Source organism: Rattus norvegicus, chromosome 2 (assembly GCF_036323735.1).
Source record: "Rattus norvegicus strain BN/NHsdMcwi chromosome 2, GRCr8, whole genome shotgun sequence".
Classification (NCBI taxonomy): domain Eukaryota; kingdom Metazoa; phylum Chordata; class Mammalia; order Rodentia; family Muridae; genus Rattus; species Rattus norvegicus.
Window position 1 is genome coordinate 116527531 of NC_086020.1, and position 72089 is coordinate 116599619.

Genomic DNA, 72089 nt, shown 5'->3' on the forward strand with positions numbered 1-72089 from the left:
AGACCCAGAATAGGTGGATTTCACAAATGGAAGAAGCAGGGGTAGCTGGGAAACAGCCAGGCCAGTTGGATCATTCTCCAGGTGCCTGTAAGTCAACTAAGTAAGAACCGCCCACGTTCCAGAACCAAGCCCCTCCCTGCCTTCAATGCCTCAGCATCAATGATTGGCCCTGTCATCATTACTGTAACACTTCATCATTTCCACCAAATTTTCCCTTTACTTCCCCATCCCCCCATGCTCCAGTCCCCACCCCCGCCCAAAGCCAGCCATCATGACCCGGCCTATCTCTATCTTTTCCGTCCCAACTCAGAGGCAGTCATTTGTGTCCTCCCCCATTATGTCTCTTATGTAAGGTCTGTTGTGTGGTGGCATTTTTGTGACATTCCTTGGCCCCAAAATACTCTTTCCTTAGCCAAGATACTCTTTCACTGAAAAACCTTTTCATTGGTTGGGTGACTTGGATAGGATTCCCCTATTTGTGCTCCTCTCTAAAGAGCTACACTGGGATCCTACCCATCGGTTCCATCCACAACAGATTCACCTTCCTGCTCTCCTGCTCGTCAATCCCTCAGACCTCCAGCCATCAATGGCAATTGGTAAGTTATTCCTCTCTGTTCGCGTAAATACTTTGCTGAGTCCAAGGGAGTGACCTTTCAAAAATCGCTGAAGGAAGGCCCGGGACTCAGGTCGTATGCAGTTTATTCTGCAAAAACATCCATCATGTGGGGGTCAACCATTCTTTGAAATGACAACCCCAGAAAAAGGCACACAGGCCTTCTGATAAGGAACAGGGGAACTCTCTAGAAGGATTAGGTAGTCTACCATGTCATTGGTGGGTGCTAGGGGGTTGCAGGTGGTCAATGGTCTGCATTCCTATGTCATGAACATTTAACCACCGCATGTTACTCTGGCGTGTTAATCACCTCTGGGAAACTGTCCTCAAGGGAGAGCCTTACTATCTCCCTTTCTCCTGTTCTCTAGAGTCTGCAGGCCTGCAGGCCATGGCCTCTGTGATACTTTGTGGCCTGGTCCTCTCTCAGCTCCTGCCTGTGGTCTCTCAAGGCTTCTGCTCTCAGCTCCCTTTTGGAACTTGAAAGAATTCCTGCCAGTGGGATTTCTCCTTTTAACCTGTTTACCCTCCCTCCATGGACTCGGGTGTTTGTTTGTTTGTTTGTTTACTATACCAATGGCCAAAAAAATTGGTGCAGTTTATTTCCATTCTCACGAATGATATTGACTTCCGCCACTGCACAAATGATCCCCAAATCTCTTACATCTAAACTCGCTGTGCTCTGTATGTCCTCCAGTTCCCACTCTTAACCATCTTTCCTCTCTACTATTTTCTCTGTGCTCTGCTCTCATGAAATCCTTTAGGACTGTTGTATACATAGTCTTTATCTCAGAGTTTGTAAGTTCATTGGGTGTGCTTAAAAAAATCTATAAAACCTGCAACAAAGTTTGACTTTAAACTTCAAAGGCTGTAATTAAAAATCTATACCTGGGCAATCTTATTTTGCTGCTGCACACTATACACATTGATTGTGTTCTTGTTTAGAATGTATTGTGTGTATAATTTGGATTCATTTCTTATGTAACAAAATAGATTCGGGACAGCCATGTGACTGGCAGTTATCTTTACAAAGGTTAAAGAACCAAGTGACTTTACCAGCTTAAGAGGACCACGAGACACAAAGCAGCAATTATAAAATTTCTTTGTCCTAAGGGGACCTTTGCTTGTCATTATATGTCCTTTATAGACCAAGAAGACCACAGCGGTTCTTTTAGATTAGTATGGATTCTTGTGTGATGATAATATTTTAAGGTTATAAAGGTATACTCAGGCTGACAAATGCTGACTTAGAGACTTACACTCAACTGTTCGACACCAGGCTTCTAGAAAATTTAGATAAGTAATAACATATGTTTACTAAACAAAGTATATTTAGTAAATACGGTTTATAAATCCCTAAGACCTATCCACATTCACAGAAATATTCCTATAGTTCCTTTGTCTTTGTTCCTTTTGTTAAGTTTTAGACATTCGGATAACTAAGTCATACAAAAAATCTGTGATGTTCTAAAATGTTGCATACAGAGGGATCAGAAAAGCTCCCAGTGTCCTATGGACTGTATTTATGGTTTAAAGTTTACTATACTTATGGTTTAATTTTAGTTTTGATGCTACAGGATCTTCAATTAATTCTTCAGTTCAAATATTTAAGACTCAACTTAATAATCTGTAAAAATACTAATCTTATATCAGTTACTATTGTATTATAAACTATTAAAGATAATTAAGACATATAAGTTGAGGGTTGGGGATTTAGCTCAGTGGTAGAGCACTTGCCTAGCAAGCGCAAGGCCCTGGGTTCGGTCCCCAACTCCAAAAAAAAAAAAAAAAAAAGAAAGAAAAAAGAAAAAAAAGACATATAAGTTAATGTATTTTCAAGACCTCAAACTCTTCAGCGATCTGCTGAATATGGCCTTTAAAACGTATTATAAAAACACTTCCCGTAATTGACTTGCCAGGACCTCTATTTTCTACAAAGAAGCCAGATGGAGCACAATAAGTCCACCTCAATTGTGGTAATACTAACCACTGGGAAAAACTGCCCTGTGCCTCAGTCGCTGCCAGGGCTTTGCACAAACTGTGGAATCTTTTGGATTTATTTCCATATTCTGCCTGGTCAAAGTAATATCACTTTTCCCAAGTTCCTTCTCCACAAGAAAATCTCTCTGACCTGAGTCTGGCAGCCAAAGGCCAATGCTGCTCTTTGTGGTCACTGTCCTGAATGACAGTTAAAGACCTATGGCCATTGCCCCCAGCAAAGCCATGGAGACCAGAGACCACTGGGGCCTAGGTCAACCATCTAGATAGTAGGTAAGTCTCTATCATTTTAGTTGATATATAAGACATTTGGATCATACTTCCTGCTATAATTTATTCTCAGATCTCTGACGATATTGACTAACTGTAGCTTTGTCAGTTCAACAGCTACAAGCATATGAGTTCCTTCCCCAAGTGGACAACTGCCTCTTAAGGTCACTGAAATCAGGCCTCGGGCCTCACCTTCCTAGAGCTGCCAGTCTCCAGTTGAGAAAGAGAGTTTACCTTGATACCAGACTCTAAAAAGACATATATTCACAAAACAGGTTTCCAAATAACTTTTTATTATTCTTTGTTTAAAGGAACTTGCTTTGCAATGACTTCTCAATAACCAACCACTTGTCTCATGACAAATGGTTAGATGGGGGAAAATTAGGTTTATGTAAGTTATAAAGAGATCTAAGAAGGTCTTTTAAGGTATGTAAATGCACATTGTAAAGGTATAAGAAAGTGATTTAAAGTATATGAAAAATGAAAAATGTTTCCGATTCCTTTCTCTCTCCGTGCTATTGTTGGATTAAGACTTCAAAAGTTCAGAGTTTTAACATTAACAATGGAGTCCTGATAAGCTATTAATCTAGCTCTGGTAAGCTCTGACTACTATTATTATAGTCACAAGCTCAAGACTTTAAATTTCCTTTGGTTGTCTTCTAAGAATAGCCTCAAAGTGCTTCTCAACTGTGCTGGAAACATCTCTGTCCAATCTATATACGGAGACCTCTGGGAAGAGTGTTCACGCTTTTAACCCACAATCATTTTTGGGTTTCAAAGCTTTTACTATGGCTCAAAGGCATGAGTCTACTGTCTCTTCTACAGCGTGGGTTTCAACTCGGATTACAAACAGTGTTAGTGCTAACATATTCAAAGCTCTTATTGCTTTATGTAAACTTAAGGAAAAAAGAATCTTGAAAGCTTCAGGGAATTAACTTGAATCCACCTCTCACAGGTCAAATGGACTCCAGATAAGTACCCCTAAGTTTTCACTTGCTTATTTCTGAGGATGGAATTTCTGTTCTCCTGGTCTTGGGACTCCCCTTTCCCAACTACCAGGACCATGGGCCTTGAAGTTTTAAATGTTCATCCAACATAAAAATTTCCCTCTAAACTCCCTAACTTACCTTCTATCCATAATATATGTGTGTGTGTGTGTGGTGTGTGTGTGGTGTGTGTGTGGTGTGTGTGTGTGTGTGTGTGTGTGTGTGCGTGTGTTCTAGTAGATTTCCAATCAATTAAAGACTACAAACTACCCCAATGAGGCCTGACTTCCCTATAGTCCCACAGAGGGAGTCTAGACAGAGTGAAACTGCCTGCTCTTCCCAACATTGCCCAGGATTCCAGCTTTTATGGGTTCCCAAAGATGTCATTGTCCCCAGACAGCCTAAAGAGCATGGCACCCCCATTCCTAGCTCACCAGCCACCCCTTTCTATTTCCTTACCCTTATGATAAACACAAGAGAGGAATGTTTGTCAACCAAGAACTGGCACATTCCAGAACCAGGCTCCTCCCTGCCTTCAATGACTCAGCTCTAATACACACCGCATCCCCTCCCCCACATTTAATGTGATGAATTTTCTCAAATGTGCATGTCCCTATAAAGCCTTCAATTACACCCTGCTCTGACATTCTCCATCCCTGATCAGAGGCAGTCATTGTATATGCCCCTCCCCAATAAGTCTTTGTGTGAGTCCTGTTGTGTGGCAGGATTTTTGTAGCATCCCTTGGCCCCAATCACCAAGAAACCCTTTTTCTGCAAAACCCTTTCAGTGCCTCTGTGCCCCCTCTCAGGTTCCATCATATCCTCAAATACAGCTTCCAGGCAAGGATAAGGGGAGCAAGACACCAGGAGCTAGAACTCTCTTCATACAGATCCTTGCCAACAGGATCAAGGGCATTTACCTGACCAGTTTCCATCTTCTGTTCTCAACATTAATAATTTCTTTTGTCTGGGTTTGAGTCAGCGGAATGGAGTGATAGTGTCTGTTCATGTTTGGCTACTCAATATTACACTTGTGGGTTTCATCCATATTGAGGTAGAGAGCTGAGTTTATTCATTCCTGTTATTGTTTACTATCCTATTGTGTGCAACTGAACTCTTCATCAATTTCATCTTGAGATGGGCAAGGGAACTATTTTGGACTTTGAGCTAGACACAAAGAATCGCAAACCATTGAGCTATAGACATTGCTTGCTGTGGTTTTGGTCGAGCATCTCACTCTGGACTCCTGTCTGATAATATGATCTCTCCATCTCTGTCCCCCTTCCTCTCTATCTCTATCTCTCCCTCCCTCCCTCTCTCCCTCTCCATCTGTCCTAACACTCTCCTACTTTCTGCATTGAGCCCCTCACTCACTGAGTTAACCAATGTTTACTACACTCTTGAACCTTAGAACTGGGAACTAAACAAACCACCTGTTTCAGAAGCTTCTTAGCCTCCTTAGCCTTCTCGGCCTCGAGTGTTTGTGAAGAAAACTGGAGATAAGCAGGTGTGCCGCGTCCAGATTTGAGCTATGAGTAAATATTGTGGTCACTGCATATACATATTTTGCTGACTTATGAACTATTTCATCTCCGTTGATCAGGCATGGATGTGCTAAGTCAGAGTACAGGATGTTCAGTGTTAGCACACAGATAGTCCTTCACTCATGTTAGCATTACATCCCATAAACTTGAGAAGTTGAAAATAACAGGGGTTAAAAATGCCTTCCCTGCACCTCACCTGCTAAATATCACAACTGGGTAACACTGTATACTACAGATACTACAGTGGAGAGAGTCTTGGTAGTTTATCTTCTCAGGACCACTGCCCAGCAAGAAAGACAATCTTGACATGGACCATGAACTCAGAAAATACCAAAATTCAAAACATGACTCATGTTGGCTATGTATTGCTTTCCTAATTCCCAATTTAAAAAAGAAAAAGAATCTTAAGTCAAGGCTTCTTGGGTCTCCATGATGCATCCCACTTCATGTTGTCACCATCAATCAATCAATCTTTGATGTTCTTCTGGTTCTCCTGCATCCTTGCCAACTTTGGCATTATGTTTCCACTTTAATCTTAGTAGCTGGAAACTTTCTGCAATGTATCTTGAGGGGATGACCCTGGGGAGGACCCATAGCTAGGTTGTCAGAAGAAACTTAGAGCTAATCCCAGCATGAAGCAAGGCAGGTACAGGTCCAAAATGGAGTCAGGGGAGGGGACAGTCTTCTCCTGCCTGTGTCTGTCACTGAGCAAGCCCACTGACCTTAGGGATGTAAAATGGAAGCAGAATATGTGCCCTTTTCCTGTCAATGATAAGATAATTTCCATTTATATAGGCTCCTTAATCCCAAAGCTCTTTGCCAATGAAGCCAAGAAGATGCACCCCTGTGGTGTCAATCAGCAGAAGAAAGACAAGGAAAATCCCATGTGTGCTTCCCTACTCTGGAGCAAGGCTGAGAAGGCCTCTTCTAGTGCTCCACAAAAGCCAGTCTCCCCTGGGTCCCTCAGAGTGAATGACAATATGACAGAGCTGTGAGGGCACCTGCACCTGCTCCATGTTGGAGCCCCCTTCAGCGGGACAGCCAGGTGAGAACAAGGGGCTGCCAGATGGTGGGCAGCCAGCCAAGGCACCTGCAGGCAAGAGAGGTGTTTTGGTTTCTCCTGAATAGCTTGACTAATGATGATTGCATGCTGGAGGAACAAGAAGGCTTCTGTTTGTGTATTGTAACCTTTAATCCCAGGTGTTTAGGAAAGTTTTCAGGAAGTTGACAGGCCTTACATTTAATTGATCATTTCTGAGCATCAGGGTTCATGGGATATCAGGAAACTAGTAGTCGGGGTTGGTTACAGATTGCAACTCTGGAGACACCATTTGACATCGTTGTACCTACGAATGCTCGGAACCAAGTCCTGTGTGGGGCATGCTGCTCTTATAATCAGGCCATGGCTCTCCAAAGATGCTTAATGGAGCACCTGAACATCACACAGGCAAAGTTCCTGTAAACAGAAAACTATGAAGGTTGAAATTGGGACTCTGAAGAAACCGACAATGGAGGTCTTTGTCACTGGGTCTTGTTAAAACAAACGTTATTCCCTCTGTAGTCAAAGACATGTAAATTTCTAGCCCACCCACACCCCTTCTCCCGTTACCATCCTTTTCTAAATTGTATTTCTTATGCATGGATGTCTGCCCAACCTCCTGTCTGGTCCCTAACTGATTGTGACTCTGAAATTAGCACCCTTAATATCCTAAGCAAAACAACCTTTTTTCTAAAACCCACCCCCTGTGGTCTTTTCTATGGCAGGACTAACTCCACTGGCTGATCTAGACTAACCCTCAAAGACCTCTCTATTTCACTCCTGTTCTTTCCATCCACCATGCTCTCTCAGAGTCTGGTGAGTTCTACCTCCCATAGATAGACCTCTGCATTTAATACTCCTGACTCTTCCTAGACTCAAGGCTGAACTAGCTGCTCCATTCTGACTGTCCCTTCTTCAAGTACTCTGTACACACACACACACACACACACACACACTTATTTAGCATAAATTTATGACATACATCATTATAAGCATATATGATATTTACAATATATCATACATATTGATATAATATATATCAAACACTTACCTTAAAATATTCAAATTATGTCCAATATTCTCCAGTATCTGAAAAATGAAATGCAAACTCCTTTGATAGACATTCAAACTCTTCAAAATAGACAACCTTACCTGTCTTTCTAACATCTTTCCATTCATCCTCATCCACTTTTGCTGTCCCACTCAGTGGATTTTTTAAATTGAAAATTTTAGAACCATAATATTTAAGGAAAGTTCTTTGGAACCTACCTCAGGGACTAGATAGAAAGGAAAGGGTTCTGCACAGGTATCCTCTGCCTCTAAGGTCATTTACCATATATTTATATCCATTTAACCCATATTTAATGCATAAAATATAGCATTAAACACATTCTATTCACTCTGGCCTTTGTTTTTCAACCCCAGGTATCACTATGTAGTTTAGTCAGTCCTCAATATTGAGATACTCCTGCCTCAGAACTGTATGTGTATACCATCACTCCTGGCTACATTTTAATATTACATATAAAATTTCCATCTAAAAATGTATGTGAGCTTTAAGTCCACTGCTTAAAACAAAACAAAAACAAAAAACAAACAAAAAAGTTAAAGCAAAACTCATCTGAGCTTTGAACACTGAGCACTGTGACTCTCATGGTTTCCCCATTGCCTGAGCCACCATTTCATTCTGGCTTGCCATTCCTGTCCCCCCAGGTCTAGCACCATTTCCAAACTCATCTTCAATGCACTTCAACACAAAAGCACTTTCATCTTGTTATCCACGTCAGCTCTAATTCTCTACCCTTCAACTAGAGAAAAGCAGAGGATATGTGCCTGTGTCAGCAGGCCCATGGCTGACAGGCCTCTCCTAGGTTACTCAGCTGTGTAAGAGTCAGGCAGGCCTCAAACAGAACAGTTAGAAAGGCTACCCTCAGATCCTCTGCTTCTCCCTGAGCCACGCACCTCTGTAGAAAGAAATGCTTAGGATTCAACCAAGGAACAAGTACTATCTCGGGAAGACTCACTTGTGTGGCCAGTGAGGGGACAGTTTAATCCAAATGACTTGATTTCTGTCCCTTGGCACAATTCAGTTTCCTGTACCCATCACCTTTCAAGAGGAGGTTCCAGCCTTTGAAAATGAGTCTTATCTGCTTTATTAACTTTCCCATGTATAACACTTGCACATTTATTTAACAACGTTTCCCATCTATCTTCCAGAAATCAATTAAACTTCTAGCTCACTTAAACTCCTTCCTTTCAAGATTGTAAAAGTGCAATGTTAGGGAAGAAAATTCTCCTTTTGATGGAGAGAATACAACTTCTGTCTGTTGAGGTTTGGTCTTTGCTATGTATTGTAATGTTAAATACTAGCCCCCAAGATCTGCTGGCCTCAGGAACAAGGGAATCCTCATGTACCTCAAGTGATACTATGTAACCTTGGTCCTTAATTTAAAACTATTGGTTGAATAAAAATGTCTACAGCCTATCACTGGGCAGAAGAGAAGTAGGAAGGGTGTTGGTGCCCAGGCTTTGGGGACTGAAGCACAACCACAGGAGGAGAAGGGAGACAAGGTGGAGAGAGGAAAAGACACCACATGGTAAACAAACAATTGTGAGAATTGGCTAGGAGGGCAGGCCGGTTGGAGTAAAAGTACTAAGGACAGAACAAGACAAGTCATATCTTGGGGTTATTGGCAGGGAAGAAGACATAATAGAGTCTGCCCAGCTCTAGTTCTTTAAAGGCTTATTATAAATGTCAAAGTTGTGTGACTTTTATCTGGGAACTAAATGATCAGAGGTGGGATAGAAACCCCCAATTGAGATTAAATATTTACTACAACATCTGGCCAATATGGACAGCTAACATTCCAGTTAGGTTGGGTCAATCACTTTGCTAAGGGACACTGGTAGGTAATCTGAAGCCATGTTAAAGATCTAAGTGGAATAACTAGTTCTCTAATGTGATACTCTACTTTCCTACCCATGATTCCCAGCCCTCGCTTACCAAACCATGGTGCAGCTGTGTAAATTCATCCATTTTTCAGAGTTAGCAAGAAGAGCATAACCTCTCTTTTTTTTCTGTTTCTTTTCTAAGCATGTTTTTCTTAACACTTTGGGTCTCCTCAAAATTTTGGCCTTTCTTACTTTTTCTCTAAGACCTCCTTCCCTGCCATGTGCCTGCTTGTCTGTCATACAGAATTTGTGCTGGCTTTAGTGGCTTGGCTTCTTTGCTTCTCTATACCATTCTCCTCTTCCAGGCAGCTATTGAGTACACAGTTGCCTGCTCTAGGTTTTCTCTTTTAACCTCAGTCCTAGGGTTTTATTGCTTTGATGAAACACTATGACCATGGTAACTGTTGCAAAGCTATACATGTAATTGACCCTAGCTTATAGTTTAGAGGTGTAGTCCTTGTTATCATGGAGGGAAGCACAGCAGCATGCAGGCAGACATGGTGTTGAGGAAGTAGCTGATAGCTCTACATCTGGATCAAGAGCTAGCAGGAAGAGAGAGTAAACCACTAGGCCTGGTTTGAGCTTCTGAAATCTCAAAGTCCCAAGTGACACACTTACTCCAACAAGGCCACACTTCCAACAATGCTACTCCCTAGGAGTCTATGGGGGCCGTTTTCATTCAAACTACTACAACCTCTAACAAAACAGTCTTTGAGTATTTGAGTCCATCCTAAGCTTCCCCAGACGAAGCCCTGGTTCCCCTGTACCACAGGTTTTCCCATTTTGCAGAATTCATATTTCTTTGGAATAAATTCAAAGATAACAGATGTTGTTTTGAATTGGAAAAGATATGTGAGATTCAAGTAGGCCAAGAATTAAGAATGTTAAAGATAAAGAGGATTAGGCAATATTATACCTTGATTTTGAAATATCCCCTACAGACTCACAATTTGAACGTGTGTTCCCTGGTTGGCATTTTTGTTTTTAGTGGTTAGGAAGCCTTTAGCTTGACTAGAAGTGGCCCAGTGAGGGCTGTAGTTCAGCTCTAGCTCTAGCCTTGTTCTCTGTCTCCTGGGACAGCATAAGAGGAAAGAAATCAAGAGTTGCGCAGAATTGAGGGTAAAGTTAGCAAAGAGCTTCAAATCCAGTGGGGGATGAGACAATAGAATCAAATAGGAAAGGTCTGGGTAGGGGAGAGACACAGGCATCCCAACTTTTGTTTTCCTGATGATGTTTTTTCTTATTGAGCAGTTCTTATGAGCAGTACTCATGGTCTGATCTACAGTCTGGTATGGAGGAAAGCCCTGTGATTCCCAAGCTGCTGAAATGAACAGTCCCTCACTGACAGCTCGTGGTGTCACAGACCTGACTTAGTTCTGAATCTTGTGCTCAGACTTCAGGAACCTTGACATAACCATGCCAGCAAGAAAGCAAAAACAGTATCAACACACACCTAACATTCCATTTTCTGCTCCCAAATCAACGTGATAGCTTTTAGTAGTAGATCAATGGAAGTCAAGCCCAGAAAGAAATGGTCCTCATTCAGCAGGCATGCACTGATCAATTAAGCAACCTATTACAGAGCAGTCAGTTCAGAAACAGGTAGTTGAATTTGTCTGAACATACAGTGCATGTGCTTAAATGAAAGGGGAAAAATGCCAATAAAATAACCAGCCTTTTGGTTACCATGGCTACCAAAAATACATTCACATGCACTTATTCCATGGCATCTAATGGCCCTTGCTATTCGAACAATTCAGGAGAGCAAAGATTTATTTCCGTATTGACTCCTAGGAAAGATAATGAGAACAACAAAGCCTAGGAAAGAGAGAGTTCTGAGTGCATATCTGTGCACTTCCCCCACGTGGGGGGAAACACAAACAGGCTCAGAAATGAATCGCCATCCCTGGAACCACCATGCTGCTGCAGCCTTGGGGCCTAACTTCATTTCTGTAGAAACGAAGTGGTTCAGCCATGCACAGAAATTTAAATCACTGGAAGTGGGGGATGTGCTGAACAAATTATGAGTAGTAATGAAATCGGAAATGACAGTGAGGTCTAGTATCACCTACTTCATGTGACCCTGAGGCAAAATGACCTGGGTAATGAGAGGCCACAATGGCTAAAAAGGGAGGCACTGATGAGCCTAACCCAATGGTAAGAAGCGGTGATCTCCATAAAGTACAATGCTGATGGGAACAGCCCACTGGGAAAGGCTTTGTCTGTGTTGTAAGAGGAAGGAAAGAGAGAATGCTTCTCGATTTACCTAAACATCCAGTGTTCCAACAAATAATGTCTTTTTAAATTGGCTGAGAAATTTCTCCTGCAAATGCCTGCTTCTAATGTCTCTACCGCCTAGACTCCAATCTTCTAACTTTCCCCTAGTGAATAAATCAGCCAGCGTTGTCTGCGCCAGTCTTCGGAATGATTCTAGCTATGGCAGTAGCCAAGTACACCCACGTGAAACCCTGAGATCAAGCCCCGTGCCAGCAGGCTTCCAGGGAGGAAAAAGAGCCCAGGCAAGGTCGAGCACTAGCTGGGGCCCTCAAACCTCAAACCATAGTCAAGCAGCGACAAGGATAGCCAACTCTGTTTCTACTACTCTGTCACACAAAGCCAATTACTTCCGAAGTTGTCTTATGTGCTTATGTGTGTACTTGAGTGCGTGTCTGTCAATACACAGAGGTGTGTGTGTGTGTGTGTGTGTGTGTTTGTGTGTGTGTGTGTCCATGTCCACATATGTGTATAAAATGCCCATGGAAGTCAGAGATCAATCTCTAAGTTCTCAAAGATTATCCTGCCTCTGTCTCTCAGGTGCTGACATCACCAGCATGCACCACCATGCTTAAATTATGTGGTTCTGGGGACTGAACTGGGTTTCACGTATGCCAGATGAGTATTTTACCAAGTATGCCAGCACCTCATGACAGTCACCTTATACTCACCAGCCTGATAAGTACTGTTCGAGTCCCCTGTCTCTGCTTGTTCTACAATGTGCTGACAAGAAGGTTCTATCATGCCTGGCCTTTTCACATGGGCTTTGGTGCTTGAAGTTTGATTCTCCAGCTTAGAAGACGCTCAACTGAGCCATCTCCTGGCCCCAGAGCTGCTGTTTAGAATAGTTTAGTGTTTTCCATTGTTGTTACTGTTGTTGTTTGGGGAACTCAGCAGCTCAGTTTTATATTATTGTTATTAAAAAGTGATAAAGGGAATGCTATTCAGATTGGCTTTACCCCATGGAAATGTTTCTTCTTGTGCCATTTTTAGGGTTTAGAGACTTAAGATTCCTCAGAAGTTGAGATAATTTCTAAAGCTGTCTAAGGAGATCACCACTCATGCTTCTTAGTATAGTATTCTCCATGTATTGAGACAGCATGGTGTAAATGACTGTGAAGCCTTTTCGCTGTTCACAGTGAATAAAACTGAGCACGAAGCCTTCTTATGCATGTGCTTCTTGGCAATGTGCTTACTTGAGAGAATACCCACTGGCATACATGAAATAGAGTTCAGTCCCCAGCATCATACACACTCAAAGATGAGTGTCATCCTTAGTCACATAGGGATAGCCTGGGTTACATGAGACTCTGGTTTTTTTGTTTTGTTTTGGTGTTTTGCTTTGTTTTAAGGAGTTATCTTTTGAAAATTGCTTGTAATCATATTCGTTCACATACAGTGGGAGCTCAACAACAAACTGGTACATTAAACAATTTAAATCACAATGGCATACACCAACAGACCCTCAGAGAAGAGAGCAGAAGGAGAAAGGAGAGCAGATCTTCTGACGCCCCCTCCCCAGGATCCAGAATTGTTCAGATAGGAAAAAACTGTGGACATGAGGAGAGATAGGAGCCACTCATTTTGGAATCAGGGGGTGTCTCACCAGTAAAGAAGCAAAATTTCCCACACATAATTACCAACAGTTCAAGGCCCTTTCCCCTTCCCAGTAATGAGCCTCCAGTTTTTCTCATCAGAAGCCTCATATACAGGGAAAGGAAGTATACTAATTCCCTTGTGTGCCCTGGTGCCTTCTGGTTTTACATGATCAAATTCTAATTCCATGAAAGGCACCTCCAGCACTACCTTGCTTATCTCACTTACCAGGAAACAAAAGGGGGTGGTTTTAGCAACCTTTGGAGCTATAACTTGTGAGCCACCCATGGATCTATGTGGCTCATGCTACGGTGACTGGATAACTAATGCCTTCTCCCAGAGAAGCTTGTACACACACCCCCCCACCCCGTGTGCAACTTTCACCCTCTCTCCTCCTAACCTTTGTCCTCAATCCCACATTAAAATATTCTTGATAAGGTCACAAGCCTTTGTTTGACCTGAGTGAAGGTCCCCCAAAGTCTAGGGGAACTCTTCAGGCTGCTGTGGGGAGCAGCATGAAGCTGTTCTCTGCCCCTTCCCTGCTGACATTACAAAGGAAGAGAAGCACTAAGCTCATTTTGATCATTTGTATCTCACACGGGTGTGAAAACACATCCAATTTATATCTCTCCAGGCAACCAGAGTTCTGGAGTCTTGGTTTGAATGATATTTTCACAACATTATTTCACATAAAGAGAACTATTGTACACTGTTTTGGCCTTCAAGTGGTTATTAGTAAACTGTATGAAGAATTTGAGTTTGAAGGAGAAACAGGACAGGAACAGGCTTCAGAACTTTGGGTGTGGAGACGGGGTAGGACCTGAAGGAATGGGCACAGACAAGTTGCTGGAAAATTCCACTGTTGCCTACACAAAAGAGCCCTACTTCATACCATATCCAATGGTGACTTACTGTAGAATTCTAATATGAACTGTATTTCACAGCCAAGATGCCCAACTCATGGGGTCATGCCACAGCCTTTCCAGAAACCCACTGTCTCCTCCATGCCCTAAATATAATACAAATGTCTTCATAAGCAGTTCTGTAGCCTAATCTATACAGTCTGCACTCCACAAATATGTGTCCATAGCCTATTTCCAGTTTCTCACATGGTTCCCCTGAACCTTCAGGTCTATGAAGCTCCAACTTCCACATAATAGGATCCTCGGCACAGTATGGTTTCCATCCCTCCCCGACAATAGTTTCACTGTCCTCAAAATCCAACCCATAGTATAAATCCTGTAAAAATGTCCTATGATGTCAGCTCCAAATAAAGCTTTCTATGGTCATAGCATATGAACTTATTTCTAACTCCCATTTTCATTCATTCATTTTATCACTATCTGTGGAATCTCTGTGTTGAAATTCTCAGTTCAGTAGGACCTTCAAGATGGTCACTAAAGTTCAACCAAACTGTAAGGGTGGGGGTCTAACCAATAGGACCACTTTTTAAGATAAGGAAAACCAGCAGAAATCTAGCTTTCTGCACAAAAACACAGGTTAAACAGGAAGCACTGGGGCATCGGCAGGCCTGTGAAAGCGATCTCTTGACTATCTGTGGAAAGATAAGTTTCTGTTATTTAAGCCACCTAGATGACAGTGTTTATGATAGGTGCCTACCATAAGCAGAGTACTCTATTTAGCAATATGTATTAAGAACTTAACACATATCAGACTCTCAGCCATGGCTCTGGGCATCAGTTATCCCCTCTTCCTAAAGGAAGCCCTGTGAGGGCCAGCAGGTACATAACCAGACTTGTGCCTTAGCGGCCTGCAGGCTTTCTCAGCTACAAAATGAAACCACTTTGCCTAAGCTACTCGTTAAGAGTTGGGAACTTGCTGTGGAAAGGCAGCTTCCTCACATCTCTACTCCCCTCTGAGCTGTCTGGCTGAATGCATTTATCTTCTTCTGTCGAAGAAACCCAGTTCAGAGTAAGGGCATGCTCCTGGCACAGCAGAATTCCTCGCTCCCCTCACCCTCCAGGTAAGAAGATAAATGCTTTTCAGACTGGCTGTTTCTCCTCCCGGCTCACTCTGCTTTGCCATGTTCTAACAATCCAATCCCTGGGTGCACAGTTGGGAAAGGACAAGCCAGTTGTGCCTGGTTCCCATCTCTCTCCTCCCCTCTTTAGCTTTTCACAGTTGACTGCAAAAGACTGCCCAAGTTCAACAAAATCGATTCTTTCCATTTAAATAATCTAATCTTCATAAGCCTCTTAACACTCACACAAAGGCCACTTAAGGCACAGCAAGATAATTAATATAGAAAATAGTCTCCACGGGGGACTGTACCTTCCTTTCCACATTCTCCACATCCTGAGGAACTCTCTAGAATGTGTGCCTACAATTATGGAAAGCTTTACCACCAAGCATGAATTCTGGCTTAACAGACTTTTCCTTTCACATAGCTTACAAATTGATCAACTTAACTGGCCAAATACGAATTAAAAATGCATTAGGAAACTGTTTGCCTTCTACAGCTTTGCTAATATTTTTCCTGATGCTTTAGGAACCAACTGGGTTATAAAATCAATGTATGGAGTTTATTTCTCTACCATAGTCCTAGACAGTGTTTAAACCCACTGATAGGGTGGACATTGCTCTAGGAGGACAAAGCCAAGCAGTCATGGGAAAAGAGGTTATTCTTGAAAGGCTAAATGCTACTCTCAGCATCCCCAGCAGAGTCAAGACTCACAGATGCATATAAGCATGGAAGTCTGTCTCCTCATCACCTCGTCTCTGAGGAATGAGAGCATCTGTGGAACTAAAGTAAGACTGTTATCGTTATCACTATTGTTGTTGCTATTATTGTTATTATTATTATTATTTACTATTTTAAGAAAGACAAAAAGAAAGCAGGAGCAGAGAGATGACTTTGCTGGTAAAGTATTTGCCTGGCAATCATGGAGATCTGAGCTTGGAGCCCCAAAACTCACATAAAAAGTGAGGTACAGTGGTTCATACTGTAATCCTACTAATGACATGATGGGAGTCAGAAAGTTTCATAAAAGTTCCCAGGCTAACTATACTGGCCTTCACACGCACACACACACACACACACACACACACACACACACACACACACACACACACACACACATATGCATGCATGGATGAAAAAGAGATAAAATAGTGAGCCTGATAGCCCATCATAATCTCAGAAACACTTCTTATCCACTAGCCTTCTTTCCGGCGAAAACCCCTCTGCCTCCTGAGAGCTAGTACCACTCACATCAGCACAAGGCTGGAGACCTTGCATAGAAGCTAATGACCAGCCCTCTGGAATTGTGTTCACTGTGCAGATCAGGCCCCTGAAGAAAGCATGCAGAGCCCCCTGTCAATCCGTGCAGATAGCCTTGAGTTCATAGCCACCAGAAGCAGGATTCTCTCCCTGCTCCACCCCAACTGAGCTCTGATTACTGGCCCACTATCTCTGTGGATAGATGGGACCTACCTTCCTCAGCTGAAGTTTCTCCATTTGCTATGTCCATAGATAATTCTCTCCACACTGACCTCTTGATGACCCCAATCCTTTCCAACTGTTTTCTCTAAAAATGTTCTTTCAAGGAGCGTAAGTGTATCTTCAATTGTATGACTAGCATTGTATCTCTCATTACACTATGAGCCCGTGAAAGGAGAAAGTAGCTGCTTTTTCCCTTGCTGTGTCAGAACCTGAGAGATCTTAAACCATTTATATAACATTTGCTGAGGGGATGAAGAATATTATAATAATGAATTAATCTACACCCCAACCTCTATTTTCCAGTGAGCTTCCTATAACTATACTGGCTGATAGTCTTAATTTTCCGAAAAGCCGACTTCTCAAAGCCACCATCTATTTGGACCCATCTTGTTCACCAGTCTTATTCTTTTGGGATGCTCTTCAGGACGGAGTCGGGTTTCAAACTCCCTATGTAGCTCCCATCTTCAGTGTCTCTTCTTCAGCACATGCTGGAAAGTGATCAGATGTTCATGATGAATTTAAAACTCAACCAGGTCCTGCTGTCTAACACCACACAGCAAGAAGCCCACACTGCCTCTGTAGCTCAGCCTTTGCCACACTGAGATGCAATAACCAAGAGGATATTTAGTGTATTCCCTGCTTCCTAGGTTGAGCATCCGGCCTCCTACAATGCTAGGTCCACCCCTCTCCAGAAACAAGTAGTGCTGGGTGATCAGCAGATTCAGAGTCGGCGGCTCTGTGCAAACTCCAACAGACAGGATATGCTCAGATTGTCAGGAGTTGTGTCTTCATAGAACTTGAAAAAAATGTGTAAATGGGGAAAAAGAAAAGTCAAGGCAACTCAGAATTTTCTTATCTTGCCCCCACTATGGAAAAGAACCCTCTGTTGGGACAGCTAACTCCACAGAGGGCTCTCCACTTCCTACAGCCCAACTCCGTTGTCTTTCCAAAATGCCTGCAGGACCATGGAGGACAGTGGTAGTCATTTCTTTCCCATTTACTTCCCAACGGCGGTTCACCTTTGGGACAAAGCCCATACCCTTCATCAGCCATTAGCCTGACTGCTAGATGAGTTTTAGACAGGATGGTAAGGGGAAGATCGTGATGGATTAAACGGTTTGGACTCCCAGAAGCTCGGGCAGTAAGCATATTTTATAACTCAATCAACAAATACCTACAGGCAGCATTTTGTCCTATATCATTATTTATGATGAGGGAGCCAGGGGCAAAATGCATGAAGTTTGTGAACCAGAAAAGATTCTGTTTAATATCCCAGAAAGAAGCAATATCACGCCAGCTTTGAAAATAGTATTGTTCTCTTCCAGCTTCTGCCTCAAGATACATCATCACAGTTGGAACAAGGCCACCAGACTTCTTCTTTGGGATGTCTGAAACTTAACTCGGTGTCTGTTAGATGGACCACAAGTCTGAGTAGAGGTGTTAATGTTGAGAGTCACCAAAGCTCCAGGTAGAGGTCATCAAAGCAAAAGAAATTTGGCAAATGCAGAATGAAAGATACTGGATGTTGTTTTCTCTCCTATATGAAAACTAAAAAGCAGCCAAAGCAAACAAATGAAGAGTGGCCCAGTAAGAGAGGACAGGCATTTAAGGAAGGGAGGGTCAGATCCAGGCTCTTAAACCAAGTGCTCAGCCTGGACAGGAAGCACATGTGGGCCTACTCGGCTACTGTGATTTGGTGTGGAAAAGGCTGGGCAACAGCTTTGCTGGATTGCTATGGGGGGTTAGACTGCAGGGCATGACTGAGTAGTAAGTGCAACAGGGAAAGCTGAAGGTTTTCTTTTCCTTTTTTGTTCTCTTTGCCTTTTATTTACTTAAGACACAATTCCTCCTCACTGTTCTCACAGACTTCTGCTTACAGAGCTTATTTTTAAATTTTCAAAACATCTTCAAACGAGTCATTATCAAAAATAAGTTTCTTCTTGAAGACCTGTTACAATTCTGGTTCTTTGCAGGTAACAGTGAATGGCCCCTGTATGACTAGAGGAAAGGTCAATAGACATAAAAATGTTTTATGTGGGGGGGGGCACAAATAATGTATCTCAAAATACCTATCAACAGCCACCTTCCCTCCTCCCATCCTTCATGTGATTCTTGTCTCCTCCAGGAATGCTGTTAGAACTTCTGTCTCAAATACCTTGATGATAAATGTACTGGGAGGACAAGATGTAACAAACAAGAGAACTCCCCTCTCCCCCCGTTTAGGTGAAGGGTCAGCTAGTATTTGCCACCAGAGGGTTTAACTTAGTATGGCTTACAAATTAGGAATTAGGATGCTAGTTGCTGCACCCAGCGATTGTGTTACCTGTTGATTCTAACTAAGTTTGTGTGGTGTTTTCAGTCTGAAGGTTTTTAACATGAGCAAAGCAAGGAGCCATGACAGGGATTGCCAAGAGACTATGAAACCCTCCTCTGTCCCTGTGATGGTTTGTATATGCTCAGCCCAGGGAGTGGCACTATTAGAAGGCATGGCCCTGTTGGAATAGTTGTGGTCTTGTTGGAATAGGTGTGTCAGTGTGGGTGTGGGCTTTAAGACCTTCATCCTAGTTGCCAGGAAGCCAATATTCTGTTAGCAGCCTTCAGATGAAGATGTAGAACTCTAAGCTCTGCCTGCACCAAACCTGCCTGGATGCCGCTATGTGCCCACCTTGATGATATTGGACTGAATCTCTGAACCTATAAGCCAGCCCCAACTAAGTGTTGTCATAATAAGAGTTGCCTTGGTGGTGGTCTGTTCAGAGCAGTAAAACCCTAACTAAGACGCTCCCCAAGAGCTCTTGGTGCTTTGAGAAAGACTTTGGTGTTAGCAGCCAGGTGCTGAGAAGAAAGAGGAGGAAAGAGAGCAGAAGGAAGACAGCAGAGAGTGAGAATGGATGCTATCAGAGGATATTACTGTGTTTGCAGGGAAATGTCACAGCAAATATCACTAAGTTATACCATCAAAATGTTGAATAATTAGATCTTTAAGGAATTACGGGTAAAAGTGTTTTTTTCACAAAGCATCTCAGTGCACACCCTTTGTATTTGTTTTCTGGTAGTTTTTGTCAAAATGCAGCAGACTGAGTGGCCTAAATAACAGAAAGTTGCATTCCCCACAGTCTGGGGATTGATGCCATGATAGGGGTTGACAGGTTTGGTTTTTTCCAAGGCTCCAAAGCTAGCTGGCCACCTTTCCATGTCTTTACTCTGGTGCCTCCAGGTCTATCTTAGCCTCCTTTCCTTTATAAGGGGCACCGGTTGTATTCATATTGGATCAGATCTGACCTACATGAACTCATAGCACTGTGATTGTCTCACTGTCTTAAAGCAGGAAGGAGAGTGCTGAGATGCTGAAAGCTAGGACCTCAGAACATAAATTTGAAAGGATGGGGGGGGGGCTCAGGCATCTCTCTCTCTCTCTCTCTCTCTCTCTCTCTCTCTCTCTCTCTCTCTCTCTCTCTCTCTCTCTCTGTAACATTATACGATCCCAGCAGTCTCTCCATGTCTTTTCCTCTAAATCTTAACTAACCAGGAATCTTTACTAAACTCAGTTCCAACCTTGTCGTTTTCCTGCTTACAAAACCTTACTTCTTATTCTCTATAGGTCATCAAATAAACTATATACTCCAATGAACTCCAGCTAGAGACACGAGCCTTTTCTGATTTCAGTTTTATTTATAGCTCATGAATATCAGAACTCAAGCTATCAGAACTCTACTCTCTTCTCTGTTGACTATTCATGCTCTTTTGCTTGACAGCAATTGTTCCTTGGCTGGTATCATCCTAATGCCTGGAAGCTATAGTCCACATCTACTTTTACCCCAAAAGTAGCTACATGGGCAATGCTGCCCTCTGCCCTCCAACACCATCGCTGTGAGCTCTACTTTGCTTATCCCAAACCCTACTGTATCTTCCAGTATTCTTGAATCTCTCTTTCTCTGGTAATTGTTCTTGTACCCCGATAGAAACCAGCTCCTCCTTCCTTCTGACTCTTGACCAATCTTATGACATTCTACTGTATGCTGCATAAAATACATCATCCCCATGTTAGGACTTTCATTGGTTTGCCATAACCTATTGCTACAGACTTGATTTAAGCAACTGAAAATTCTGCTAGTTTTTGTGTTCCTGAATCTGTGAGAATGCATGTTCATTTGTTGGGGATAAATATGCAGAGATAATTGGTGAAGATAACATGTGAAGAACACCTTGGATGTCTTTCTCCAGGAAGCTCACTAGGCCGGCGGGCTGGTGATCCTCAGGGATCTGCATGCCTTCTCCTTCCAGTTCCGGGATTTTAAGCACACCATTATGCCTGTCTTTTCACATGGGTTCTAGAAATTGAACTCAGGTACTTGATTTCATAACATAGCAAACACTGTACTGACTGATTCATCTTCCCTGGTTCTAGAGACTGGAAGTCAGACATTCAGCTGTCCCAGGGCCACCTGCCATCTGCAGGCTCGAGGGGGGCTAATTTGCTTCCTCTTCCACTTTGTTGGGTGGAGCCATTTCCTGATGTGTGGTCACAAAACTCTAGTTTCCAACTCATTGAAAATGCTGCCTCCTTCTCTCCTTCTTTCCTTTGGACTTCCCTCTGCCTCCTCTAGTAAGGACATGTTGCTGATCTAGAGCCTATCTAGATAGGGCAAAATATTTACTTATCACAAGATTCAAAATTATAACTGTTAAAAACCTTTTTCTGAGAAGACATAATATCACATCTGAGGAATGAGCATATGGACATATCTTTGGTAGACTTCCATTCAAGTTACTGCTGAAAAGAATGCAGTCTGTCTTACATCCTCCTGTAGACTGAGATTTTTTTAAACATACTTTTAATAAGGGTCCTTAAATGCTTTAACCTCCCTTCTAGCCCATCACCCACCAGAGGTAGTGGACAGGAAAAGTTAATGGAGCAAAAGAAGATGAGGACCTGTTTAGAAGTAGCTCTTTAGAGCAAATTCAGTCTACACTGTCAGGATATCAGCAGTTCAGCTCACATGAATTAGCCGTGGCAACTCAACTCACTGTAAACACCATTAACAAATCAGCAATGATAGGCCCATCTAGAAGAAACCGCAAGGCGATGCCATCCAGCCTCAGTCCAAGGTAGCTGCAAGGATCCACTGGAATAACACCAGAAGTTCTTTGGTTTATTCCTCTCTATGAAGTCATGGTAAATGATGACCAGCAATGAACAGCAAGGCGTACCAATACCACACAGAGTCATCCACTGTCTGTTGGGTTATATTTATCCCCTTTCCACATATCACATGTTCTCTCAAGCTTCCTCTCTAGCAAAACATCACATGTCCTTTTTCTAAGGTGCTTCCAGGAAAGCATCATGTGTCCATTCTCAGCAAAACATCCTCCCACATGTCTGCTTCAGCAAAAACATCCTCTCATAAGACAGTTTTCAGAAAAACTTTGCAGGATACAACTGAGTCTCCAAAGAAACCTGAAATGTCTACTTTATCCTCCCAAGGTCTGTCATTGCCTCAAAGTACAGAGTCTTTCTTTAGATTCTCCCAGTGACTGATAACACCTTACTGTATAGAATCTATTTTTACATCTTCCAAGTATCTGACGGTGCTGTGTACATATGGAGTCTACCCATACATCCTCCCAATGTCTGACAATACTTCCCAAAATTGATACTCAACCAATATTTATGAGATGGGTGAGTGACTGGGAAGATCATCTGTGAGTTCTGTCTTAACCACGATGCTTGATCACTGATTAAACACATTGCTCACCTGAATAGGCAGCAGCCCCCTGATGACTTAGTCATAACTGAGATAAAGCTTCTTCTCATCATAACTTATGCAAGTAGAAAGGAAAATAGTGGGAGCACTTCTGGTATAAACCTGCAAGCTGGATGAATTACTTATTGTTAACTTTTATATCCTTTTAAATTCTTTATATACCTACCTTTCACTTTTTAATCAAATAGAATTTTTATGTGAGTTTCAATTAAGGCTTATCTCTCTATTTCATTATATCCTAAATACATCAATGTCAGAAATAATAAGATGTCTGATGGCACTATTCTTACACAAAACAAAATAAAACTGGCTCATGGTATCTTTTAATTCTACCCATTTATAAATATTTGTTGAAAAAGCATCAGTTTTGTATATTCCCAGCAGTGAGTAGGGAGTCTAAATTATTTAAATTATGGCATAATTTTGCATAAAATCATCATTTGTCTTGTGGGCAAACAGCATGCAGTTCAACTTTGATAAAAAAATTAAATCAACTCAAGTATTAATTTTACAGTTATATTTCTGCCACATTGCTAAGACCTTTAGCACAGTTTAAATAATATCTCACAAATGGACAGAACTCTATACTCTTCAAACTGATCTGGTGTGGTCCCTGTCCCATTGACTTGCACGAACTCTGTGTCTCAGATGTGGCTTGTATACCCAAAGGTCATGTTCTGGAAAACTTGTCCTCAGTGTGATGTGGAGGTGATTGGAGGTGATTGAGCCTTTAGGAGATGGAGTCTAGGCGTGAGGGCACCATTTTCTGAAAGTATTAATGCTGGGATTACACAGTGTATCAGTTTTCCTAAGAGCAGGTTGTTACAAACTGAAGCCAACTCACAATCCCAGCTCCTCTGAATCCAGCCCCATTCCTTCCCACCAGAAAGCCCACTTCAAATGATGGGTGCCATACTGCTTAGGAGACAAACACATCTTTTTTTTATACTTTAACTCATCATCAAATGTTCTGTTACAGCAACACAGACCACACAAGAGCAAGATGAAGCTTGTTCTATTCTAATCCTAACAGATCTCTTTCTGAATGTACTGTTAGTGATCAATAAAACTCTTCTCCCTGAGAATAATCATTCATCAGGAGCTATAAAGATAAAGAACTTTTAATTTTCTTTTTCTATAAAGCTTGTTAAGTGCCAAGGTCTCTCTGTTTGTTCTAAGATAAAAAGGCATGGATGTTTTTAAAAGGCAATGGAAAAGCTGTATCATTGGAATCACTGAATAATCATTTTGAGAGTTAGAAAATGCCCAAGATGTTTTCCAATGTTAGATTTGGTTCACTCTCAAATAGGTTCAAGTGACTTTACCAAGGTTACAAGGTCAGGACTAGAATACAAGTGCCCCATTCCAAGTGCTGCAAGTACTTGACCAATGTTGGAATCCAGGGTTGTAGACTTTGCATAGCTACACATACCCCGTGTACATCACAGTAGGCAGAAAGCCTGAACTCACAGCTCACATATGTCCAGGGTGAAGGGGAGGCCTGTGACCTGCTGGAGTGGTCTCTGCCTGCTGCCAGAGTGCTCTTTAGCATCTCCTCTGCTCTCTTCCGTTACACTGGTTATGTTTACATCACAGGAATCAGCAAACACTACAACCTGGAATCTTTTGCAAAGAAGTGGGGGTTGTTTCACATATACCAGAGTGCTCTAGCCAGCCCTTGATAAGAGCTATATCCATGGTTGACTCCCCAGATACATAAAGAGTAATTGCGTAATTTCCTTTCGTAAGATGTATCCTGAAAAGTAAATAATTGTAATAAGTGTAGTCACTTACTGTATCCTTGTAGCCACTTATATAACCCTGCCAGATGTCAGGCTGGCCCTAAAAGATGCCTGTTAACCCTTTAGATGTTCTTACTACCCTTATTTATCAACAACCAAACTGAAGCTCAGATTTGCTGGTCCCTAAAGGGAAAGCCAATATCTAGCACCACTTCTTCCTCCAACACCTGCTCTGTATCATGCTACTTCTGAACATAGATCTATTTACCAATGAATGCTATAGAGTTTGGTTTGTAATCTCAGACCTATGTCCTGTCTTAGTTACTTTTTCTGTTGCCATGATAAAATATCCTGGCAAAAAACAACTTAAAAAATATAGGTTTTATTTAGCTCAGAATTCTGAGGCTCATTCTATCACAGCTTAGAAGTCACAATGGCAGTAGCTTGGGGTAAGGGGATATCAGGTGTGCAGTCAGGAAGCAGACGGCAATGAAAAATTGTGTTTAGCTAGTTTACATCTTTTATGCTAGGATGTAAGACCATGGCACAGCAAGGCACACATTTAAGGTGGGTCCTTCCACTTCAATTACTCTAATTAAGATAATCCCTCATAGGCATGGCCAGAAGTTAACTGAATCCAAAGTGAAGCTCAAGGCCAGTATCCCAGGTGATTCTAGAGCCTGTGGAGTAATAGTCTATACCAACAGTCATAGTCTGTATGCCAGGAAGCAGACCCAGAGCCTTATGTACACTAAGTGAATATATTAACATCACCAACCCTGTGAGTTATGTTCTTTGAAATACTCAGAGTTCTGGGTGCTGAGTATCTGAATGTTCAGTATCTTCTAGGCCCCAAGATTCTGCTGGGGCACATCTAAGCATAGATATTGCAGAGTAGGTGTCATGATGATCTGACCTTGCATGGGACCTGAATGGGCATTCAAAATAGTGGAAGGATTTGCTTTCAGTCACAATGCTTGGAACTGTGTAGTGGGAGCATGCTGTTTGTCCCATGTTTCACAGCCTGTTCTGTTCGTCTGAGGTCTCTCTTCCTAAGCCTCCTTAAGCCTTTCCTGTGAACTTTCATAGCAGCAAATCAGGGTGTCACTGGAGAAAGAAACTAAGCTGGTTTTTCATCTTTCGCTTTTTATTTTCCATATCACAAGTGGATCTGATAGACCTGTAGAAGTAACAACAAATGTTTCCAGAGTTCAGTGAGTAGCATTGCTGGACAGAGGCACCATAAACAGCCCACTTTCATGACTGAATCCTCCACAGAACTACATGGTTGTTATTCTCACACCTTTCTTTCTTTTGTACTTGGTATCACCATAAAGCAATTTATTTCTCTTACTCGTGTGGATGGAAAGTTTTCATGCTTTGGCTATAAATGGGAATGGTGTTAGATCTTGGAAGCTCCTCAATGATTCTAAGGCCCAAGTGTCTTCACTGAGCCCTCAGCATCTCATACTGGTGAGCCAAATATGTAGCGGTGGGTTTTCCTATTTCCACATGTTGGCCTACCATGTCCTTTGAGCAGCTTCTGAAATGATGCTATCTGAACCAGGCTCTACCACACCCCCAGCAGCTGAACTCTGGGCCAAATCAATGCGTTTCAGCAATATCTTCCACCACATTCTCTGAACTACATGCAATATTGTGTCTTTAGATTTTTCCTTAACCTTCTGAGACATGCAGATAACCGCTCATGACCCCTGGGTTTGTTAGGAGCCATAATGGGACAAGCTAATAACTAGCAGGTGATCTTCCTGAGATGTCCTGCTTCAGATTATTATATAATCTGTGACAGGTTCACCCTTATTAGGCAAGACCATAAGGGAATTCATTTTAGAAAAGACTACTACTATTATTATGCTTCTATATCATCCTGAGTGAGCTAACCCAATCACAGAAAGACATACATGGTATGCACTCATTGATAAGTGGCTATTAGCCCAAATGCTTGAATTACCCTAGATCCCTAGAACAAACGAAACTCAAGACGGATGATCAAAATGTGAATGCTTCACTCCTTCTTTAAATGAGGAAAAAGAATACCCTTGGCAGGGAAGGGAGAGGCAAAGATTAAAACAGAGACTGAAGGAACACCCATTCAGAGCCTGCCCCACATGTGGCCCATACATATACAGCCACCCAATTAGACAAGATGGATGAAGCAAAGAAGTGCAGACCGACAGGAGCCGGATGTAGATCGCTCCTGAGAGACACAGCCAGAATACAGCAAATATAGAGGCGAATGCCAGCAGCAAACCACTGAACTGAGAATAGGTCCCCTATTGAAGGAATCAGAGAAAGAACTGGAAGAGCTTGAAGGGGCTCGAGACCCCAAAAGTACAACAATGCCAAGCAACCAGAGCTTCCAGGGACTAAGCCACTACCTAAAGACTATACATGGACTGACCCTGGACTCTGACCCCATAGGTAGCAATGAATATCCTAGTAAGAGCACCAGTGGAAGGGGAAGCCCTGGGTCCTGCTAAGACTGAACCCCCAGTGAACTAGTCTATGGGGGGAGGGCGGCAATGGGGGGAGGGTTGGGAGGGGAACACCCATAAGGAAGGGGAGGGGGGAGGGGGATGTTTGCCCGGAAACCGGGAAAGGGAATAACACTCGAAATGTATATAAGAAATACTCAAGTAAATAAAAAAAAAAAAAAAAAAAAAAAAAAAAAAGAAAGAAAATGAGGAGTAAGACAAAAGAAGTCTTGCTTCTAATATTTTGTAGATTGGCATTTGTGGTTGTAGTTTATTGCAAAAAAAAAAAAAAACAAATATAACAATGACTAAGTAATAACCCACCCCTTTGGAGCTTATCTCTGAAGATGTATGAAGATGTACTGTCTAGTAGTGACGCTATATAGACAAATAGATAACTTCTTAGGTCTTAACAATGATCTTATAAGAATTCCTAAAATTATTTCAGTGATTATTAAGCTCTTTTATAGTGAGACTGCTATTAGGCCCTTTTGTGATAGTCAAAACTGCAGTGAGAACTCTACCAGTCTTCCTAGTGTCACCAGTTTATTGTTCTTAGATAGTAACCAGACTTTCTCCTACTCAGAACACATTCCAAGAGGTTGTAAAACAATTAACCAATGGTCATAAAAAGGGAACTTATAATTTATTATAGGTGCTGGGACAGAGGATAAAACATTGACTGGGTTTATCTATACAAAACTTCACTAATAACTTAGTTATGGTTTTAAACCTTCAGTGAACCTGTGGCGCTGAAACAAGAGATGGATGTTTAGCCAAATAATTATTCCTAAAGGATATGAATATAAACATTCTCTGTTGTAAACTTCTATTTCAATTTATGATTTGATTGTGTGTGTGTGTGTGTGTGTGTGTGTGTGTGTGTGTGAACTTGTGATGAACTTTGTAGCATGTGATCATGTATTCTGAAAGATGTATAAGTATTAAGGACAAAAGAGAGTAAAATTTTCCCCTTACTAGAATTTTTTACCCACTTAGAGAAGAATGTTTTCCCTTTCCCGCTTAGGATCTTTCTGCTTTTCCTCTTAGTTAGCTTTCATAGAAAACTTTTTTACAACTTAGTAATAAACTCTATAATCACTTTCAAAGTGTCCCTTTTTCTTCCTGCGACTTCCAACAAGCAGGCTGAAAGTTAGAACCTTGCAGTTCCTGCTGAGATAGTACAAAGGCTATGTATTTAATACTTTGCTTTTTGAGGAAGAGGTGTTAAGTGCCAGAAACTGCAGTTTCTGGCCTCAGAGGAACACAGAAGGCAGGTCAGCTACAGTAGTACAGTAACTTAGACTTAGATAAGTAAACTTTTTATTATTATTATACAGCAACCCTAAATATCTCATAAGACAAAGTCTTACTCCTGTATATCATAAGACCAAGTCTTACCTTCCACAGAGGCATTCTTCCCCCTCCACTGCCTCAAGAAGAACCAACAAGAAAGAAGACCCCCGCCAGGGTTGGCCATCCATCCTTGGATTATATCATAGCTACAATTCCTAAGTATTTCATTAGCTTTGTCATCCCTCCTCTCTGGGCTAAGCTGACGCTCATATCATCAGCTACTCTGGTAGCCAAGGAAGCTATACTTGCAGTGTTACCTTTTGAATGAAAACAATGCTCTGACCGCAGTCAGAGGAGAAGGCAGATTGAATGCTGTCATTCAACTCTTTCTACTTCCTGACTATACATACAATTTGTCCAGTTGCCTCAAACTCCTATAGATAGATAGGACTTCCTGGCCATAATGCACTGCACTCTCAAACTGAAAACTGCTGCCGTCACCAGCAGCAACAGCACCACCACCACCTTTGCTTTTGTCTAGTATTGTGGCACCACAAGAAGAAAAGGAATATGTGTGTGTGTGTGTGTGTGTGTGTGTGTGTGTGTGTGTGTGTGTGTGTGTGTCCTATTTGAGACAGAAGGGAAGATATTAGATTCAAGTATTATCCAAACTGGGACCTGTACCCCTTGGTGGCATAAACTCCAAGGACAGCTGGCACCTTCTATCCAGGCAGCATCTGAAATGCTGTATTTGATTTTAAGGAGGAGGCAGTGTCTCAGAGGGGAAATAAAAGATCTGTCAACCTTAGAAATCCTAATTCTGCCTAAGCACAAGGACAGGAGACAGACCCAAGTAGAGGGGCAATCTCAGGCGTCATCTAGAAGAAAAGATGGTTTGGCTCATTTCCTGACTTCAAGAAACACAAAATCCCATCAGCCTAAAGAAACATTAGAAGTTGATGATGCAGAAATAAGTAGCTTGTGCGCGATGCGTTTGCAACTTATGGCAAGCAGCTATTAGAATGGGATGCTCTCCGATGGATAAGACCAGACTGGGCTGCATTGCTGCCAGCCAAACATGGCTCCCGAAAATTGACAATTGTGCGCAAATGAGAAGCGATTAGTGTTACCTCTGCTGTTCTACTCTTCCCAATGGGAAGGTGACAGCTCCTCATTTGCAAAAGACTATTAGAAAAAGCAGACATGTGTCTGTGTTCTTTTAAAGACGCTGTTTTGTCTGTGCGCCTTTCCCTGAATAGTGTTAAATTATTTATTCACTCACTCATTCAGCAACAGTAATTGAGTGTTACTTGTTGCCAGTACCAGGCAAAGTTCTCAGCCCAGCAGTTCAAAGACAAATAAGGTCTTTGTCATGGAAAAGCTAATATTCTAGAAGAAAGTAAATAATAAACAATTAATTAATTTAGAAGCAAGAGAGTAAAGATGATGCTAGTTTTATAAGACTTTTATGTCAGTGGGATAGAATAAATGTCAAAAAGTTCAGGCTCCTGGAGGATCTCTTGTTATAGCAACCCTAACAACAGAGAGCCAAGTAAAAAGCTATTTTTCTAGGGCATGGTTAGGTGAGGGATAGAAATGTTGTGGGGACCCTCATATCTTCTGTGGGCGTGAGGACTAGAAAAGCCCTGGAAAAGAGAGGCAAGGGCCATGTAACTTCCAATCAAACCAGTGCAGGTTTTAAGAGAGACACCCTGACAGCATGCCTTTAATCCGTGTACGAATGCAGAGTGTGGAGTGTTGGTACATCCCCCATCTGAGCATGGCTCGTACCTTGAGATACAGTCAGCTTTTGCTCCTGTGTTGAGGAGGGTTGGAAGTGGGGGATAAGCACTTGTTTCTGTGCTGGTGGTGGCGGCAAGGAGAAGCGAGATGGGTGCACACTATTTTTAACTACTTTCCATATCGGTGCTTCCATTCTCAGAGATGTCAGAGTTTCGAAAGACCTTCAAGATAATTCAATTCAGTCTCCTTATTTCATAGATGAGAAAACAGCTTTGCAAAGGTTAAGGTTAAATGACTTCAGTGTGCATAAATAGCAAAACCCCGAGAATTCACTCTTGAGCTTTTCAAATTCTTATATTCGAGAATGTCAGGAACCAGCCTAACCTCCACATTCATTGCCTCTCAGCACGCGCACCTCTCTTATTCTCTTTCCACCAGCAAATCTTTCATCTTGCCTCTTTCCACACTCTAGGGTTGCACCCTTCACCCTCCTCGACCCCTATGATATAGGAACAACATTGAAATAAGTCTTCACTCAAAACTATAAGTCTGTTGGGACAGCATGGCTACATACACTTCTGTTGTCATTACACAGCCTGGCCTCTGCTTTCCTAAAAACAACAAACAATTGCATAGAATTTAACTATTCTGCATAATTTTGAGAGAAATAACCTGCCAAAGATTTGTGTACCTCCCCCAGCAGACACAGACCTCCTCGGCCCTCAGGGCATCCAAATTAGTCAAGTTCATAACATTGTATATTTTTCTTTAAATGTTTATGTTATTTATTTATTGGTAAAGTATATTTTAAGGGATGATTCAGACAATGAAAAAATTCAGCCAGGCTGGCTTCCTTTGATAAATCTCATATCAGAATCATATTCAATAATAGTCTGAAAGAAATCGTTCTGAAATTATGTAAAACTATCCTTGCTTCACTCAAGAAAAACAAACAAAAAAAAATGGTCAGAGCTGGATCATGTGTGTTGTCCCTGAGACAGTTTTCTATGGGTCTCACTATCAACCCCCATAGCCACCCTCACCATGTGATCTCAGGTTGACAAGGTCTCCATGTTTCTTTATATGGCTTGTATTATGTCCTCATGTTATTTACTATAAGGGATCAAAGACTGTAGAAACAACAGACAAAGAGTAAGTGGATGTTTGCAGGCTTGGATTCAGCTGATAGAGATGGCGCTCACAAGCTCAGACTGCAAGCGTGATCCTCTGGGACTGTTATTCTGTGAAATGTGTCTCTAGGGACCACAGTGTTGCCAGGAACATCTCAGCCATGCTGACATCAGGAGCAAGAACCAAAGTTGGGGAAAAGACATGGATGTTTCTTTCAGACCAACCACAGATGTCCCAAATGAGTAGATGTCACCCGCAAGGATGAGTGTGTCCATGGGACTAAAGCTCTCAGTCCCAGAAAGCTCTTTGTGAGGAATGCTAGGACCTCTCTGCAATAATGCATAACATGGAGTTCTTCAGGCTTTCTTTAGGCCACTAGCATCAGGAAACAGTTTATCCGGGAGGCCATTATCTTAAAAATGCAATTTCCAAAATTCACAGTGAGCAAATCATCTTGTTCCCTGAGCCATATTAAAGCTTAAATGTTACCCAGAGCCCAGACTTCTACTAACTTATCAATGCTCCCAGTCACTCACACCAAGACTTAAGATAACACAAATGTGTGAGCATGTAAAATATGCAGCTGAATAGAGGGTGCTAATTATCCTAGATGAACAAATATGGATTACTTTGTGTATTTGTGGGAAGTGAGTATGGGAATACAGGCAGTAGTGAAAAGGGGGCCAAGGAATTAGGAAACGATGACACAAACTAGAAAATGTCTTTGAACACTATAGAAGAAGTTTGGAAGTAATCTCCTTCCCCTTGTATCCTCTCTGTATTCTAGGGCATCAGTGGCCATCACTGACAGCCATCACCTATCTCTTGGCTTATTTCCATTTGTCTCCCCTACTGCACAGTCAACAAAGTGAACACAGAGTCTATATTCAACACCTTTGTTTCTTCAGGGTTTGATTCCAGTGGATATTATTGATATTGTAGAAATTCTAAACAATATTTTTATTAAAATCAAAAGTGAATGAAATGTCTGAACATCTGGGAGAAGGATGTGCCTCAGTCTAGAATGTCTGCCAAGCATGCATGAGGCTCCATATTCTATCTCTCACACCATTAAAAGATTAGTGTGTTTGAATATCTTACTGAGTTAAAGTTCCCCATAGTGCTTTATATATCGGTAAGCCTCAGAAACAAATGTCGTTGACTTCAGACTACCTCTGTAACCATGCACACTCACTTCCATTGTAAAGGATGGACATCCAGAGTCCTCACTATGAACACCACATGCTCACTGTCCCATATCTACATCATACATATACATACATATAAGCACACACACAAACAAACACACACCAGCAATTGGAGCTGATGGGTTCTATTATGTGGCTCATGCTTCCCACCTCCTGGAGGACAACAGGTAGATGCATACAGTAGTTCTCAATGCACCTAATCTATATGACATTGCATACACAGTGGCCAGCCATAGAGACGATCCTCAGAGGGAACTCCCAACTCAGACAAAAGTGAACTAAGTTCAACACCACGTTTCCTACATTTGCAATTTTGGGCTTTTACTAATGGGGATCTGTTTGGATAACTTACAACAAATGGCTGTACTAAATAAATATGGCCAATTTGCAATATGAGATAATCCTGGGAAGGATATAGGAAAATTAATGGCCCTTGGCAGGAAAGGTCTCATCAAGGTTATGGATTGGGAGTTGGTTTGGGGTGGTATTGTTGTTATTATTTTTGCTCCATGAGGCATTTGGTGCAAATAAATTTAAAAGTAAACAACGAGAGTCAGAGAGAAACAAGGCACATGGGAAAACAACAGCTGCTCCATTTGGTGCTGCCTCTAATAACAAAAGGCCCTGATCCCATCAAGAGGAAATGCAAACAAACCTGCCAGTACCAGAAAGATAAACAGCAACCTGAAGGCATGGTGGCCACCTGTGATTCTCTCTAATACATGTCCTCAAGACAAAGGATCTGAACTGCAGAAATGGAATGCTCTGTGTGTGTGTGTGTGTGTGTGTGTGTGTGTGTGTGTGTGTGTGTGTGTGTGTGTGTCTGTGTGTGTCTGTGTGTGTCTGTGTGTGTCTGTGTGTGTGATGTGTAGAAGTCACTGTTAGTTCTCAGGACCAGGATCTCTCATTGACCTGCAACTTTGCCACACAGGCCAATGAGCTTCTAGAGATCTACCTGTCTCTATCCATACATTCTCAACTATGGAAACAACGCCCACTAGTGATTTGAAGGCAGCCTTCAACTCCTCTGAAATTGAGAAACCCATCCATAGGACACATTTTTTCACTTGTCCAAACTGTGGCATCTTCCCAATATTCCTTCCCATATCAACTAGAACACACTCTTTCATAGTCACAATTAGGTTTCTTTCAAGCCATGAGCAAAAACTTAACTCTTAAAAGGGAAGCAAGCACTAAGGACAGAGGCCCAGGAATGTAGGCCCTAGGTCTGGGTCCTAGGTATTCTTTGTGCTTCACTCAGATTAGACTTCTGCAAACACATGGTCACTTGAATCATTAAACACACAGGAAGAAATAAAAGTTGAATAGAGTACTTCCCATCACCACCTACTACATAACAGCGAGGGGCAGTCTGTTGTTTATTTGTGCTATGGGTAATTATTAGTCATCTTCAGATTAGAAATAGCTTTCATGCAGTAAAGTGACTTAAAGGCTACCATGCATCATTTATGAGGCTTCCAACTGACATTCGCGTCTCATCAGAACAAAAGGCAAAGGAGTAAAATTAAAGCCTGAAACTGCGTCTACTTCATAGGCACTGCATATGTGACAAATTCTTCTCACATCTACTACCCCAACATGTAGTGACTTCTAGTTATACTCTTAAGTAGTATTACCAAATAGTTTTATTCAAATATTTAAATTAACATTTTATTCAAGATTTTAAGGAATAAGAAAAAATTAGCACCTTCCTTCTTTTGGTATAACAACTGTCAGGTGTATCCAGCCTTGTTGCCCAGGGGCCATGCATTCCAGCCTGTGAACATGGTGCAACACCAACCTATTCAGAAACCTGCTGAAAATGTTAGGAGGTGTTTGTGGGTTTTGCTTTGGTTGGTTTGGTGGTGGTAAGGTTCTTTGTTTCCTAATTCAGTTGTACGGTTCTAAGGGTAGTATGTGCCTAGATGGAATGTGGTTTGGAAGACAGTGTCTGATAGGACTTAGGACCTGCTATAGGAAGGACGCCAAGACAGTGGCGACCAGCCAGTTCTACCTGATTTGTCTCTCCTATCTTAACTTTTCCTTCTCAGGAAGCTGTGACTTCCTGTGACGTGTCAGATGCCATGCATGGCCTTCTCCATAGGTGAAGGTCTCCAAGAGAACCTGACAATGGAATTCTTCCATGGGAACTGCAAAGCCCTCATCAGCTACTGGCCATGGGTGATGTCATGCTTCTACCCTGCACTAATACATTTGGAAATTCTTCCAGGAGCTCCTGCTGGAGAAGGGCAGTGCTCTTTTATGGATCTCAACAGGGAAAACCTCAACCCAGAGATTTGACTCTTGCCACTCAATGCCACAGTCAAGCCAAGAAATTGTAGCAAAGAGGAGCCATCTCTTGGGCCTGCAAGTGCAGTGCTGTCTGCCTTTGTCCCTTCACGTCACTTGTAGATTCTCTTGACAACCACGAGAGGGGACTAAATACTGAAATGGAAGGGGAGGAGCATATCATACCAATCACATTGCAAATCTTCAGAGCATTCAATAAAAAGGGACATGATGAGACGCCCCCACCCCCAGACTACAACAAACCAAAGGCAGATAAAACTTGTTCCTATAAAACCCCAATATCTCAGACTTAAAGAGCAGTTTGTGCAAGCACTCTAAGTAAACAGAGAAAAACATCCTGAGAGAATTACCTCGATACCTAATCTATGATGTGATAACCTGGAAAATAAGAATTTCTGCGTGCCTCCGCTGTGCTGTCAAGGATGAGACATGGACTGCCCATGCTGTCAGCAAGAGGCTGTTTAGTGCAAGTCTGTCCCCTAACAATGGCAGGCTTTTGATGCTCACATCTAACTTCTGATTGGCACTAGGTACATTGGGTGAGTTCTCAAGAAAGACCCCAGTATCAGTAGCTGAGGATCAATTGACTTGTCCTATTTACTTTGTAGTAGCAATGCCCTTGGTCATCTGGGAGCTTCAATCAGTTTATAAGTGGTGCACACTGCTTCTGGCTAAGAATATCAAGAGTCCTCATTTTTAACTCATGCTTTCTTTGTCTCCAAGAACTAGTCTTTAGACTCCCTCAGAAGAAAACTGGCTCCCGTAAGAATGTCAGATTCATGTATTATTTTTCACTCCATGGATGTCCTTGGCTTAGAGAAATAAACACACAGGAAGAATTACTTAGGTTTCGCTTCCTAAACAGATGTCTCAACAATTCCCTGAGAGGGTCTTTATAAGGACCAAATATGGAAGGAATTTTTTCTTCATATGTGATATACATGGACACATTGTTCACTGTCACATAAACAGCTAGCAAGACAGGCCGCATGCTTAATAGGAGGACTTGTCACTTTCCAATGTCAGGTGAAGAGCAAATGACCAATAACATTACATAGAACTGTATAGGACATAGAGTATGGGGCTTTTATTGGGAAAAATATAATATATGCATTTACATATTACAGTGAAAAGTATATCTTTTGTAGTTGGGCTTGGCTTCAAGGTGTTCTAATTCAGCAGAGCTAAGGTGACTTAAAGGCAGAAATACCAAACATATAATGCCCAGCCCCTAACAGGCACTATACATACCCTCAGACAGCATTCGTTCCTTGCAAAATCTGACACCCTTTTGGTATACAATGTAATATTCTGCGTATATATGTGTGTAATATCAGAACAGGATAATCTAGATATCTATCCCCTCAATCAGGTCTCATTTCGCTGAGAACATTCTAATCCCTTAATGGCCATTTTAAAACACAATGAATGTTGTTAGCCACAGTTACCTTCCTCTGTGCTGGAGCACTAGAGGGTACTCCTTCTGTCCCCTGCACCCCACAGTCATGAACTACATTGCTGACCCAGCTCCCTTTCCACTTCTGAGGTTAGTATGCTAGGCTCACATATGATTGGGAAGATGAAGCAGTTCTGTTTCTGAGCAGTTCTAGTTTGCTTGACATAATAATGTCCTCTAGCTCACCCCACATTGTCCAGAGTGTGTGTGTGTGTGTGTGTGTGTGTGTGTCTGTGTCTGTGTCTGTGTCTGTGTCTGTGTCTGTGTGTGTCTGTGTGTGTGTGTTATCTTCTTTCATATGATCAATATATGATCACACAAACAGTGTGGTGTTTGTGTCTATATTTGCCTTATAGGAAAGGTCAGTATTGGTCATTACCTCCTTCACCCTTTTCCCTCTAATGCAGCCCCATGTTTCCATTGGTTAACTATGACTTTCTCAGTTTTGATCTAACATTGCTTGGAGTTCAGTTTCCCAGTGAAGCAGTGCTTGGCTTTGATGATGTAGCACTATTTCAATCTAATTTCAGAATTTTTAGCCACGGGCATTTTTTTCCCCAAACAAAATCTGGGTGATGAGAAAGAGATCAGTCTTCTCCCTCTACAAGATCTGGTAACAGTCAGAACACAGAACACATTTGGCCAAAGTGGCAATGACCCTCAGAGCTCACTGGAGTAGGAGGGGGGTATGATGGTTGTCACAGCAGTGGGTGTGGCCACAGCTGGAATCCTGTCCTTCAGGATAAAGGACAGAGGAGCTAAGCATTCTGCTGAGAGAAGGGTGCTCTTTCCATGATGCCCCAAAACCCATTAGTGCCCTCAGTGAATGAGACTAAAGCCCTCCCTGCCTCTCCTCATTCTGGTAGGTCTGTGTACGAGGTAAATGAGTCACTCCTTACAGTGCCTCCCACACAGTACGGTCCTCCTGTTGTATTCTAGTGTGGGGAAGTTTCAGTATAAGACAATGGTTATATATGCAAGGTCAGAGAGCAACTCAAAGACGCTAGCAGTCTCAGATTTTTGAAAACCATAGCAAAGCCAACCAGGATTCTGAGGCTGAGAGAAACCGTGGGTTTTCCCAAAGTCTGCTGATATCCAAGACTGTGTCTGCTACAGACAGCCTGTGTCTGTGAGACATAGACCTGGAAAGCCCAACTTTTTTTTTTTTTGGTTCTTTTTTTTCGGAGCTGGGGACCGAACCCAGGGCCTTGCGCTTCCTAGGCAAGCGCTCTACCGCTGAGCTAAATCCCCAACCCCGAAAGCCCAACTTTTAACAGACATGTTGCTCCAAGTCTCAGTTGTGTCAAGCTGGGTCAGTCAGGGAGAACAAGTACTCTCACATACTGCAAAGAATTCAAAACCACCTTTAATACAAAGAAAAGGTTGGGGTAAAATCTCAGCACCCATTTTTGGTTGAGGCCTAGAGCGGCACTACCTTGTAGACTTTGTGAGCTGTAAGATCTCTGTTTTGACAACTGAGCTCTATCCCTGAACAGAGCTGTAACACAAGAGCACCCACAGGCAATAAGCAATACGTGTTTGTACACATGCATGCATGTGTGCTCGCCCTACTATACTGCATATGTGGAGGTCAAATGACAACTTGTGGGAGTCAGCTCACCTTTTCTACTGTATGGGTTCTAGGGATTAAATTCTTCAGGCTTTGCAGCAAGTGAACCGTCTCACAGACCCTATTTCTTTTCTTCTGTTTTGACCTACCTAGGCCCGTCTGGTACTAAACTCACTATGTAGCCAAAGGTGACCTTCAACTGTTGATCTTCCTTCTCTACCACCTGAGTCTTGGGGATACAAGCATGCACCATCACATCTGTTATGGGTGGTGCTAATTTTAAACCCAGGGTTTAAAGCCTTTTTAGGCAAGCACTCAGACAATTGAGCTACCTCCCCAGTCCCTGCTCAATGATGGTCCTTCCCTCATAGATGAAAAGATAGATAGACAAATGATAGACAAATGATGATAGACAGACAGACAGACAGACAGACAGGCAGATGGAGAGATGTGTTAGATGTCTATATTTGTGGATGTATGCGTATGTGTATGTGTGTGTGCATGTGTGTGCATGTGTGTATGTGTGCCTGCCTGCATGTTGGTGTTTGCAGAAACAAGACATGAAGTAGAGGAGCCAAAAGAATCTGAGAGACTTATCAAAAGCATATTAATATTCTCCTCAAGCATCAAAAGTATAGATTAAATAGATAAAAGTGTTGCTTGCCTGAGTATTTAGAAGCTAAAGGATAAAATGAGCATTCGGAGAGAGAAGAAGCCCTTGGATCTGTCTGTAGAGAGAAGCCAACGGGTCCCCGGCTGTTTAGCAGATTGAGACTCGAACCTCCCACTGAATAAGGAGCCAGAGGCAGCACTGGAAGATGCTTTCTTTGCTCCAATGTGTATCTAGATCAAACCACTACCATACATATTATCTCCTATAACAAGACAGTTTCTTCAAAAGCATTTCCTGACTTATCCTACCTTGGATTGACATGTATGTAGGATTTCTCTGGTTAAAGAGGCCCGAGTTTACCCCAGCCTCACTCAAACAGAGCAAGAGGTAAGGTATAGGAGAACAGGAAGATCCTGACCACAGAAAATCCGCTAAAACCACCTATAGTCTGTTGGTAAGCCTGCCTCTGATGAGCATGCAACCCTGGGGAAATTGCTTCTCCCAGTGTCTGTTTCTCATCTATATAATGAGGGTCAACCAGAGATGCTCCTAAGATTTTTGAAACAGCAGATAGGCAGTGAACAGGGTTGGGGGGGGGGCAGTACCTGCATAGCCATGCCAGTGAGCAGGGGTCGGGGACATACCTGCATAGCCATGCCAGTGAGCAGGGTGGGAACATACCTGCATAGCCATGTCAGTGAGCAGAAGTAGGGTGTGGATACCTGCAAAGCCATCTCAGTGAGCAGGTGGGTGGATAACTGCATAGCCATCTCAGTGAAGGGAAGTACCTGCATAGCCATATCAGTGGGTAGAGGGGCGGGGGGTACACCTGTATAGCCATCTCAGGGCAGGCTTGAGGTGAGCAGTGAAGCACTTGTTTCCACCTGTTCAGCCTATCATGAGCAGCCATGTGCTCTGCTGAGAGAAGCCCCACCCAAGACATGTGAGGATCAATGACAGAGAGGATCTCACAGTTCACCCTCCCAAAATACAGCAAGCAGCCTTTCAGTAAGATTTTCCCAGACTCTGTCACAGGGTAGCTCCTGTGGACACACAAGACAAGTTCTTTACTCTGCTGGGGAAGGGAAGGTCAAGTGTGGGTTTTCTATGTCGACAGACATGATTTTAAAGACACAGCAATACTGCCTTGAAATGTTGAAGGGTCGTCATATGTACAGAGAACCGGAACTTACTTAGGAACTGTTCAATGGAGGCTGAGTACAGTCTGCTTGGGAAAAACGTGTTGCTACGGGTATCATTAGCATTCTCAAGTCTTCCACTGGTCTTTGATCTTCTCACCAGAATTAATGGGTCTAGAATGCTAGGAACAAAGCTGAGAGGTTTCCGAGATTGTGCCTACAGAGTACATAAAACCATAAAGTGTTTTTCTTCTTTCTCTCTCACTCCAACGCTGTCTGTTGGGGAAAATAAATCCTTAGTGACCTTTCTGAGCATCAAGTGGTAGCATCCTTCCAAGCACTGGCCTCTAGTGTTATGCTTCCAAACGCCTGTGCGTGTTAGTGATCCTTGAGAGTATTGCTAAGCTGTTTGGAGAATGTGTGGCTACATCCACTTTCAGCACCAATGACGAGCCAGTCGGATCCCCTCTGTGAGGTTGACCTAAACAAGCTAGCTGCTGCCCGTGTGCTCTCGGCATTCCTATGAGAAGGGAGCAAGTGGGGCAGGGATGGGGTTCAGATCTCGTTAGGGAAGAGAAATGAGACTTTTTTCAGAAATAGACCGAGGTGTCTGGAGGGATGGTACAGTGGTTAAGAACACCAGCTGCTCTCTCAAAGGACCTTGGTCAATTCCCAGCTCCTGCTCCCAACTATCTGTAACTCCAGATTCTGGGAATTTGATGCCCTCTACTGGTCTCCCTGAGAACTGAGATATATGCAGGCAAAACATCCATACACATAAAGTAAAATTAAATAATGTCTTAAAAATATTTATTTAAGAATAATTAAGAACATTTACAAATTCAACTTAGATTAAGGCACCAATAATTTAGCTCATTCTCCTTTTAATTTGGGGTGGCACAGAGAAGTTTATATGCCTTACAGAAGGCCACAGCTTAGGCTGATGCTCTGTGGACTAAACCACATGTGGCACACTTTTCCAAATTAATATCCTCTCTATACTATTCAGCTACATCATCATGACTAAATAAGCTAAGGAAATATTCACACACAACCCACAGAGTTGTAATCTGTAGGTATAACCTTATTGGTGTTAAGTGTGCTTCTTCCCCTCTAACCTTGAAGCTGGAGCTAAAAAAGCAGAGGCCAGAAGATGTAGGCAGGTTCTCTCGAAACAGAGAGCCTGGAAGAGCCTGGACTTTGACTCTTTGAAAGATCTGGTATAAGAGACTAGATAGCCCAACTTGACTTTTGGTTTATGGCTCAAAAGCTGTGAGCTTTGGCTCCCTGTAGATCCAATAAAATGAAGACTCTGCTTCCTTGTGGCTCAGCCACCAGGCCTCCAGGGGCCTCCATAGGCCATTTGAGAAGTGTTGAAGGCATCAGAGCGAGCAAGGTGCAGGCTCAGGCTTACCAACTACCAGCTCTCATAGACATAGGACCTCCTGTGATGTCCTGCCTGCCTAAGGAGGTCAAGAATCACTTTGGATACATCTGGAGAGGGAGCACTGTAGACTGAGTTAACGGAGCGGGAATATGCACCCTACAAATGGATGAAACCATTTCATGGGGTGGGGCCTTGGACTGAATAAAAAGGGGGGAATTAGCTGAACATCATCCTTCATTTCTCTCTACATGTCGCAGAAGTGATATACCACCTACCCAACCATGAGCGGCTGTACCCTCAAGCCGTGAGCCTGAAGAAAGCCTTCCTTCTTCAAGGCACTCTTGTCAGATACATTGTTAAAACAACAGGGAAAGAGAGGTATCCAAAGCCCTTGGCCTTCCATGCCCTACCTTTGCCCTTCTTCCTGTCTGTGGCTAAGAGATATATTCTACCAACCTCACAAGGCTTTAAGTTATTTGTGGAATGCTTTCCCTCAGCACTTTGCCCACGAACTTACAAAAGTCTCGGGTGAATCTAACCACAGAAGCCAGTGTGAGGAAGACTTATACTCTGCTGTCTGTGTCTCCGGGGCTCTCTTGAAGAGGAATTTTTGGTAACAGCTTGCTCCAGCATGACAAGAAGTGTTATCATCTTCAATTGCTATGTAACAGGCAAATGTGCCCACACCCAATACCACAGCCCTTAGTATTCAATTTCTTCCTTTTTTTTCTGTGTGTGTGTGTGCACGCGCATTCATGTCTATATGGTTACTTGGTATATGTATGTGCTGGTGGCAGGCCTCAAGTGGGATTCCTGACAAGCCTTCTACGTTGCTTTTTAAGACACCATCTCTTCCTAACCTGAAATTTACCAATTAGGCTATACTGACTAGCCAGTGGGCCCCAGGGATCCTGCTATTTCTGTCTTCCCAGCATGGTATTACAAGTGTACACCATATACTCAGCTTGATTTTTTAGCGTAAGTTCTGGAGATCAAACTCAGGTCCTCATGCCCTCATAGCAAGTCCTTTACCCCTGAGCTGCAGCTCAGCCCTCGTCTCCAATTCCTGAAGAAGGTGCCTTTTCTCAGAAAAATAAAATTCATGTGAGGCAGTAAAAATGCCTTCTCTGCTCACTTCCTCCTACTTTCCTCAGGCCCATCCAACCTGCTCCGGAGTGAGCTGAACAAAGTACAACATGGCGTTGCTAAACAAAGAAAGCCATCTGCCAAATAAACCGAATATTAATCTGTTAAACAGAAAATAGTAGCATCTGTTTATTCTCTTGCCTTTTGTTTATTAATTCTGTATACACTGTGTTGGGAAACCGGTTACAGAGTTTGGGAGAGGTAGCAAAAAACTGAATCAGAGTGATAGAGGAGTAGGGTCCTCATCACCCAGTTGTTTGGTACTAAAGACAGGCATTAGGAGAATCAGAAAGAGAACAGTTTTTGTTTCTAGATCACCCAGATCCAGCTCTCCATCCACCAAGGCATCAAGAGACTTGAAGGTAGAACTTTGCTCTGTGTTAAGTTGCAAGAAATTTGAAGCAAGAAATCTTTTAGATCGTATCCATCCCAAACACTGGCATTTGGCTTTATAAAGATAAGAGCTCCCCAAAACTGTTGGAGAATCTGCCTTGTGCAAGACTTTTATCTCCTGAAAGTTCGGGTCTCCAACCCCCCCACTCCCAATCATTGCTAACCCTATCAACACTTGTCTAGAGTCTCCTGTGACTCTGTAAGAGCGCTGTGAGCACTGTGTCAAGTAACTCATTCAGTCTGAACATCAGCTCATCGGTGGGAATAATATCAAGAGTAATTAATAAATGCGGAAACTGAGGTATGCAGATGCTCACATCCCAGGCGCAAAGTTAGGATGGAGCAGAAGCATCCTTCATATCCCGGGGAGCCTGATTCCCAGGCTCAGGCTCTCACTCTATCGATCAGATGCTTCACTACAGTCCCAGAGACTGAGACTGATGAATTGTATCGAGCTACAGACTGAAATAGCCATAACTCATTCTGTAATAACTGAGCACCGAAGACAATCAGGAGACATTGAGTACATATGACATTAAAACAGATAATGAAATCGTGACACTAATAATTTGTTCTAAGGGAAAAATAAAGGAATGTGTGCTCTTAAAGCTCCCTGCTTGGAGCAGGGCTCTCCCCGGCTGTCAGGAAATGGAGAAGTCCTGCTGCCTGTGTTTGCTAACACCCCAGCCAGCCTGCTTGGAAACATGTTGACAACATTAAAGACAGGCTGAGTGTTCCCATGAAAGGCAAATACTAAAAATGAACTGCAAGCAAAGATGAAAGGTCTTTAAGAGTACACGCCATGAGACAAACATTTTTTTTCCTGTTGTTCTGTTTCTGAAACAAAGGTGTTGGTGGGTGAAGGGAAACACGTCTCAGAGATCAGCAGCTTTCGATCAGGATCAGATCACTGAAATCCTCCACAGGCATCAGGTTCTACACTCCACAGACAGACAGACAGAGCATTTGGAGGTAAAGCCAGCACAGTTTGTGTTTCTTTATGATTGGTCTTAGCATGAGAATATAGATCTAGAGAATTAAAAAGACACATGTTCTTCACTGACAAATGAATGGGTGACAATATGACACACTCATCACTGCAGTGCAGGACTCATGTCCTGGGTGGAAAGGGAAAAGGCTGTGAAATTTCTGGCAGGACAAATACTCTCCTACTTCTCATATTCTTCCTCCCTCTTTTCTCCTCCTCCTCCTCCTCTTCCTCCTCCTCCTCCTCCTCCTCCTCCTCCTCCTCCTCCTCCTCCTCCTTCTTCTTCAGCCTTCTCCTCCTCCTTTTCTCTCTTCCTTCTCCTTCCTCTTCCTCTTCCTCTTCCTCCTCTACCTCTTCTTCTCTCTTCCTCCTCCTCCTCCTCTCCTCTTCCCGTCTTCTCCTTATAACAGGGATTCAGTATGTACTCCAAAGTGGCCTCAAATTCACAAACCTCCTGCCCCACTCCCCTGAGTATTGGGACTACAGGCGTATGCCACTATGCCATGCTTAATAACTTATTTTTTAATACACCACTAGAAATCTAAAGTTCTCTTAGAACTTAGAAATTAATTCCTAACCTGGTGATATACAGACATGCAGACTTAGAGCTGCCTTTTGTTTTCTGGTGAAACACCAGACTTTTTACTAACCTCTTCTCAGAAATGGCAGCCAACAGATTGGGAAAAGATCTTTACCAATCCTACAACAGATAGAGGGCTTATATCCTAAATATACAAAGAACTCAAGAAGTTAGACCGCAGGGAGACAAATAACCCTATTAAAAAATGGGGTTCAGAGCTAAACAAAGAATTCACAGCTGAGGAATGCCGAGTGGCTGAGAAACACCTAAAGAAATGTTCAACATCTTTAGTCATAAGGGAAATGCAAATCAAAACAACCCTGAGATTTCACCTCACACCAGTGAGAATGGCTAAGATCAAAAACTCAGGTTACAACAAATGCTGGCGAGGATGTGGAGAAAGAGGAACACTCCTCCATTGTTGGTGGGATTGCAGACTGGTACAACCATTCTGGAAATCAGTCTGGAGGTTCCTCAGAAAATTGGACATTGAACTACCTGAGGACCCAGCTATAACTCTCTTGGGCATATACCCAAAAGATGCCCCAACATATAAAAAAGACACATGCTCCACTATGTTCATCGCAGCCTTATTTATAATAGCCAGAAGCTTGAAAGAACCCAGATGCCCTTCAACAGAGGAATGGATACAGAAAATGTGGTACATCTACACAATGGAATATTACTCAGCTATCAAAAACAACGACTTTATGAAATTCATAAGCAAATGGAGAGAACTGGAAAATATCATCCTGAGTGAGGTAACCCAATCACAGAAAAACACACATGGTATGCACTCATTGATAAGTGGCTATTAGCCCAAATGCTCGAATTACCCTAGATGCTTAGAACACATGAAACTCAAGAAGGATGACCAAAATGTGAATGCTTCACTCCTTCTTTAAAAGGGGAACAAGAATACCCTTGGCAGGGAAGAGAGAGGCAAAGATTAAAACAGACACAGAAAGAACACCCACTCAGAGCCTGCCCCACATGTGGCCCATACAAATACAGCCGCCCAATTAGACAAGATGGATGAAGCAAAGAAGTGCAGGCCGACAGGAACCAGATGTAGATCGCTCCTGAAAGACAGCCAGAATACAGCAAATACATAGGCGAATGCCAGCAGCAAACCACTGAACTAAGAACAGGACCCCCATTGAAGGAATCAGAGAAAGAACTGGAAGAGCTTGAAGTGGCTGGAGACCCCATATGAACAACAATGCCAAGCAACCAGAGCTTCCAGAAACTAAGCCACTACCTAAAGACTGTACATGGACTGACCCTGGACTCTGACCTCATAGGTAGCAATGAATATCCTAGTAAGTTCACCAGTGGAAGGGGAAGCCCTGGGTCCTGCTAAGATTGAACCCCCAGTGAACGTGATTGTTGGGGGGAGGGCGGCAATGGGGGGAGGATGGGGAGGGGAACACCCAGAAGGAAGGGGAGGGGGAGGGGTTAGGGGGATGTTGGCCCGGAAACCGGGAAAGGGAATAACATTTGAAATGTAAATAAGAAATACTCAAGTTAATAAAGAAAAAAAGGGGAAAAAAGAAATCTTTGTTTCTATACTCACTTTCATTCATGCCTTTATTTAATCATCCAATAACTATTTAAAGAGTACACACCACATGGCAGAGACCAGCCAGCTAACAGAATGCAGAGAGGAATAAGATCTGCACCTTTGATCTGAGCCTTCAGGAACTCCTATTCTAATTCTATCTAGTGTGATTAATGAGTCTTTGGCTGGGAATGTACCAGATACAGAAGAAGCCAGCAAAGACTGTAACTCTGCTTGGGAAGGTCAGAAAAGGCTTTACATAGGAGCAGGTCTTTGGCTGAGATTCAGGGGAGAGGGAAGTTCTAGAAAAGAGTGAGTTCAGAAAGGACATTCAACCCAAAGGTCTGTAGGCCCCACATCTCTTTGGCCTAGAAACAGCATTTCTTAAGCAAGAGGAAGGATGATAAGGAAACTATGATACTCTTAAAATATTTTGACGTTTTCTGAGGTATGGGTCAATACTAGTTTAGAAATGGTTAGTGTGGTGGGAAGCATGGTATTCACTTGTTGCAAACTGTCCTCTGTTGATTTGACCCCACTACTCCATTTACATCCTCTGAAGAAGGAGTCCAACAGAAGCAACCTCAGCTTCCACACAGGGAGAATCCTGAGCAGTCCTTGCAGGAATAGCTGTTGCTGCAGACTTTCCCTGCCATCTTCCCACCAGGCCCTGTAGCACCGGCTTTGGCAACTGCATTGCTGTACTGCTGAATCATGGGCCATCTGATCTCCCTGGCACCTGCCCTTCTCCTCCTGCTTCTTCACATACTGTAAGCTCTCTCTGCCATGTTGTATACACCTGAACCTTCATGCCATCTTGTGTCAAGTTCAGCTCTAGAACACAGATTTACTGGTCCATTTCGAATGTCCTTCCTCAATCGCCAACGTCACTTTGAACTAGGAATCTCTTCCATCACAGTATCAGATCTCAGTTTATATTGCTTTGTTCTTGATGTAGTTGGATAACTTAATAAAAGGCATGAGTTCTGCTGTGCATCCAATTAAGATGCCATCTCTGGGCTATGGCTAGTCATGTCCCCTGCCTGCTGTCCCAGTTTGCTATCTACTTCTGTGATAAAATGCCATGTCTAAAAACAACTTAGAAAGAAAGTGGGATGAATCTGTTTATGCATTCTGACTATTGTCTGTCACTAAGGAAAGTCAAAACATGACAGGGTTAGGAACCTGCAGGCAGGAACTGCAGCAGAAGCAATAGAGGACTCTGCTTACTTCCTTGCTCTCCAAGGCTTTCTCAGCCTGCCCTCCTATATAATCCAGGACCACCTGCTCAAGGGTGGCACCAGCCATTGTGGGCTGTCCCCTCCCACATTAATCATTAACCAATAAAATGTCCTACAGACCTGCCTACAGGTCAGTATGATAGAGGCATTTTCTCAACCTAGGTTCTCTCTTCCCAGATGACCTGAGCTTATGTCAAGTTGAAAAAAAAACTAAACAACATATCCACTCTCTATTTGCAAGGGCTGACCACAGATTACATTTTATAACTAGAAACTTGCCTAGGATCTGTGGGTCTTCTTGGTGAGATTTCCAGACGGGTTAATGTTGTCCCACTAAGATCAGTTAAGAAGCATCATCAAGATGAAGGGACATGACACCTACAGGAACCAAGATATTGCTGTCATCTTGACCTAAATGATTTTAGGGTTTCTTGACAGGGCTTTATCGCAACAACAAGCAAGAATCAGCACTAACTGGCTGGTAATTGTTGTCTTTCAGACATTCGATGCAACACTGAGGTGGGAACTTCCTTGGATGAGGAAAGAGAACCTGCAGAAGTTCTTGACCTTGGCTGCTCACAAGAGATGGTCCCAGACAGCTTCAAAGGCAAGTGTTCTACGTTATTACTTTAGCTGGCTTCTGAACAGCTTGGTGAGTTTCCTCTGCTGCAAAGTTACCTTTGTCCAGTTTCTCATTTGCTTTCTAGGCATGTATCCTGCCTATTCTTAATTTTCAGTAATTGAGCTAGTATTGCAGCAACAATGTCACGGGATCTAAGTCAGCATGGCTGTTCAGACAGAAAATGTAACCAAGGAATAGCCCTTAGAGACAAAAGCCAGCCTGGTGAGTTGGTAGGAGGGGGCGCTGCCATCAGGGTCACTAAACTTGAATCAAAGATGTTCCAGTAAGCAGAGGTAATGTTTCCACAAATCTTCCTCATGCCTCTTTACTCCATTTTTGTGTCTGTCCTTTAGCCAGCTCACAGTCACTTTCCAAAGAGCTGGTTGCTCTTCATCCTGTTCAGTTTTCCACACCCTATGTGGCTCTAGCACCCTAAGTAACTATGAATGAGAAAACGCCATTGACAGGATGAAATTCAAGTATGTGGGATTTTAAAAATGCATCGTACACACCACAGCTCTGCATGTGGAAGGGTATATGTGTGCACATATCCACACACTCAAGCACAGAGGCCAGAGGAGGACGGCAGGTGCTTTCCTCTGTCCTTCTCCATCTTATTCTCTTCACACAGGATCTCTCACTGAACCTGGGGCTTGCCATTTCTGATAGACTAGCCAGCCAGCCAGCCCTAGCGTACCTCCTGTCTTCTATAACCCGCAGTACTGAAGAGACGGGTCCATGTGCAGTCATAGCCAGGCTGTTTACTTACATGTGTGCTGGAGATTCAAAGTCAGACAGTCCCGATTACAGAGCAAGCACTCTTACCTACGGAGCCATCTTCCCAACTACAACTTATTTATAAATGTAGTTAATTATTGTAAACTGGGTCATGCCTATCCTACATAAGCTGAGATGAAATCAGCTTAGGAAGCTGATGAAGGACTGAGCACCACATTCTGCAGAGAATACAGACGATGACTTGATCTTAGGCTGTTTTTGAGCGCTCCCTCTCAAAGAAGGAGCATTGTTAACAGGACAGTGGGGCACTGAAGAAGTCAGCCAAGAGAAGATGAGAGCGATGGGGCTCTCTACTGAAAGTCAGCTGAAAGGGCCTTCATTCCTGTAGGCCTGTCACAAGAACAACCTTTTATCAGTGATTCACCACTTAGCAAACAAAGACCTGGCAAGTATCAACTCAATTCATGGATTATATGGAGGGAAAGGAAGCTGAAGCAACTTTCCAGCCTCAGGCAGGTCTATTTTGAAGCCAAGTGGGTTCCGTGACCTCATATCAAGAAGGGCAACAATGTGAAATCCCTCTGGAATTACTCCATAAATCTCTGACAGAGACAGCCTGGTTTGTTCCGGTACCATCCTCATATGTGAGGACAGAGCTCCTACATAGTTTTCAAAGGGAAGGGAAGAGGCAGCTAGCAACCAGGTTTTTTAAAGTGTGGTTAATTATCTCCATCCTCTGAACTAAGCTGCTAAGTCTTAGCCAGAGCTGCTTATTAGCTTATTCCCTGGAACTGCTCTCCCGCAGTTGTCTAACACTGGCCAGCATTAATAAAGGGGATTTTATAGGTGGTAGCTGTCATGTGTTTACTGAGCAACTACCAGCTGTGCAGCACTTGTTAATTGTTCTAACAAAGAATGCTATAAAAATGAAAACGCAGATCCAATCCGACGTTACCCCTCAGTGAAAGAGATATAAACAAATATAATAGACGGTAGCACATGGCTAAATGGCCTGAAGACAAGAGAAGACCAATGTCACTTAGACAGGGTAAGGACACTCTAACTTATACTAAGTAAGAACATTCTAACTTAGACTAGTTAAGAACATCCTAATTGATAAGAACAAAGGATATCCTAACTTATCCTGGGTAAGGACATTCTAATTTATAAGTAAGAATATTCTAATTTATCTTGGGTAAGGATACTCTAACTTAGACAACTAGGTAAGGCTGTGCACAATTTCCTAAGAATTAAGAATTAAAGTTACATTCAATGTACACAAATCCACTGAGTAATGGGAATATATGGATATATGAATGTATATATACACATATATATGTATGAATACACACACACATACACATATATAATTTTCCAAGTCAACCAGAATTAGGAACAGCCACTGTAAGTTAATTGTGAGCAGTATGAGCTAGTAATTTCCTTTGTGAGCAGTATGAGCTAGTAATTTCCTTTAAGAAGCATTTGGGACAGATGTTTGAAGGAGGAGTAAGTTAAACCCTCAACAATTTGGTAACTAACAGCCAGACAAATAGAAGGGATGACACAATCCCTTTCACAGGAGAACAAAAAAACTGGATGCACACCTGGACGGCAGAAAGAGAGCAGGAGACGCAAAGGAAAAAGGAGAAAACTACTTACTCAGTCCAGTTGTGGAAGTGTGCTTACTACTAAATTCCCATGGGTCCCTTAGACAAATTTCTCCCTAGACACTCTCAAGCCTTGTAGTTCAAGGCATACAGTCACGGTCTCCACAGACCGTGCTTCCTTTGATTCAACAGACAAAGAAAGCACCATGTTGAGACACTAGCTAGTCTGTAGGAAATGCCATGCATAGTGAAGACTACTTCCGGGTCACTTACCACAGCTTCTGCAGAGTCTTTTCCAGGGAGACCTTCACCCCGTGCTGTGAGGACACAGCGGCAAGAACAAAGGAGTGAACTAATAATGTAGCAGACACAGGCAACCAGCGGTTCATGAAGCAGAACCAAGTAAAACCCATTAGCAGCTCCATTTGTGCATGCGTGTAAGTTGTAAAGCAAGGAGTGATCTCATGCATACACAAAGAGACAGGTGTTATCGTCATCAGAAGTGGGCCTCTCGGCAGGAAGTCGCCACTATGTCTGCTGTTACGGAGAGCAACCGAGGTCATGAATCTGTTCCTGTCTTTAGACGTGATTTAGTTAACACATACTGCACATGTTCTCTTTGCCAGGCACAGTTCTGTACACCAAGCATATACCCAGGACAAAAGAAGCCCACTTCCATGCTTGACGTCGGAGAGATTCCTGGAGTCTGGCAGGGTGGGCAGCGTTTAGAAAATGAGAATTCCCAAATGAACTAAGACTATGTGGTCATGGAAGTGAAGAAGGGACCACAGGAGCACAGAAATTAAAACTGCAGTCAAGCATGAGGGGCGTGGCCTGCACCGTCATGCTCACCGTAGCTACTCAGGAAAAACAGGAGATGGAAACAACTGCCCGCGATTTTGTACAGAGACGAGAAAAGCATGGCACCTGCATGCAGCAAATAGTATTTAACCATACAAATGAATTTTGGTCAATTACAGCAACAGATGGAATTGGAAGTCATGGTTTCAGTGAAATAAGCCAGGCACAATGTGATGACTCAATCACAATGCAATGTGAAAAACTGATCTTGGGAAGAAGAGTTAAAGAGACATGGGTAGGCAAAGAGAAAACAATTAAGAAGCCAGTGGCTCCCTGTGTTACCGGTTTTCTATTTCCAGAAGATGTTTAAGGAAATGGCAGGGAGGCATGGAAACGGGTATCTAAAGAGGACCAAAAGGAAAACAGAGGACCCAGGGGCCCTGTAAAACACTAAGGCAACTTCCAGTTAGCAAGCTCCTAGTCTTATGCCCCTCCCATCCCAAAGAGGTAAAGCTATTACTTCCCCCTTTCAAAGGCTTGGTCTTCTGTCGTTCTTCTGCATTCAGTTCTTTGTCTGTGCCAGGCAAGGAGCTTGGCAATCTCCTAGATGACCAATAGTGCCCTCTTACAGTTACTGGGGGGCTCTCACCAAGGTCATACACTTGACTGAAAATCTGAGAACAACTTGGAAATGGGATTCTGAGGGCCATGTCTGATTAAGGGAACACTTCAGTCCCAACTGCCATGGAAGGAACTCTGGTCAGCCCTTACTTGCACCTAGTAGAGAGACTAGCACCTGGCACCCTGAGGGAGTGAGATGCTTAGATATTTTATGGCTGGGTAGCTCTTTTGAGAACCAGGGCAGAGGCTCATGCTGTCACTCCTGACAAGGCAAACCAGACCTCAAGGAACCAACCCCCAAAGAACTGACAGCATCTTTGCTAGCAGGAAATGAAGGAGAGGGCAGATTTCCACTGCCACAGCTGGGAGAAGTCATGGGAAGGTCATACCTCTGCTCTGCTCATTAGCTTCCTCACCCCACACTGGCTCCTGGGTTGTGAATGGTTAATTGTAGGAACCTAGAGATAGACAAAAACACTTGCTCTATTTTCTGTTTCTTGGGCAGTTCTAGCATGCAAGTAAAAACTGAAGTACTCTTGATACCAAGCTTACTTTGAGTTGGAGGTGGGTATTGACTCTAAATGGAGGCAGCAGTGAGGGAATTCTAAGAAGGAAAGTTTGTCTCTGTGTAGGAAAGCCTCGTTGGGCACTTGCACCCCTGAGGGTCTTTAGCTACTTGTCTAAAGCCCACATAGCTACTGTTGGGGTAGCAGAAACAGGGTGTCCCTTGGTTAGACTATGGGGTGGCTAACAGCTCTGACATTACAAATGTCACCTCCACACACATGCCCCTTGTCTGCCTGAATCTACTCCCAATCCACCACCACCCCACACAAACACACACACACACACACACACACACACACACACACACACACCATATCCCTGCTATGTTTGCAAAGATCTCTGCTGCCTTTGCAACAGACCCTGAGATCAGGAGTCCCCATGATGGTGGGAACTGGGGGGGAAACTTAATGGCAGGGCAGGAATGCTGGCTTTGGGGATGTGGGTGGGGCTCAGCTGTAGATGGCTTGCCTAGAAAGGCCTTGCACAGACCTTGCACAGACAACACTGCAACTGTCAGTCAATGGAGATAAAAAGACAATTGCCCCAGTCAGTTTTCCAGGTGTCAATAACAGCTAAAGACAAAGTTACAACAGCTTGCTTGTTGTGGAGGCAAGAGACGAGGGCTCCCCCTGCGTCCTAATGTCTGCTCATCTACCCACTGTCCAACTGTGCCTGTGTATTCGTTCTTCCTTGCTGTCCACTGTTTCTCCTGCTCTGTCACACCCTGGGCACGCCCATTTGTTTTCACTTCCCAGCTGCTGGAACATAAACAGGCAAACATTCCATATTCTCTAGTTTGTACTTGTTTGCAGATTACAGATTTGGAGGGGAGAAAAGGCCAAATGGGGTATTACCCGAGAAGTTTTTGTTATTGTTTTTATTTTTGTTTGTTCCTTAATGCTGTATTTCACACAGGCAAAATAAAGAGTTTAAGTTCCTAGGACACTGAAGGGTCATACAGGGCAAATATTGTGAGCAGGCTCCTGCTTCCTTCACCGTCACTGAGAAAGAAGGTGAGGATGAGGTACCCATGCCCATGTCAATAAAATCTCTCCAGAGGACTGGCTGGAGAGGGAGACAAAGACCTGGAAGATGTTCTAATCCATCTTCCTTTGTCTACAGATGGGTTAGTTATCTGCAAAGGCTCCCCGGCACTGCGTCTTACCCATGGGAATTTCCGGTCTACAGGCTTTAGGAAAAAGAATACCTGGATTTTTTTTTCTGCACACAGGTCTGGTCTAAATATAAACTGAAGGATTTTTTTTAAAAAGTCCCTCCATAATCTAACTAAAATTGTCTGAGGATTTCACATTTAGGATATTCAATGTTAAATTTTGATAAACCGTCCTCATGAAATCTAAGTCACTTCCTTGTGGTACTTGAATTCTCCTCAACGCTAACTTTCATCAAAGCGCTTTTCAACCTTTTATTATGGCCGTGTAGCTTCCCCTGTTGAACCGGTTGAAGGCTGTGCTGGTACACTGACAGACGGTATGCTTCATAAATAAACCCTTCTTGGGACCCTGGGTTATCACTCTAGTGCACGGCTGTGGTTTCTTCCCTTACGTTTCCCTTACAGTCTATAATCTGTCATCTTCAATGAACTTGGCCTGAGGTGTCCTCTCTGCTTTTCAGCAGTGCTTTACTGCGGCCTGCTACTCACATTCTGAGTTCATAAAAACACAAAGGGTGAGTTGCTTACTCAGAGTCCTATGCTCTAGATGACAAATAACTTTATTCTAATCTTTATGGTTTAGATAAAATTCCACCCACACATAGGCTTCCATCACGCCTGAGTAACTCGTTCCTGGCTTGGCGGCACCTTTGAGGATTGGCTTATGAAAGCTCTCATTTTCTTTTAAGGTCAGCTTTTATGACTTGGTGGAAAATCATCTGCTTCGTTTACATTTTCAAATTATTTTTTCTTTTTCTATTTTTGTGTGTATATATATTGTGTGTACTTGTGCATATGTGTGTGGGGTGTGTGTGTGTGTGGGTGTGGGTGGGTGTGTATGCGCGCGCGCACGCACTCAAGCGCCCGTGTCTGCATGCACCTGTACTTGAAAGCCTAACGTTGATGCTGAGAATCATCTTTCTGCTGTTCCACCCCATTTACTGAGGCAGTGTCTCTCAATCATATTTAGAGCTCACTGCACAGTTAGACAGCTTGCTCTGGACATCCAGTGTCTACATTCTTGGTACTGGAGTAGCTTCCAGGCTAATCCAGCATTTATGTAGTTTCTGGGGGATCTGAATGCCAGTTCTCATACTCAAATCCAAATGCTTTGACTGCCGAGCTGTCTCCAAAGTTTTATTTTCCCCTAATGATCTAAATCTCCTGTGTTTACAGCTATATCTTTTTGCCTTATATTTTCAGTCCTCTGTTTTCTCTGTAATTCTGCTTAGAGAAGCTATAATGATCTATGAAATTTTACTTGTAAATTAATTTCTGATTCCATTTTCCCGTGTCCTCTTTTACTAGCCACTGGTGATTTTTAGTTGCCTTTCTATTGTCTAGTTTTTTTTAGATATACTTTTCTTTCTTTACTTTTTTATGTTGTAGGTTTTTTACGGTTTTATTTTTATTTATATATAAATATATGTTTCTATAGGGGAGGGTGGACATTGTGTACATGAGTGCTGTTCCTGCTGAGACCAAAAGAAAGCATCCGATTTCCTGCAGCTGCAGTTAAGTGGAGAGAGCTGCCTGATATGGGTGTGGAATCCTAACTCAGACCCCCCGCCAGAGTAGTAAGTATTCTTGGCCATTGAGCAACCATGTAGTCCTTCGTGTTACATTCCTAATAATGAAACTAAGCACATCTCACATGGGAAGCTGCCACATGAAGGGAATCCCATGCAATCCTCTGTAGAGAAGTAATGATTTCATGACTGTCTGTCACACAACAGCACCTCAGGAGTGGGGTTTACCTGTTACACAGGTTTATTTCTAAGTAACTTCCTTGGCCACCTCTGTGTTGTTTGTTTCTCCCTTTACTGAATGTAAAATGATAACGCACATAGAATCAAAATGTAGAAACACACATGGTAAGGACAGGCATCTTCAGTCCCAGCACTCGGGAGGCAGGAGCTTCACCAAGTTCCAGACCTGGTGAACTACAGAATAAGCCCATGTCTCAGAAAGAAAACAAAAATGGAAAGATCTTCCATGTTATTCAAGCAACTCCTTATCAACATCTTATTCAAACAACTAGTTATTATCATGGTATTCAAGTAACTAGTTACCATCGTGTTATTCAAGCAACTAGTTATTACCATGTTATTCAAGTAACTAGTCATCGTCATATTGTTCCAGTAACTAGCTGCCATCATGTTGTTGTTGCAATTACTTTGTAGTTAATATTTCCCACTCTCAAGACATTTCTTATAGGCACTTATCTTCACTTATGATTTTAGTTGATTTTGCCTCGTCAGTCTAGCTGATTTTAGGTATCACTCATGTGAAACAGTGTCACCTATTATAATTTTTTGAAAGTTCTTAAGTCCTCCTAGATTTTGCTTTCTGTATTTAATGAGTTGGTGGTTTTTAATTGGTGAAAGTAAATATGGGGTTATGGTCATCATAGCTTATCCAGATGGTATTGAATTTAGCAATATACAATATTTCCTTTTAGTTTGTTTTTAAGTTTAACTGTATCAACTGTCACTGATATTTTGCTTCTGTTTGACTTATGATTTTGGGATTCATCTCCTACTGTATTTTCTATCACTTTTGCTTTTCTGTAGATAGCAACATGGACATGACTAGTTTAGGCCAGTCTGACACTCTCATTTTTTTTAACAAGAAATAGATAAAAAAGTAATCAATATATTTTGTTATAAATTTATTTTAGGAGCTGGAAAGATGGCTCAGTGCTTAAGTACCATCTGGGAGCCTAGCATACCTGACTTCTGAGAGGCTGTACCCAGCAACTGACTGAGACAGATGCAGATACCCAGAGACAAGCATTGGATAGAATTCAGGGACCCCTACTGAAGAGTTAGGGGAAGGATTGAGGGTAATGAGAACCCCACAGGAAGACCAACAGTGTCAACAAACCTGGACCCCTGGGAGCTCCCAGAGACTGAGCCTCCAACCAAAGAGCATACACCAGCTGGTTCAAACCCCTCTGCCCACCCCAACAAATAAGCAGCAGAGGGCTGCCTTGTCCAGCCTCAGTGGGAGAGGATGTGCAACCTGAGGATAGTTGATGACCAGGGTTGGGGGATGGTGGGAGGGCACCTTTGCAGAGCGAACAGGAGGGAAGGGTGGAACCATATGAGGGGGAACAAAGAGAAGGGGCAGTATTTGGGATATAAGTAAATAATTTTTTTAGAAAGAGCACTGCCTGCCCTTCCAAAAGACATGGGTTCAATTCCCAGCACCCACATGCAGTTTATAACTGTCTGAACTCCAGTTCTAAAGTATTGACAACCTCACATCAATGTATATAAAATAAAATTAAATAAATATTTTTAAAATTTACTTTGAAATAAAAGTTCTGCTTCCATGCTTATAGAAATATTTATTTATTGCATGTGCTTTGCTTTCTTTCTCCAGCTTTTGCCTGGTTTGATCCTGGCATCATTTGTGATGTGCGTGTTCTCCATTTGGGGTTTCCTGTACTATTCTAGTTCATCAATTCGCAGTTTCACTGCTCCCAAAATTTATTCCATTTTATTTAAAATTCAAGTGTTTTTGCTCTTTAGATTGGATTGAGATTTTCATTTCATAATTATATGCATATAGATGATGTGTTTGGATTCAATCCACCCCTCATTCCACCCTCTACAGTTCCTCTCCTATGTTCCCAGTGTTATCCTCCCAGCTTTATTTTATCTCCCTTTACTCCTCCATAATTTAATATATTCTGAATCCTTTCAGTGCTACCTGTATGTGCATGAGTATGGGATCATGGGCCTTCAGGGCCCTCATCCCTGTAGAAAATTGACCCCTCCTCTCCCAGTTGTCATCAGACATCAATAGCACCTCAGGTAGGGGGTAGGATTTCATGAACCCCCTCCCCATCCATGCTAGGACTTTGACTTGTTTAGTCCTATGCATGTCCTGAGCATGCAGTTCTAGGTGTTGTTGAGGTTAGGTTTAAACTGCTCTGTCATGTCCCACAAATCCTAGTTTGCTACAAAAGCCCACTTCTGGCTCTTAGCCTTTCCATCCCCTTCCTTTTGACCCTGAGCCTGGGGGTACAAATGTCTTGCTTAGAGCTGACGCTTACTATTTTTAACATTAAATCCTAGGCGTTTTCCCACACGCCACGCCACCTGCTCAGCTAGGGTATTGAATTTCTCCCTGCATTGGTTACTTATCTTGTTGCTGTGACCAAATACCTGAGAAAGGTATCCTAAGGGAAGAACGGCTTAGCATGGTCCACAGTTCCAGAATACAGTCCCTAAGGTGAGGAGGAAGACATGGCGGGGGGACTGGGAGGCAGCTGTGCACGTTGCAGCAGAACCTGGTGAGTGCTTGGCTGCTTCCCATTCAGTCTGGGAACAAAATCCCAGGGTGAGGCCCACAACCTTTAAAAGGAATCTTCCCATCTGATAAGACTAATCTAGAAAATTCCTCACAGATATGTCCAAGGAATCGTTCCATGGTGACTCTAACTCTTATCAAGTTGACAATCATGACTGAGCATCACATCCCTTAGAGCTTCAAAATGCAGTTTCATATCCTTCCCTAGCCTGGCTGGGTTCTTCTCAGCCTGCTTAGAATCCTCTGTTCCAGATTTTATCAGAACTCCTTCTCCTGGAAGATCATACTGAATCAGCAGGCCTGTGTCTTGTTGGCTCACCTCTCTGTGCAAAGTCTGAGATGGCATGTGTGGGTATGCAAAGCTACCCATGGCTTCTCTTCATCTATCTGCTTTGATTGGTTTCAGTGCCTATTCAATGCATGTGATGGTCTCTCACTGCACTGCTGTTTTAAGCCTAGGACTTAAAAAAATTCTGTGCATACTGCTTTCAGCAGGTTTTAATATTTTTTCCTGCTTGGGGAAAAGAATCTTTATAACGTAAAGAATAAATCATTCTCTTCTCCAACCTTTCCTTGCTCTCTCCCAGTAGCTTCTATTTTTACCTGCTAGGGGTTTTATATTAAATCCTCAAGTATTATTATTCTCTTCCTCTTTATATTTTTGCTCTGTGCCTCAAAATATATCACTTACTTGATCTTAGATCTTGACAGTGACTAGCTTCTTTGATACCTAATAAAAATACTTTAGTTGGAAAACCAAACATCAGACTTAGAAAACTGCCTCCAGAACCCAAATCTGAATTGCCTTTAGTTGTGTACACACACACACACACACACACACACACACACACACACACACACACACACACGGAGTCATTTGTCTTCTCTATTTGCTGGGCATATATTCCACTTGGAAAATCTTTTTCTAGCATCTAAGTCAGTGTGGGTCTGTGTACTTGTTGGCTACCCCATGCCCTTTTAGGAGGATCCAACAACAGCATTCTGGGAAGGCAGTTGTATCTACTCCCAGAATACTAAGTGGACAGAGTGTTAGCCCACTTCTGGACACCCAGAATAGGGTACTCTCCTAGGCTTAGGTTAAAGAGAAGCCAACCCACATCATTCTTTCTTGAATTCAATAAAATTGAGCAAATTGTAATAAGTTTCTTTGAGACATCAGATATTTCACAGGTTACAAGACTTTCCCAGTAGTATCCTGCTTCTTATCATAGCTGTGCAACTTACAACAGTCAATTCCCAGCCATATTTTTTAAAGATCTTCTCCACTGGATATTATTCAACAGAACTTGAATCCACTCCATCAGCAAGCTATCAATTGATTGGCTCAAAGGAAAGGTACAGAGTGAGATACCTCAACATACTAGATCTTGGTTACCTCATCATCAATATAGCTTTGTACCATGAGCTACATCTGGCTGCTTTCCCTTCGGTGTTTCTGACCTGGTTAAATCCTGCTCCCAACCTCTGTTCTGCAAAGCACTCTATAAGCTCCCTACAGACATCAGTCTTGACACATATCTCAGTATTTTCAAGTTATTCTTGGTTTCCCTCATTATCTTTCATAGTCTGAGGTATTTCAGCCTCTTTTAAAGTGGTGTACTTTTCTAACTACTAAGTGATCCAGGTTGAAAACATAATTTTAGAATTAGTATAATCTTAAAGGATAAGTTAGAAGTGGTATTCAAACAACACACACTCGCTCACACACACACACACACACGCTCACACACACACACACACACTCACACACACACACGCTCACACACACACACACACACACACACGCGCACACACCTCACACACACATAATCTGAGTTATTTCACTGACAGAAGATAAAAAGTAGACTCAAGCAGGGTGTACTGCCTCACACCTGGAACGCCAGCACTTAGGTAGAGGCAGAAAGATGAGAAGTTCAAGTTCAGCCTTAGCTATACATGGACCTTAAATCCAGCTTAGGGTAGATAAGAAAGTGTATGAACAAAACAAAATGAATGAAAAGTTAAAGAACAGTTCATAAACGGATATGTAAGCTAACATGTGATTATGATCCTGGAAGAACCTGATTTGATTTGGGCTGGGTGATGGCTGCCTTGCCTAGCACCCAGATCAGTCAGCATTGGAAAAACAATGTACTTGAGTCTCCTTTGATTTATGAAGAAGCCATTTGAGACTTTCTTTTCTAATACCATAACCAGTTCATGCTTTCTGTTCATTTTGACTAATGCATTCCACGAATGTTTCTGAAAACAGAGAAAGTTCCAGATTCCACATGACTTCCAGTCATAACGATGTTTTGTTACCTGAACTTTTCTTTCAGAGTCCCGATTTAAGGAGGTAGACAGCTCAGAGTTAAGAACCCTGGTTGGATTTCTAGCACCTACATGGTACTCATAACCATCTGTAGCTCCAAGACTATGAAATCTGATGCCTTCTTCTGGCCTCCACAGACACCAGGTAAACAGACGAGCATGAAGGTAAAATACCTGTACACATAAAACAACATTTTTTAAATTAAAAGTTCAGATTTAATGTTAAAGACTGATTTATGCACCTTCTAAAAACCTTTATAGAACAGAAATTTTCAAAAGTCTTTAAGCAAACTGAATTTCCAAGACTACACACAGTGGGGCTTCTACACGTTTGAGTCACATCACTCTTGGACTCCCTGGGTCTCAAAGAACACATTGGAAACATTTTACTGAAGGGTCAGCCCAGACTTTGTGGTTTTTTTCTTCTTCTTCCCACAATGATACCAACGATTTTTCATTTCAGGAGCTAAAAGGAAAAGGCCAAGATTAGCTGCTCTGCTCTTTTGTCTCCTCTTTATCTTCCCTTGTTTCAGGAAACCTGCCTCTACAGAAGTCAAAGCAAAGACAATAAAGCCGACCTGTGTGAGGAGGAGGAGAAAGCATCCATCTCCTCCTCCACTTCAATGACCCTGACAAAGTCCAACTCCACACCAGGAGTGAGGCTGAAATGATCCAGCCTTCCATGGTGCAACTCAGCACGTAGGGTGCTTGTCATTTCAACCCAGCCATCCCACTGTGGGAAATCCATCCTAAACACACATGCAGAAGTGAACAAAGAGTTCTGAACAAAGACTTGAGCAAAGCCTTGTGCTAATGGAAAACAGAAAGGTTCTCTCTCTCTTCACCCTTGGAGTCGTGAGCCTTCTACACATGAGGGTGGTCCTCCTGACAGAAAGCACCAGCTAAAAAGATTTGAGAATTTCAAGACAGAAAACCATTTTTTTTGGTCATGCTTGTTTTTTATTGGATATTTTAAATTTACATTTCAAATGTTATCCCCTTTCCCGGTCTCCTGCCCATAAACCTCTTATCCCATCCTTCCTTCCCCTTCTTTTATGAAGATGCTCCCCCTCCTCAACCACCTACCCCTTCCCACCTCCCCAACATGACATTCCCCTACACTGAGGCATCAAGCCTTGGAAGGACCAAGGACCTCTCCTCCCATTGATACTCAACAAAGCCATCCTCTGCTACATATGCAGCTGGAGCCATGAGTCTGTCCATGTGTACTCTTTGGATGGTGGTTTAGGCCCTGGGAGCTATGGTTGGTTGATATCGCTATACTTATGGGGTTGCAAACCCCTTCATCTCCTTCAATCCTTTCTCTAACTCTTCCATTGGGGACCCTCAGTTCAATGGTTGGCTGCAAGTATTCACGTCTGTATTTGTCAGGCTCTAGCAGAGCCTCTCAGGAGACAGCTATATCAGGCTACTGTCAGCATGCACTTCTTGGCATCTGCAATATTGTCTGGGTTTGGTGGCTTTATGGGCTGGATCCAGTCTCTGGATGGCTTTTCCTTCAGTCTCTGCTCCACACTTTGTCTCTATATTTCCTCCTGTTAACATTTTTGTTCCCCCTTCTAAGAAGCATCAACACTTTGTCATCCTTCTTCTTGAGCTTCATATGGTCTGTGGATTGTATTTTGGGTAATTCGAGCTTTTGGGCTAATATCCACTTATCAGTGAGTGCATACCATGTGTTTCTTTTTGTGATTGGGTTACCTCACTCAGGATGATATTTTCTAGCTCCATCCATTTGCCTATGAATTTCATGCAGTCATTGTTTTTAATAACTGAATAGCACTCCATTGTGTAGATGTAACACATTCTCTGTATCCATTCCTCTGTTGAGGGACATTCAGCTTCTGGCTTTTATAAATAAGGCTGCTGTGAGCATAGTGGAGTATGTGTCCTTATTCTATGTTGGAGAATCTTTTGGGTATATGACCAGGATTGGTACAGCTGGGTCCTCAGGTAGTTCAATGTCCAATTTTCTGAGGAACCTCCAGACTGATTTCCAGAATGGTTGTACCAGTCTGCAATCCCACCAACAATGGAGGAGTGTTCCTTCTTCTGCACATCCTACCAGCATTTGTTTTACCTGAGGTTTTTTCTGTTTTGTTTTGTTTTTTTAACCTTAACCATTCTGACTGGTATGAGGTGGAATCTCACGGTTGTTTTGATTTGCATTTCCCTGATGACTAAGGATATTGAACATTTCTTTAAGTGCTTCTTAGACATTCGATATTCCTCAGCTGAGAATTCTTTGTTTAGCTCTGTACCCCATTTTTAATAAGGTTATTTGATTCTGTGGGGCTAATCTTTTCCCAATCTGTTGGTTGCCATTTTGTCCTAATGACAGTGTCCTTTGCCTTACAGAAGCTTTGCAACTTTATGAGGTCCCATTTGTCAATTCTTGATTTTAGGGCATAAGCCATTGGTGTTCTGTTCAGGAAATTTTCCCCAGTGCCCATGTGTTCGAGGCTCTTCCCCACTTTTTCTTCTATTAGTTTGAGTATATCTGGTTTTATGTGGAGGTCCTTGATCCTCTTGGACTTGAGCTTTATATAGGGTGATAAGAATGGATCTATTGACATTTTTCTACATGCTGACCTCAGGTTGAACCAGCACCATTTGTTGAAAATGCTATCTTTTTTCCACTGGATGGTTTTAGCTCCTGTGTCAAAGATCATCTGACCATAGGTGTGTAGGTTCATTTCTGGGTCTTTAATTCTATCCCATTGATCTACCTGCCATTCTCTGTACCACTACCATATAGTTTTAATTACTATTGCTCTGTAATACAGCTTGGGGTCAGGGATGGTGATTCCCCCAGAAGTTCTTTTATTGTTGAGTATAGTTTCTGAAATTCTGGGTTTTTTGTCATTCCAAATGAATTTGCAAATTGCTCTTTCTAACTTTATGAAGAATTGAGTTGGAATTTTGATGGGGATTGCATTAAATCTGTAGACTGCTTTTAGCAAGATGGCCATTTTTACAATATTAATCCTGCTAATCCATGAGCATGGGAGATCTTTCCATCTTCTGAGACCTTCAATTTCTTTCTTCAGAGACTTGAAGTTCTTGTCATAAAGATATTTCACTTGCTTGGTTAGAGTCGTCACACCAAGGTATTTTATATTATTTGGGACTATTGTAAAGGGTGTAGTTCCCCTAATTCCTTCTCAGCCTGTTTATCCTTTGAGTAGAGGAAAGCTACTGATTTGTCAGAAAACACAATTTTAAGAGGAAAATGAATTCATGAAATGTACAAACAAGACAATGCTAAGTTTTAAAACTTTTCATACCAAAAGTTCTTTCTGGCTCGTGGCTTAAAAATCATTCCCAGTACAGCCCAGTGTTTTTCAGTAGTGAATACTCATCAGTTTATAATCAACTATGTGAGGTTTGTTTTTATTATCTTCTTTTGCCTTATATTTTGTCATATTTTATTTATTTCACTTTCAGATTATTAAAGGATTTTGTATATGTGTGAATCCATTTTTATACACGTGTGATACCCTGTGACACCCCATGTGTGAGTGTGTGTGTGTCTGTGTGTGTGTATGTATATGTGTGAATACACTTATATGTGCATGTACGAGAGAGAGAGAGAGAGAGAGAGAGAGAGAGAGAGAGAGAGTGTGAATGTGTGCTTACAAGTGTAGGTGCTCATGTGGAGGACAGTAGGAAATATTGAGTGCTAGTCCTCCTTGGCTTCTCCTCTGATTAGGATAGGGTCTTTATATTCACCACTGCAAATGTGAAGCTAGCTGACCCAAGATTTTCTGTCTCTACCTGGCATCTTGCTGCAGTGGCCCTGGAATCACAGGCTTTGTCCTTGTGTGCTCTTGCTTGAATGGTTTTACAGATTCAAACTCAGGCCCTCCTGTTTGTACTACAAGCGTTCCACCCCTAAGCCATCTCTCTAAGCCTGTTCATTGGATTCTTAAGGCAGAGCGAACTGGAACAGGCTTTGTTTCAACACTTTCATACACATTACACTTCTCCCACGTTTGCACGGTGAATGATGCTTCTGCTCTCTGCCACCTCTCTGACTATCAGCATAGAGGTAGACATGGTGATATCCACTCCGTGGACATTTCACCATGAAATGAGAAAATGGTTAAGATTTTTCTAGATTTTTAGAAACTCACCAAACTCTTGAAAATTCTCTAAATAGCAAAGATATTACAAAAATTATACAAGTTATAATTTTTTGACTAGCTGGTTTTTCACCATACACATTTCCTCTATGGTAAAAAGATTGGCCCCGTAGCTCTCCCTCCTTCTAAATGTTGGCAACATGAAATGATCCAGTAAAATACTCACAAGAGTGTGACATCAGCATGCTGATGCTGTCCTCCTAAATTCAGGGATGTTTGTGTTTGGTTTTGTTCGGAAAACAAATGTCTTTTCATTAACGTACTGGATTAAAAGCAGCAGGTCGCCCACCAATGCTCTGTAACAACATCCCAGAACACCATGTCTGCATTCTCCAGTTAGCATGAGAGTCATAGCCAGGCCAGGAAGCAGGAGATTCCAAACAAAATAAAACCCTGACAACCGCCAATGTGCTCTTTTATGTTTTATTTTAAAGTTGATTTATGCTCAGTATTCTGACAGGCTTCAGAAGGATGGCAATAACGCAGCCCCAATCACCTGCCTGCCAAGTGCAATGGCTCAGCCAAAGAATGATGACCTCTAAGAGTATTAAAATAGCTCATGTGACTGCTGCCTCGTGGTACCCAAGGCAGGGCCCTGGGCGTTGGTGTGTTGGTAGAAAGAAGAGTGAGAAATGCAGAGTGATTAATGTGTGTGTGTTGGGCCAGACTCACCCTCCTTTCCTTTCCACCACAGGTACACTAAACTGTATTGCATGGAATCCAAAGGGGCAAGCAAAGCCACAGAGCTCAGGGTGGGAGGACCTGCCCTTCCAAATGTTATAGACATGGGGTAGAAAACAGTGTGTGGAAGACATGGAAATCACAGCCTTCCTTGGTCAGTCTGTGCTTCCAGACCAGAGATGAGATCCCATGAAATTCTCTCAATAAAGACTAAGCAGTGTTGATTCTGCAGTTAGAAGAGTAAGAACAAGTCTTCCATGGCTTATCATCTGTAAGCAGGTCCATCTACTCCATTTGAAAACATAAAAATGAGACAAAAAAATTGTAAAAAAAAAAAAAAAAACCAAAAAACAAAACTGTGTTTGTCAAAGAGAAAAAAATCTGTCAGTGATTTTGATTTTATGCTTTTAAATCTTTTAAAGTTGTTTTTGCATTTTTAACTTTATTTTTATTTGTGTGTGCGTGTGTGTGTGTGTGTGTGTGTGTGTGTGTGTGTATGTGTGTGTGTGTGTTGGTTATGTCATGTATATGTATAAATATAGGTACGGATTCCTATGGAGGTCAACTGAAGGCCTCTCCTCCCCTGGAGTTTTAGGCTGATTCATGACAAGGATACTGAGACCTGAACTTGGGTCCTCAGCAAAATCAGCATGCAAACTTACCTGCTGAGCCATCTCTCCAGCCCTAATCTTGCATCTTTTTAAGTTATACTAGTTTCAACTAACATTCGAAAGCATGAATATCACGCATATATTTTGTGAGGTTTGTGCGAAGCACTCAGGTATGCAGGATTAAATTGGAGTATTGAGTCTCCTCGGACATTCATTGCTTATGGTGAACATTCAGGCATTCTTTCTTCTAGCAGTTCCGAATACACAGCAGACTCTCGTCACCCACACACACCTTACCTTGCAAATCGCAAACCACTAGTTCTGAGTCCTTTCTAGGTACAAATCAATATCCAAACTCCCCCACCACCCCCACACACCCATCTCGCCAGCCTCTCATAATATACACTCAACTTTGTGAGACCCGCTGTCTCAGCTCTTTCAGTTTCGCCCATTGCTGCGGGCAACACTGTGCCCAAACAAAAACTCAAGAGGCTTAATATTATTTACAAACACCTAGTTCCCTGACTAACTTTTAACTTATTATCCCTTTTATTCTAACCTGAGCTCAGCTACATGGCTGGTTTCCTCTCTTTGTCTTCTCACATCCCTTTCTTCCATGCCCCAACAAAACATCCCTTTCCCCTCCTCAGGATCTCCCAACCGGAAGTCCCTCTTGTAATCTTACCCCAGCTTATTGGCAGTTAGCTTTTTATTGACAGGTGACTCTTCCACACAGTGCACAGGAGACTATCGTCACATCAGCCTATAGGGAGTGTCGACTCTAGTTCCCATAAGACTTTTGCTTTTCTGAGGAAGTTTCAGACTCATGGATTCTCTCCTCTCTTTGCTCCCTACCCCGTGCGTGTTCGGTGTCCTCCATAGCTAGCATCCCCTTCTAGAGCCTGCATTGACAAACCACAATAGTCTTTGATGCCTGCATTTCACAGATGGGCCCACAGTGATGCTGTGCACTACATAAGCTTGGGCAAACGTATAACAACATGTGTTTGCACTTAAAGTGCCACACAGAGGATTTTCATTGGCCACAAAAATATTCTATTCCCCCATTTAGGCAGCCCTGCTCTGGCTAGCAATGACTGCATTGTCTCCATTTTCAGGTTAGCTATTTGGAGTAAATGTTTAGCTTTCTCCAACTGGTTCCTCTACCTTACAGACAGGTATTTAAGCCCCTCACCCCACTCCCGGTATCTTCTCCTCAATCATGCTCAGTAGTTTCTGTTTAGTTCCAAAAGCACTGCCCTGCCTGGCTTAGCAGAAACTATCCATTCATCTGCTAAACCTCTGGACCAGTTTTGAGATGGGCGACTAGAAAGAAAGCTGTGGTCAGTTCTGTATAGTTTTCCAGGGGAACGTAAGTTTTCAACCCTTTGGGGTAAATTCCAAGGAGCCTGAGAGACGAATCATGTGTGTTCCAGTGCATGTATGCTACTGTACCTGAATTTTGTGGGATGGCAACTTACAAGAACAGAGATAAAGGTCACACAGTTGTGGGGAGTAAGTTCCAGGATGAAGGTCTGCCTGTGTCTGCAGGAAGAGACTTCCTATAAATGGCCGAAGGCAGGAAAGTAGTCACAAACTTTGTCTTTTTAATCAGAAATCTATTCCTACCTCTGCTAGCCCACTGCCACAATAGCATAATCCCTTCATGGGAGCAGAGCCCCGGGACTGTGTGAGCTCCGAAAGTCTCCTCTTAATGGTGTGTCTCTTCAATGTTGCACTGGAACATGGGCTTGTTCCCTGAGGGCATTCCAAGTCAGCAACGTGCTCTGCTGCTCGATGGGTCTTGATTTATAGACCAGACTGCCAAATCAGTGTACACCCTCACCAGACCGCCAATCATCCTCCCACATACTGTGCCATGCACACTCTCTCCAGACCATCATGTCACCATCCCTCACACGGTACTCCATACACCCTCACCACAGTGAACAAAGAGCCCCTTGTTAATACCTGGCTTGGGTTCCCTTCAGTGGCATGCATGTTCCCTGACTCATTCTGACTGAAGCCTAGTGGCAGCCAGTTGCTTTAGTCTGCATTTCCCTGTGACTATGGTATGCAACGGCTTTTCATCTGCTTGGTGTACCTGCATGTTTTCGTTGGGGAGTTCTAACTTAGATTTGTGTGTGTGATTTTAACTGGGTCGATTCCTTCTTGCTGGGCATTAAAAGTCCATTGTCTGAGTCAGATACAGTCTTCCATGAGATGTAGCTTCTGCAAATGTTTTCACTTAGCCTGTGACTTTCTCTTTCATCTTTCTATTTATAAATTCTTTTCAAGAATTATCCTTTGGTGCTCAAATGTCTGGGTATCACAAAGCAGAAGTTTGAGCCAGTCAAAGTGTTGGAAGCTAGTTTCATTTAATGCACAGGAGATATGGGCTGCTTAATCTTGAGGCAACTACTTAACCTCTCTCTTCATTTTCCACCAATAGAGATAGAGCAGCTCATATTTTCCCCTCTGGACAGATGGCTCAGTCAGTGAAGCATTTGCCAAACAAACACAAGAACCTGGGTTTAGTTCTCAGAACTTGTGTTTAAAAGCTAAAAATTAAACAAACAAACAAAACTCTCATGGCCATGTTTGCTCATAATCCCAGCACTGGGGAGGACCCTCAGAGCTGATTAACCAGTAGCCTAGCCTCCTTCATGAGTTCCAGGCCAGTGAGAGACTCTGCCTCAAATGATAATGTGGATGGTGCCTGGGGAACAGTATTCAAGGTTGTCTTCTGACCTCTCTAAGCATTTACACATATACGACACGCACATGCCTGCAGAAACACATATGCACAGAGAGAGGGGCAGGGAGAGATCTGCCTTCCCCTCATCACTTTTATTCTGAAGACTGAAGACAGCGTAGGAGAGCAGGCAGGATGGCTCACACCCAAAATCCTCATACTCAGGAGCCTATGGCAGGAGGATTGCTCTGGGTTTGAGGCCAGACTGGGCAACATAAAGAGCTCTGTCTTGAAAACAAATAGGTGAATTTAGTATATTCATGTAATCTCTTAAGGAATTATGGTTTCGTTGGCTTCACACTATTTTCCCTTCATTCCCAGGGTCACACATGTCAGTCTGCACTGGAGAATTACTTTTTTATGCACTCGAAGTGGAAGGGCGCTCACTGCGGAATGAGTCAGCCTCTCAGTTCACAGGATAACAGGAAGGAAGCAGCTTCTAAACTCAGTTATTCCTAGAAAAATAGAGCAGAGCAAATGCGCAGGCTGCACTATTCAGAGTGTGAATTATACACTGCACATTATCATTATCGCTCGGATCTGTAGCCAATAGCTACACCTTCAAGTTGTATATCTATCAAATTTTCATTTTAACAGCGATGACTCATAATGAATGGATGCCCTCATTCATTATACCATCCACTCACTGCCTGCACAGGAAAGCTGCCAAGCTTAGATCCCCCTCAACAAATCCTTCCCATTCAGTGTTTGTTAACACATGCACAAGCGCAGAACATACGTACATGCACAAGCACACTCTCTCTTGCTCTCTCTCTCTCTCACACACACACACACACGCACAGGCTCACACACACATGCATAGACAGGCTCGCACCAACGCATGGGGAGAGCAGAGGCTGTGAGATGCTACCAAGTTGCAGAGGCTGTGCACACTTTTATACTCTGGTGCAAGCCTTGCTTCTGCGGGTCCACCCGTCCTCCTCTGGACTGAGAAGTTATGCTGGGCGAGACCAAATGCCTTCCTCACATCAGCTCTTTTCATGAATGGAAGAACAGGCTTTCAACATTTGTGGCACAGGTTCCACTCTTTTGGGAGGAGTGGTCCTGACAGGTACCTTGAATCTGGATCATCAGCATAGGGTACAACTAAAGAAAGAATCATGGGGCTGAGATCCAGAAAATAAAACAGAAGCACAGGGGAACTGTTCTATAGGACTGAGGGGGAGAGATGCTCTCCCCATCCCTCCTATACCCTCCTGTTACCTTTAGTTCCTAGCCTCCCCTTTCTTCCTATTTCCCCATCATTTCCTGATGGGTGACAACCAAAGTTTATTTGAGGAGTCTTCTTTGTAATGCACTTTCCTCTTCCCTGTGTTGCATCCTTGCCAACCTGCAAGGTCCACTCTTGTCCTTTCCTTTCAACACCAGATGCTCAAACAGTCTAAAGGTCTCAGAATCAGGCCTGTTTGTTTACTCCAAAGCCTGTGCCCTCTTCCAACTCTGTGTGGGCAGGAGATTCTCCTCCCGCTCCAACTTCCTCTTGGATCTCTTTCTTCCCCTTCCCTTCTCCACCTCCCTTCTCTCCCCTCCCCTCCTCTTCGTTTCCATTTCCTTCTTCCATTCCTTCCCTAGATCGTGATCCTCTTTCCTAACCGCAAAACAAAACAGAAAACAAACAAACAAGCGACAACAAAATCCTACCCTGACTTCACAGGTAGGGAAGTCTTGCCACCTCTGAGAGAGCTCCAGAGAACCTATCTGTGCTAAAGCATCTCTAACATCCCACCCACTCCAGCTTCCAGGGAACTCCTGGCTGGCTACAGCAGAGCAGCAGCCCAGTTGTCACAGGAGAGCTGGAGGGATGCAATGGGAGAGCCTTTTGGTGAGGGTGCTCTTCATCCCCACCCCATTTTCTTCTTCTTGCCTGTTTCCTCCCTCTGTCTCCTCTCTCCAAACTACAAACACTCTGCTTACAGTGGGGGTTTTTAATCTAGAAAAGGAGGTGTAGTATTTAATTTATGACACTACTTTTCCAGTCATTTAAAAAGAGAAAGATCTTTATTCTTTTACTGAAATAATTTGTCTCTCATAACAAGTGTTGGGTGATGTGCTTGTCCATTAAAAAAAAAAAAAAGATTTTCCATGACGCCCTAGGGAATTCCCTCCCAACAATTTCATTTTGGAATGTTTGTCCTTTCAAGTTAGAGTGTGAACAAGAGCCCTGCAAAGAAGCTGTGTCCTCAAAGACCGAGGGACGGATCAGAACTTCAGTCACATGGAGAGTTTAGGATGTTACAGTCTGGCTTTAAAATTTATCTTTAGCTTAGACCTCCACGTAACTATCCTTGCCCACCTCTGTGGGAACAAACATCCTGTGAGTGATAGATAAAACCCTTTTGGAATTTAGCAACTCAACAGACTGCTGATTTCTACCAGCCCAGAAGCTAAGAGCAGAATAATACAAACTCTGAGGCCACAGATGAGACCACTCCTCCATCTCGATGCGACTGCCTCTATGATGTACCCACCAGTGGTTTTAAAACGCCTTGACTTACAACTGTCTTTGTCTGAAGGCTGAGAAACTGCTTCCATGTGGAAATGTGGGACCTGAGTAATCTAGTTCTGTTTCCTGGGCTTTGGCCATCAAATTTGCCTTGTGAATATTCTCTTCCTTCCTTCCAGATGAGAGCCTTGTTTTGTGTCAACAGTTGTGTGAATTGCTCCGATTACCATGAAATTAAGATACTGATGACAGTAATCAGCACTTCTTCTGCTCTCTTTATAACTATGAATATTTAACTATTCTTGAAAGAAAGGGTTTTTCTTAGATGACCAAATGATGAGCAAAAGTTTTTTTGAAAAAAAAAATGTTTCTTTTCTATTTGAAGAACTAAAAATAATAAAAAGAAACTCAGGGAGCCCAGCGTTATTTTTCAAAATTCACATTGCATATTCAGACTCAGGGTTGGCTCTAAGGAAATCATGTAAGGACATTCACTTAGAATGAAATATGATTATGGTTTGTGATACAAAGAGGGTCTTTTTCCATACCAAATTACATTTTATTCCCAAGAAGAAACTGTAACCAGTCAAATAACAACTAAAATTCAAATACAATCAGTGCATATTCAAACCAGCAGCCAGAAACTTGGGAAAGAAATGAAAATCTCTGGACAGATATAAGAGCAATACTGATGTTAGGTTATTGTGTAGAATTGGATATGGATCTGCTCAACGTAGTACTTCTAAACAACAAAAATGCCCATCATTAAACATCAGCAACTTGCAGTCATTCCCCCGAGATGAGCTGCTCTTCCAGAGGGTCACTGGCACTGGGTACATGATGTTCATCACCCACTGCTCAATTTCTGCTCCACAGTCCAACATAGAACATTCCCATCCATATAGCATCTGCTGGTCTCTAAGCCCCTCCCATGGAGCCGACCACTCAGTTTCCATAGTAACTACTATATAACTATGGTTCTGAGGTAGCAAGAGAAGAGAAAGAAAAACAGAATAAAAAAGACTAAACCTGGGTAGTTGGAGCATAAAACGTTCTCTAGCAAGAACTTTGTTCGTTCGTGCGTTCCTGTCTGGAAAAACACTTTTCAGAGAGATGTGCGTTCGCATCCACAGAGCAGCCTCCTCTCTGGCCAGTGCTTCCCTGTCACGACTGTGTAAACGACCACGCCAAGGCAGTGCGTCCACCCCACACCTTCTATTCTTTCCATGGAGAAAATAGTGGTGCAGGAAAAATGGTGACCTCTGCATGGAGGAAAGAGCTGTGCAGCCGACATGCCCCACTGAGTTCATCTGTTTACCGATGCCCGCTGTCCGACTGATACATCATTTGAGACTTTGGGTGAGTACATAACGTACATAACGCAACCTCAGTCACTCATGGTAACTTTCCCTGTTTGAAAAGATGCTCTCACCTAGCTCTGGAAATAACTTCTTTCTCTAACTTGGGAAAGCAAGAGTCCTTTTGCTGGGACTAACAGGATCTCTTGGGGATTCCGAGGGTGTTTACTCCCAAGTTCACTCTCCTATAGAAAGCTTATTTACAGGAGGAGTTCTTTCTTCCGAAGTTAGAGGGTTTGGAAATTTGATCTAGCAGGCAGGGTGGTGGCAGAGTGAGGAGGGAAGTCAGATCAGGCTCGCTCCCTTTTCAGTATGAAAATTCGAAAGCAGTGGGGAAGAAATGCTGGACCTATCACAGCGATGCTAACAGACAGCCTATTACAGTATTTAATAAAAACAGAAGCAGCATGCCTGTCATAGGCTAATAAATCCTACCTCCTGCACGCTTTTAAAAACAGTCTGAACTAGCGTCCACGGAGCTTCTGAGAACTAATCTTAAGCATGGCTGTCTAGCGTGCCTGTCACTCCTATTGTCCTTCCAAACTCTTGCAGACATTTTGAGCGAGGAGTATTAAAGCTATGAGTTAGCGAGGGTGTGACATCAATGGTCCACAAAGGCTGCCAGCAGGAAAGGTAAAGATGAGTCCCGGTGGCTGTGTGGAGGACTACACGGGATCGCTGTCATTAAAAATTAAGCGTGGCTTTTGAGGAAGATGTGACAACTACCGGAGGTAGGATTTGCATGTAAAACAAAGGAATCTGTTGCTGTCTTGGTGC

At 42.7% G+C, this 72089-nt stretch overlaps 1 protein-coding gene and 1 long non-coding RNA gene across 4 annotated transcripts in view; one reads left to right on the forward strand and one right to left on the reverse strand.

Annotated features, from left to right (window-relative positions):
* Window positions 1–6576: 6576 nt before the first annotated feature.
* LOC134485730 (uncharacterized) lies at window positions 6577–50005 on the reverse strand. Its single transcript, XR_010063991.1, has 3 exons — window positions 49737–50005; window positions 7499–7536; window positions 6577–6864 (listed from the first exon to the last, which is right to left on the reverse strand). It is a non-coding gene; the product is annotated as an uncharacterized LOC134485730 (long non-coding RNA).
* A 20975-nt stretch (window positions 50006–70980) lies between these two features.
* The window catches only part of Kcnmb2 (potassium calcium-activated channel subfamily M regulatory beta subunit 2), a 305376-nt gene continuing 304267 nt past the window's right edge, over window positions 70981–72089 (forward strand). Inside the window, exon 1 of one of the 3 annotated variants that reach the window (XM_017590737.3) lies at window positions 70981–71313. The gene's annotated coding sequence lies outside the window, so the exon portion shown is untranslated. Of the gene's footprint in view, window positions 71314–71601; window positions 72044–72089 lie in introns of those variants that run through there. The other 2 variants (XM_063281561.1, NM_176861.2) reach the window with 2 other exon arrangements.